Source organism: Populus trichocarpa, chromosome 7 (genome assembly GCF_000002775.5).
Source record: "Populus trichocarpa isolate Nisqually-1 chromosome 7, P.trichocarpa_v4.1, whole genome shotgun sequence".
Classification (NCBI taxonomy): domain Eukaryota; kingdom Viridiplantae; phylum Streptophyta; class Magnoliopsida; order Malpighiales; family Salicaceae; genus Populus; species Populus trichocarpa.
The window spans coordinates 3,815,529-3,887,617 of record NC_037291.2 but is presented as its reverse complement, the minus strand read 5'-3'; the positions used below and the strand labels follow the sequence as shown (position 1 = coordinate 3,887,617).

At 32.2% G+C, this 72,089-nt stretch overlaps 4 protein-coding genes and 1 pseudogene across 8 annotated transcripts; 3 read left to right on the top strand and 2 right to left on the bottom strand.

Annotated features, from left to right (window-relative positions):
* Window positions 1–4,729: 4,729 nt before the first annotated feature.
* LOC7483110 (triacylglycerol lipase OBL1) lies at window positions 4,730–8,359 on the top strand. Of its 2 annotated transcripts, none has more exons than XM_052454779.1 (5): window positions 4,730–5,155; window positions 6,577–6,770; window positions 6,865–6,898; window positions 6,990–7,610; window positions 7,699–8,359. In XM_052454779.1, the coding sequence occupies exons 1-5, from the start codon at window positions 4,852–4,854 to the stop codon at window positions 7,959–7,961; spliced, it is 1,416 nt and encodes a 471-aa protein (XP_052310739.1). In that variant the 5' UTR covers window positions 4,730–4,851; the 3' UTR covers window positions 7,962–8,359. The 2 variants fall into 2 exon arrangements, with proteins under 2 accessions (XP_052310739.1, XP_006380700.2); XM_006380638.3 differs by having other exon boundaries at window positions 4,760–5,155; window positions 6,990–7,606; window positions 7,695–8,359.
* Window positions 8,360–27,383: 19,024 nt separating this feature from the next.
* Window positions 27,384–32,206, top strand: LOC7483111 (uncharacterized). 3 transcript variants are annotated; one of them, XM_052454549.1, is made up of 14 exons: window positions 27,384–27,565; window positions 27,678–27,876; window positions 27,968–28,057; window positions 29,042–29,107; window positions 29,188–29,253; window positions 29,397–29,482; window positions 29,591–29,636; window positions 29,765–29,819; window positions 30,096–30,176; window positions 30,389–30,520; window positions 30,604–30,731; window positions 30,813–30,917; window positions 31,472–31,639; window positions 31,763–32,206. In XM_052454549.1, the coding sequence occupies exons 2-14, from the start codon at window positions 27,859–27,861 to the stop codon at window positions 31,823–31,825; spliced, it is 1,104 nt and encodes a 367-aa protein (XP_052310509.1). In that variant the 5' UTR covers window positions 27,384–27,565; window positions 27,678–27,858; the 3' UTR covers window positions 31,826–32,206. The 3 variants fall into 3 exon arrangements, with proteins under 3 accessions (XP_052310509.1, XP_052310510.1, XP_002310138.1); XM_002310102.4 differs by having other exon boundaries at window positions 27,388–27,565; window positions 30,096–30,172; window positions 30,385–30,520; XM_052454550.1 differs by lacking the exon at window positions 27,678–27,876 and having other exon boundaries at window positions 27,387–27,565; window positions 30,096–30,172; window positions 30,385–30,520.
* A 147-nt stretch (window positions 32,207–32,353) lies between these two features.
* On the bottom strand, window positions 32,354–34,274 carry LOC127905561 (uncharacterized; annotated as a pseudogene).
* Window positions 34,275–40,386: 6,112 nt separating this feature from the next.
* Window positions 40,387–47,365, top strand: LOC7462609 (zeaxanthin epoxidase, chloroplastic). Of its 2 annotated transcripts, XM_052454590.1 has the most exons (17): window positions 40,387–41,082; window positions 41,917–42,079; window positions 42,273–42,347; window positions 42,556–42,656; window positions 42,816–42,931; window positions 43,632–43,843; window positions 44,192–44,283; window positions 44,987–45,101; window positions 45,194–45,297; window positions 45,794–45,839; window positions 45,958–46,022; window positions 46,112–46,198; window positions 46,316–46,370; window positions 46,534–46,622; window positions 46,712–46,799; window positions 46,989–47,014; window positions 47,083–47,365. In XM_052454590.1, exons 1-17 carry the CDS (start codon window positions 40,586–40,588, stop codon window positions 47,168–47,170), a joined length of 2,019 nt encoding a protein of 672 aa, XP_052310550.1. In that variant the 5' UTR covers window positions 40,387–40,585; the 3' UTR covers window positions 47,171–47,365. The 2 variants fall into 2 exon arrangements, with proteins under 2 accessions (XP_052310550.1, XP_024461484.1); XM_024605716.2 differs by having other exon boundaries at window positions 40,389–41,082; window positions 46,989–47,365.
* A 5,633-nt stretch (window positions 47,366–52,998) lies between these two features.
* On the bottom strand, window positions 52,999–54,624 carry LOC7483113 (uncharacterized). The gene has a single exon (XM_002310688.4). The coding sequence runs from the start codon at window positions 54,338–54,340 to the stop codon at window positions 53,141–53,143; it is 1,200 nt and encodes a 399-aa protein (XP_002310724.1). The 5' UTR covers window positions 54,341–54,624; the 3' UTR covers window positions 52,999–53,140.
* Between the last annotated feature and the right edge of the window lie 17,465 nt (window positions 54,625–72,089).

The window sequence follows — 72,089 nt, the reverse complement described above, 5'->3', positions numbered from 1 at the left end:
CAATAGCACACGCAAGCTAACTCTGACACCCACGTTAATAATTAAAAAAAATATGTCTAGTTTGAGAAAATATACATTTATTAAGAGAGGTTGTCGTTAATCTTGTGCACGTGCACATGCACATTCACCATGCCTAATTAAATCCATTGTATGTAACTCATTTAATTTTATAATTACGATATCATTTAAGTATCACCGTGTCATTATGATGATCCACTTGACAATAATCTCTATGTCATTTGAAGCGTACTCCTATTTGAAACTGATGGTTAAAAAAGAAAAAGAAAATATTTCCGTTTGGGCTTGTGGCCCAAACTGCAACAACTTTGTTGCCTCGCACCATTTGGCTCGTAGCCTAAACAGCTCATGTTATTTGGGACCAGCCCTAATTAGTATATTTGATATCATGGAAAAAGTCTGGGCTCTTGGCATTGCCTTTTTTCAATAGGAGTGAAAAAAAAGCAGCGCCACGCACCATTAAGGCGCGCACACTTCTTCCATATTTGACCTACTTTTTGAGCATTCGCTAGTCTCTCTACTAATAGCAGTATTATACACTACAATTGATAGCTTCCATTCCATATTATATCCATCAATTAATGGTAGCATCCCTCTTAAATAAGCTACAAAGTCCATAAATATTTTGGATTATCAAATAAGCGAACATGTTTTTTGCTATACATATATTTTTCTTAATTTTTTTATACATCATTTCTCTCGTTATAAATTACTAATTTAAATATAAAAAAAATTTCATTCCACAAGGAATTTAATTTTTTCGGCAAATTTCTAGACACTGATTAGCCCAACAAAATTTAGATATAAGCTCATAAGTAAGCACATATCTTGGTTCAATTTCACAAACCATAAAAAATTCAATTTTTGTGTGCAGTTTTTTCCCTGCTTGGTAGAAACAAACGACAATATTTTCCTTTATTATGGTCATATAATAAATTACTATTAATGTTTAATTTACTGTGCTAAAAGTTTTTTTTTTAAAAAAACCAAATTAACTAATACTCTAAAACATGTGGGAAACATGTTTTTTTTTTTCATTTTGTTTTCCTTTTTTTTTTGGGGCTTACATGTTTTTTTCTTTTTTTTTTTTTATCTTTTTTTCCAAGATTGTCTTCTTCTTTTTTTTGTTTTTTTAATTCCTTTTTGTTTCTATATTTTTTTTTAATTATCTTTGTCGATTTTTTTTTAATATTGAACTGGTTGAAAATTTATTTCTATAGTTTTTTTCTTTAAAACATTAAGGATTACTACAATATTTCCCTACATGGTTTTTTTTTATATGAAATTTTTTTTTTCCAAAATAATCTTCATCGATTTTAGTTTTTTTCATATTGAGTTGGTTGAAAATTTTGCTTCATATTTGTTTTCTTTAAAACACTGTAGATTGTTACAATGTTTTCCCATATGTTTTTTTTTTGCTACAGTGTTTCCCCACATGTATTTTTTCAAAATTATCTTTGTCGAATTTTTTTTTAATATTGAGCTGGTTGAGAATTTAGCTTTAACTTTCCCCACATGTTTTTTTTTTCATTTGTTTTTGCTTTTTTTCCCCAAAATTGTCTTCTTCTTTTTTTCATTTTTTTGTGTTTTTTTTCAGAATTGTTTTTGTTGATTTTATTTCTTTAATATGGAGCTGGTTGAGAATTTTGCTTTTTAGTTCTTTTCTTTAAAACACTGTAGATTGCTATAGTGTTTCTCCACATGATTTTTTTTTCTTTTTTATGATTTTTTTATTTTTTTTCTAGAATTATTTTTGTCGATTTTATTTTTTTCATATTGAGCTGGTTGAGAATTTAGTTTCGTAATTTTTTTCTTTAAAACACTGTGGATTACTACATTATTCCCCCACATGATTTTTTTTTATTATAATTTTTTTTTCAAAATTATCTTTATCGATTTTATTATTTTTAATATTGAGCTAGTTAAGAATTACAATTGTAAATTTCCTCATGAAACACTATAGATTGCTCAGTGTTTTCCTGCATGGTTTTTTTTCTTTTTCCTTATGTTTTTTTTTCCAAAATTTTCTTTGTTGATTTTATTTTTTTTAATATTAAGCTGGTTAAGAATTTATCTTTATAGTTTTTTCCTTGAAAACATTGTGGATTGCAATAATTTTTCTCCATATAATTTTTTTTTTATTTTTTCCACAAATCCACGACAACGAACAAACATGCCACAAGTCTGCAGCATCGCGCGGGCATGACATCTAGTAATACACTAATGAATGTGTCGTATAAGAATATTATCGTAAAAATTAATATAGTAATATAATATTTAAGATTTCAAAATTTAATACCATTTGATCCTTTATTATACAATTAATTTTTTTTTTAAGAAGATTTCATTCCACAAGGAATATTTTTTATATATTATTATGAATTATTATAGTTTTTTTATCAAAATTATCTTTATTAATTTTATTTTTTTAATATTGAGCTGGTTAAGAATTTAACTTTATAATTTAAATTATTATTGTCGAAGTTGTGATCCTATTTAAGATGTTGATATATTACATCAATCATGATTAACTTGAGTTAACCTATTAAATTTATGATTCTAGTCATGAATGCGACTACAATGAGCTAATTCGGTTGGATATTAGTCTCTTTATTTTCCCTTATCAAATTGAATAGTTATTAGAGATTCAAGGGGGGTTTGCTTAGCCTGAATTAAAAAGTTAATAGAAAATCAATGATTAAATTGAATAAAAAGAACAAAAAATGTCTAGTGCGAGTATTACACACAAAATAAAGCGGCGCCTACGACTTCCTCAACCCTCTATACATTGAAATTGTCTTGGCGAGGCTTTCCTTTCAAAGTGACGCGTGATGGCAATGGAGCTATAAGGTAGCTTTGGCAACCAATTCTTCTTCTCTTCCTTCGTTTTTTTTTTTTTTCTCTCTTCTCCCCTAAGTTTTTGTGCATGGTTTATTCATCAAAGAATAAGGCTGTTTTTTTTTTTAACTCTTCTTATATTTTTAGTCTTTTGTAAAATAAAAAATCCAAATTATTTTCTACATCATAAAAACCTCGTATCAAGCCCTTTGATTCAACTTATGGAGCCCAATCTCATGAATGAAAAGATGAAAAAAATATAAACAATGAATGAACAGTAAAATACCTAACTCTTTTACGTAATTTTACTCAATGCCTCATCCACTTGCATATTTCCTTTGCTTCCTCTTCATTAAATTAATTAAGCAAATCAATAACCTTGACATTGTCTAGTGCGTGTATTAAGCAAATCAATAGCTTCCTCTTCTTTTAAGTTATTAGAAAATCAATAACTAAATCAAATGAAAAGAACAAAGAATATCTATTGCGTGTATTACACAAAAAATAAAGAGGCGCATATGACTTCCTCAACCCTCTGTACATTGAAATTGTCTTGGCAAGGCTTTCCTTTCAAAGCGGCACGTGGTGGCAATGGACCTGTAAGGTAACTTTGACAACCAATTCTTCTTCTCTTCCTTGCTTTTTTTTTTTTTTTTTCTCTTCTCCCCTGGGTTTTTGTGTATGGTTTGCTCTTAATCAAAGAATAAGGCTGTTTTTTTTTCCTCTCTATTTTAATTCTGGTCTCTATATTTTTAGTTATTTGTAAAATGAAAAATTCATATTATTTTCCACATCCTGAGAAGTTCATATCAAGTCAATTGAATCAATTTATGGAGTCCAATATCAAATAAATGCATTGTGTAAGGATTAAATCGAATAACAATAAACTATAATATTGAAAAAAAAAAACCGATGAAAAAAAATATAAACAATGAATAAACAGTAAAATGCCGAACTCTTTTACGTCATTTTACTCAAGGCCTCATCCACTTGCATATTTCCTTTGCTTCCTCTTTATTAAATTAATTAAGCAAATTAACGTGATGAGGCTAGGCTAATGATTAATAGAGGTGTGCTCCTTCTTTGGTAATGTGAGATTAAATCTTTGATTATAAATCATGATTGTTTTTATGTTTTAAAAATATTTTAAAAAAGTTTTGAAATTTTTTTATTTTTTTCTTTACTTTAAATTAATATTTTTTGATATTTTTAGATTATTTTGATGCGCTGATATTAAAAATAAAAAAAATATTATTTTAATATATTTATAAGTGAAAACACTTTAAAAAATAATTATAACAACACTCCCAAACAAACACAAAAATCTTTATTATAAATAAGAGCGTAAAGTTGGATATATTGTCATTTTTCAACTTTTTTCAACGTGAAAAAAACTAATCCAAAAACACTGTTAGCCATAGAACGAAAAGAAAATAATAATATTAATTAAACAAGCTATCCTGCCATGTTTTTTTATACATGCAGTACTGTATCAAATGAATTGGACAAAACAAATTATGTTCCTTAAAATCGTTTTCCATATGGTCGATTTACGCTGTTGGTGCTTGGTAGCTTCTCTTTTTTTTTTTTTTTTTTGTTGGTTTTAATAATTCATGTTGGTGGGACAAACCCGGCAAGCCATGTGACTCACAAGGGTCACTCACGCACATAGGGACATACAATATTGTAAACAAACAGCAAAAAAGCTGTAATCATATCCCCCACCGAATCATTCCTTTATTTTCTTTGCTTTAATTTTATCTTGTTCAAACCATTAGACCCCACGCCAAGGTCATTGTGTTGCTAAACGTGCTAATTATTGCATAAATAAACCAAGCCATCGAAGTTGATCGGGCAAAGTTTTTTAATTTTTAACTTGGTTTGGTGATTAAGGTGGTAAAAATCTATGCCTATAAATATGCAGCATAGAGAATAAAAGCTCTAAAAAACTCTCATTTCTCCAGTATCCTGCGTTGTACGTACATTGCTGCAGCAATGGATTGCGACAAAGGGTTTTCGAGCAGTTATATGCTCTTGAAACCTGAAGAATTAACATTCTTTGATCTCGTCAACATCTTATTCTCCACTGACATCGAGAAAAGAAAGTTCGTTGATAGCGCGGAGGTGAAGGAGGAGGATTTTCAGCGTCGATGGCTCATATTCATCTCCATTATTGTTCAAAAATTGCTGCAGGTTTTTTCCAAGCCGATATCATTTTTCGGGTCACTTACGGAGATGTGGCTCAACCTTTTGTCTAGCAACGGTGGCTTTGGCAGCCTTCTACTAAATACCATGGAAGGTTATAATCTCAAGCAATATATATAAATTAATACAGATCATAGTATAATTTATTTTCTTTCTATATATAGAGTGTTTATTTATAATTACTATATGTTAATTTGTGCTTCGTTAATTTCATCTTTATTTTTTTTACTATATGCATACTGCTGGTAATTAAATTAGGTTTTTGCAATTGTTCTATAAGATTTATACAGCACAATTTTTTCTCTCTTCCTTTTTTTTTTTTTCCTCTTCAGGGGATTAAGCGGGGAGGGATTCTGCATATAAAATTACGTAAACAGTTTGTTTTCAAGTGCAGTGTCTGTAAGAGGGAGAGAAATGGAAAGGAATAATAGACTCTATTAAATAGAGTTAAGGGAACTTAATTTTTGTGCGTGCATTTAATTACCTAATTCTATTTAGACTGTTACACTCAATAATATATTTGGTTTTAAAAAATTTGGGTTTTATGTTGTGAGATTTACTAAAAAAATTAAGTTTAAAATATAATTATTATGCAGCAGTTTCTATATATTGTTTTAACATAATTTCATAAATATTCCTGATATATTTACTCGAAATTACTAAAAATGTTTTGCTGGTTGTTTTTTTATTGCTTGTAAGAAAATTAAAAAGTTTTATTCATACACCTCACATATATGTTTTACTATAGTTAAATTTTAACTATAATCTTTTTAAAATTTATTTTTTTAAAACGACAAAGCTACCTCAAAAAACGCAACCTAATCTGTTAAAACAATTGGCAGTTGAACTAGAAAAATGTAAAAGGTAGGTAGGTCAAGTCAGCACAGCACGTTAATTGTAATCAAGTTGGTAATTTTTTTTTATTTTTTTTCTTAAAAGTAGCGTCTCTGACTTTCTTAGATTCCTTTCTTTCGCATGCTCTTAGCTGTTTCCTTGCAGTAATTTTATGAACAAGCAACCGACCTAAGAACTGTCAACGTATCGTCTCTTTTTTGGGTGAAAGTTAGCATAGTTTGTGCAGCTCTAGATGGTTGTAGCAGCTCATATAACAAATCTTTTACAATTACTTATTTGTGAAAGAGCATCAGAGACGGCAGCATTATGAACTCATAATTTGATAGCATCATCTTCCCTATACCTATTCGTCAGTTTGTCAAGCCTTACAGCTAGAAAGCGTTTTGGTACGCGTGGTTGGTACGGTGGGCCTTTAAATAGAATCTAGATAGGTGGCAGAAAAACTCACCATATTCTTAGGGCCCTTTAATGCTACTGTAGTTACTAGAAGACACCCATATTCTCCAACATGCACACACTAGGGTGACGACTACAAATTTGGGTCACTTGAAAGGATTGATTTGAATAAACTTGGCTTGATTCAGTTTAGATCTTTAGTAATATTTTTTTCCGTGCTTTATCAATATTAAATGGAGTCGTTGGTTTATTGTTGCCGTTTAGGGAAGGTGGTGATTCCGGAGAAAACATCAGCATCTTTCTTATCTTTTACTGGAAATTACGACTTACGAACAGAATTGGACAGAAACATTAAACATGGTGATCCGAGGTACTATGCAGAACTTTCTATTATGGCTTCTAAAGCATCATACGAGAACAAAGAGTACCTCGAAACTATTGTCAATCATCACTGGGAGGTACAATATTGTTGTAATTACGTAACAGTTTACTAATTTGTTTTGCTAATACAGTATGACCATTTCTAAAACCATTGTAAATCTTATAATGCAGATGGAGTTATTGGGATCCTATGACTTCTGGAACGGTAAGATAGCTACATGGATCATAAAGTTATTTTCTGCTAAGTAAAATCTTATAACGCAGATGGATTTTAACATATGATTCCTGGGGTGCAGATTACCAAGATAAAGCCACAACACAAGCCTTCTTACTTCGTGACAAAAAAGATGACCATGATACAATTGTTTTGGCTTTCAGAGGTACTGAACCTTTTGATGCGGACGCTTGGTGTTCCGACTTTGATCTTTCCTGGTATGAGATTCCTGACGTTGGAAGGATCCATGGAGGTTTTATGAAAGCTCTGGGATTGCAAAAGTGCCTTGGTTGGCCTAAGGAAATGAAGCAAAATAGCTCACGCCCAGCACCATTAGCTTACTATGCCCTTAGAGATATATTGGAAGGCATTTTGTCACAAAATGATCAAACAAAATACATAGTGACCGGTCACAGCTTAGGCGGGGCGCTAGCAATTCTGTTCCCTGCAGTTTTGGCATTCCATGATGAGAAACTGTTGTTGGACAGGTTACAAGGGATCTACACATTTGGGCAGCCTAGAGTAGGAGATGGAAATTTCGGAAAATACATGGAAAATATGTTAGAACAGAACACGATTCCATATTACAGGTTTGTTTACGGTTCTGATATAGTTCCTAGGTTGCCTTATGATGACAAGGCCCTCATGTTCAAGCACTTTGGGACATGCCTCTACTACAATAGGAACTATGAAGTACAGGCAAGTAATAAATTCATGTCAAATCCTAAAATCCAATTCACATCTTGAAGTTACCTATTCAAATTAAACTCATTTGGGCTAAATGCAGGTAGTTGAAGAAGAACCAAACAAGAATTACTTCTCTCTACGTGGGGCAATACCCATGATGGTAAATGCATTTTTTGAGTTAATAAGAAGCTTCACCATCTCGAGCACCAAGGGACGAGACTACAAAGAAAGATGGTTCTTGAGAGGGTTTAGGGTAACTGGATTGGTACTCCCTGGCGTTCCAGCTCATCTTATCCAAGATTATGTTAACTCTACTCGTTTGGGATCAGCCAACGTATTTCTGTCAGGAACCAAGAAGCAAGAGTAACGAAGCCATTAACGCTCTGCAAATATTTGTGCAAGACCCATTAAACATTCAATAATTAATCAAGGATGGGAAGTGTCTGTGTGTGAGTGGGTTTTTCAGTACCGGGAGGTCTAATGGGTGGAGGCCAAACAAACGGCGTCGTATATCCAAATCTCCTAATTTCATTAATTTTATTGCAATTTACTCTTTATTATTAAGAGATCATTGGTGTTTGTGTTTTTTTTTTTATTACAAGATGTCAAGATCGCAATGTGTGAACCAAGTCCTTGTGGTATTGTAATTTTATAAGCACAGGTCTTTTGCGTCTTCTTGTAGTATTTATATATTTTGAATGATTCATCTCATGGAACCAAAAGAAAAGGATATATTATTATTTTCAGAATTGGTTCTTCTATTAATGGGTTTGTTTTTATTTTTTAATTTTATATAAATTTTTCCAATTAATCTATTTTTTTAACTTCTTATTTATTAAAAAATCAGAATATATTCAACTAGAAATCACTTTTGACGTGATTAGATTTTGTGTGTGTTTATATTTGAGGTGGAGGTGGAGGTTGAGGTTGGGTATGAGACCCATTAAAAAAGCCATAAAAAACAAGAAAAATTAGCTTTTATGGTTGAGTTTTGTTATACCCTAAAACAACCTCAACTACAAAAGCTAAACCAAACATACCATTCTAACTTATCAATCCTAACTTTTGACGTCATCCTAACTTAACAAGCTTGGTTTAGTTCGTTGTCATTTAATGACTTTTTCATAAAGTAAACCAAAACTATAAATAACAACAAGCACATTGGTTATTATTTTATTCTTGTATGAACACTTCCAAGCATATGGATTCGAAAAAGATCATCTTCTTTTCTTATTCAAATTAAAAGATATATATATATATATATCAAAGTTATGAGAAACTTCCACGAAATAACATTTAATTTTAAAATTAAATCGTTATTAACATTCTCCATGCAGGCTCATTCAACATTTAATATATACTATTCGAATATTGACACATCCTCGAAAAACAATTTAAAAAAAATCATATCTTCTTCTTTGTTTTTTTTTTCGTGTGATAATTATATTTGTTCTACCTGAAGTCAACTCGGGATAAATAAGTTATTCATGGTCATTGTTTAAAGATGTTGACACGTGAATGATAAAATCTCTTGAAACACAATTTGATTTTACCACGTTCAACTTCTTTTAAAAAAATATCATATATTTTATTTTTATTTTCACAATTTTTGTGTAATAATTGTTCTTATTATCTGTGAATTCAACCCAACATAAATAAATCATCTAGTTATTGTTCAATGATGTTGACAAGTGAAAAATAGAAACCATTAATACGTAACTCCTTATTATTAAAAAAATAAAAATAAATAACAATTTATTTGATATGTGATTTTTACTATAACGCGCGCAAATATGTTTTTGAATGTTGGGATTTCTTTTATTGATATGGTTGAAAACATTAGGCTGGATTAACGCAATTCCATATAGGGTCCATTAAAAGTTAATAGTGGCTTTAAGGCTTATTTTGTACATAATTAATTTAAATTGGTCAAAACCTAATTAATCATTATCATTCCTTCAAGTTCAATGTACGTATTCTCAAAGTGAGGATTAGGTCTTATTATCATACTTGGATCTTGAATTACTATTTTAAATTTTGATAGTTTTTCACCTTTAACAAAAAACACACATACTAGTTTAGAAGAAAAAAATTAGCATGTAATCACAATAGGTACATTTTTATCATTAAACAAAAACACGAAGCAACTTCTCTTAGATAAGATGTTTTTGGATGATTTTCATCTTATTTTTAGTATAATTGATCCCTTACCTAAAACCTATAAAGACTAATTAGAGTTCCCCATTATTATAAAACTAGGTGGTGATTTATTTTTTTTATTTTTACCATTTTTATATATAGTTCATCGAGATATACTCTGTAATAATAAGGCCTGTGATTTCTATTTTTTCCATATTGATCATTAGAAATGATGCATCATTTTTTGGATTAAAATACTTTGAGGTATTTGCATTACATAGGACCTGAATGGAATTGTATTAGAGTTGATGGACAAATCAAGTAGCATAATGCCCTTATGACCAACAAAAAATGGAGGATAAACAACATCATAGGAAATGAATTCCAAGTAGGAAACCCATAGTGAAAAGGATGCAATTCAGTTTTTACCCTATCATGGTATGAAATGATCAACTCAGGGATTTCATCATTGATAATTTATGTCAAATGGACATTTTTTATCTTGTTAATGGAATTATCTTATGTGGTTTTCTTATTAATTACAAGGCTTACCTGGAGCAATCCAACCATTAATAAATTGTTTATACAACAATGGCATAAAAACAAAGTAGCTATTGCTATATTTAGTTTAGAGGATAAAGGTTGAAAAGTTAAGCCTTATCTTATCTAGACTAGAGATAAATGATTTCATCTGACCTTATTTTCCAGTTCAATACATTGAATCATTGTTATCTAACAAACAAGAGTTATGACAAATATAAATTCAAAATAATATTCATTAATGCTTATATCATGAATTTAATTTTCTAAATAAATTAAACAATGAGAAATTAATTTTCATGAAAAAAATGGATATCAGATTTTTCTAAATGATGAGCTATTAACTTATCAAAAGTTGATTACTTGTGGAGAGTATAAGCATTCCTCTAATTGTCACTTCAAAGAATATAATCGAATCATTATGAAGAATTGATGGGTAATTGTTGTCTTTTGAAACTTTTCTTATCAAAGCTTTAGTCGTAGTAAGACCCACTTCAACCCTCTCTAATTTTACATCACATTGACCACCACCGCTCATTAAAAATAGAATTTTCTCTTGAAATATTTTATATATTCATTAATGCCCTTTTCTTTTCCTTTATGACATAAACATAGGTCGGGCTTGTAATTAGTTAGTCCTATACTATGACAAATGAAAAGCCAAATAATCATACAATCATGACTACAAACGAAGAAAAATGTCATCCTAAAACTGGTAATACTTCATCTAGTCCAAATCTAATCTCGTTTTTTTCCCTCTTTTTCCTTACATATTTTTTGACATCAAGATAAAAAAAAAAATAATAACTAGGTTTTTTTATTGTAGTGGATGTGGAAGAGGCAAAGGAACAAAGTGTTGTGGCCATGAAAAATTTACATGCTTTATTTTTATAACTAAGTATACTGCCCGCGCGAATACCAACCATGCATGCTCACAAGAAGCCCTAATTCCTAGTGGGGAAAATCCCTTGTTCATACCCCTTGTCTAGCCATGCTTCTAATAAATAACTAAATGAAAACTCAGACAACCATTGCTCAATGATACCAACCCATCAAATTCATCAAGGGAAAAATTGATAATACACTATCACAATCCACAATTAAAAGATCTCTACATCCATAATTGACAACACAGTAAAAGAACAACACCTTTTATTATATAGTTAATTATGCTTCTAACATGTCTTTCAAAAAAGATTAGTTGTCGAATATAAGTTAGATTAGGATTTTCTCTTATCAAAATGAGACATTTTCGATTCAAATAATGCATCATGAGATGAAGATAGTTAAAAATTGTCTAACCCTTATATGTGTAATATTTCATTTTGTTCTAGATAATATAACACTACTGGAAAATTGATAAATACAAACAAAAATAACGAGAGAATATTTTCATCGGTAAATTTTTTATGGATTTTACTGACGGATATATTCCCTCGGTATATCCCGAGGGAATTACAGTGGGAAAAAAATCATTAAAACAAAGCAAAAAAACAATGACGTGTTATTTTTACCAATAGAATTACCGATGGAATAAATTCCGTCGATAAAATCCGTTGGTAAAATCATTGGTAAACTGTGAACACTGTTCATCATGTCAATTACAAAGGAATCACCGATGGAATTTTCCGTTGGAATTTTCTAGAGAGATCTGGAACTATTCACTTCCTAATTGCACTGTTAATTACTATTCTTTACAGACAAAATCACCGATGGATTGAAAAGTCGTCGGTGTTATTTGACGGTTTTCTAAAAAAAATTAGATTAAATTAAAAATTTTAATTAAATATTACAGACAAAATCACTGATGGATTGAAAAGTCGTCAGTGATATTTGACGGTTTTTGAAAAGTTTTGATTAAATTAAAAATTAAATATTAAATATTACAGACGGAATGATTAAAAATATTAATATTTAATTATCCGTTGGTAAAATGCCCCAATTAAAAGCCTAGAATCCCTAATTTAACAACAGACTCGTCTCCTTTCTTCTTCTTCTTCTTCCCTATATGTAAAAAACATCAATATCCATTTCTTTTTCTTCTCTTCTCTCCTCAACTCCTTCTCTTCTCCTCCATGCTCAGGTATGTCTTCTTCTCCTTTTCTTTTGCTTCTCAGTTTTTTTTTAATTAGTATACTTTACGAATGTTTTTTTTTTCTCTTCTTAGTTTCACTTGCAACTACATTAAGGTAAGATTTTTTTTTCTTCTTTTTTCAAGTTTTATTCACTATATTTGTTTTTTATTTTATTTTTAATTGTTTTTGTTCTTAATAATTGTATGAATGTTGTTGTAGGAAGTCTATGCGAGTTGGCATGAATCAATTGTTCATTGATATAATTCTAATCGCTGCTACCCAATTTGACCCCATTTTGGAAAACAATTGGAAAAAAACCAAAAAATAGCAAAACAAACCTCCCAAAAAAGTTGGTATTGATGTATTTGCATCATTTTCAGCATTTTCAGTGTCTCTTAAAAGGATTCAAATTTCAAATGTGTTTTCAACACGTTCAACTTTTAGCACGTCATTTTCAAAATCATTGATTTTCCCCATTGAGGTAACGTTGATGTTGTTTTTTTTAAAAAAATCAAAATACAAATGTTGGACCAAGTAATTGGGGAAGAAGACAAATTTTTATACCTATAAATAGGTGGCCACATACACACATAATAAAGGAAGCCATTACAAAAAACCCTAAAGAAAGACAACACAAAAACAAACCCTAACCCCCTAATAAAACCTAAACCTAGTCGTCGCCACTCCCTTTTTTTTCTTCCTCCTGAACCACTCTCCCCTACAGGTCGATCCTTCACCCAACACCCCCATTCTCATCTTCACCAACGCGTAACACCCCCTGTTGCAACCTCACCATCAGCAACTGAGCCAAACCAGCCTTCTACCTCCTAAAATAAACTCGTTCCCTCATCTCTCCTTTCAAAAGACAATCATCAGCCTCTCTCTTCTCTCACGTCCCTCCATCTTCTTCAATAAAAAAACCAGAGCCATTAACCCCCATCAACCGCCTTTAGTGTCCTTTTCACCTCCGTTGTCAATTACGCCTCCACCACCGACGACTTTATCCTCTTCGTGACAGCCTATCCAACAAAGCTTCACTCTCTTTTTTTCTATTCCCAGCAGGGTAGCCCTTCGCAACGTGTCTTCATTGGCCAGCTATGAAGCTTCTTAACAACCCCTAGCCTAAACACAACAGACTTTTGATTTCTCTCATAACTACCAACAACTACCATCATGACCCAAAACGACACCACCTTCACCCATGACAGCCTCAACTCCAATTCTGCCCACAACGACAGCACATCAACTGCCCAACGATAGCTTCTACCACACCTCTCCCCCACTTTTTATATTTGAAGCAACCACAAAGAGGAGGAAAAATTGAGAAAAAAAACTAGGGAAGACAACTCTAAAAAATAATAAAATCAATTGTTTGTGTATTTTTCCTTGTTTTGCAGGTGATAGTGGCTCTCACTGTCGGTATAGGAAGAAAAAAGAGAGAAAGTTGATCCAGATCCCCATATTTTTTTAACTCACCTGTGGCGGCGCATGAACCCACCCACCGACAACGGTGGCGGCGCATGAGATCCACGCGTCGACACTGTTCATGTACCTCCAAAAGACTTAAGACTTGATTCTTTTACTGTTTAGACATGCTAAACATATAGGAAGGTTGATCTATGAACTCAAAATTTTTTTGGAATCAAATTATTATTTTTTGTATAATATTTGGACTGTTTGGATTGTTAATTTAGTTTAATTTGTGTTTGGATTTTGAAATAATTTGATTATTTACGTTGAATTATGGATTTATTTTTTAGGTTTATGATTGTTTTGTGGACGTTAAATATTGATGCATGAGTTATGTTCGGGTCGGTGTTGGCTTATTTGGATTAGCATGAAATTTGAATGAAGCATGTGACATTAATAAAATCTCTATGAATGTTTGGTGTTTGCTTGCTTTTGAGTCAAATTTTGAATAGTAAATAATTTGTTTTTAAATAGATATCTTGTTTGATTTAAAATATATTATTGTGTTTCACCAAACGTGGCTTTAGTCAAATTTTCAAAGGTTCGATGATAATTTTGCAAATCAATTTTGATTCCCCCACTCTTGTTTTTTCCCTTTCATATTTAATATTTGGAATTGTGACCTACATGTGAGTCGCTTTTTTGATATTAATCGAGTCAGTTCTCTCCCATAAAAAAACAAAAAAAATCTTTCCTTCAAAAATACAATTTCTATTTTAATTTGTATACGACTAGGCCTCTCAAAAATATAAAAAAATCATATCGCATTTTCATATGAAAATTCAACAATACATATTTGCATGTGTTGTGGGATTTAATAACAAGTTTATTAAAGCCATGAGAATTTAGCCTATATTTTAAAAATAGCAAAAAAATATTTTATTTTCTATTAGTGTCTAGGATTATGAACTTATATGTACGACATATTCTCGGTATTAAATAAGAAGATAGTTTCTTTTATTTTTATATTGACATTAAAGCGGTTAGGTTTCTTTAACCTCATAAAATAAGAATTTTCTTATTGAGGAGAACTTTTCTTAAACTTTATATAGACCAATGATTAGAAAACACAACAATACCTTAGTTTATATAAGACAAATGAACTATGTAGTTTACCTCAGGTAAGGTGTATTAGGGGTGTTAATACTTTCCATTTACGCAATCAGTCCTCTTATTCGAACTCTGAGATCAGTTAGGGTTCCTAGTGACCAAAATACTGGGTAGTGACTTTTATTCCCTCTTATTCCTTATCATTTCCTTCTATACCATTCCCGATCTAGAAGGATGACCGTCGCGACGCCATACACGTGCAACATAATGACAACTCCACTAGGGACTTCCCGTGGACTAAGCTTTGTTTTTTTTTTTCTTCTGATTATTGTGTTTTATTATTTGGTTTATGTGTTTATTTTTAATATGTATTTCTTTTTATTATTTGCTTATATGCTTGAATTTTTATACATATTGTTCATGCATTGTATAATCTTGCCTAATGTATCACCTGTTTTAATTTTTGAAAGCACACATAGGCTTCTAAGTTCGGTGAGGGATTAGTGGTTTGCCCCATGACTATAGGTCAGGGTTTAGATGAGTGAAACACTGAACTCAAATCTGAGTACATGTTTGGTAATAGTGAGCATATGTACTTTAACCATTCCTTGCAAAACCCTCTTACTGTCTTTATGAAGATCATCACTGGGCAGATCTAAGACCTGTTTGAGACTAAGTAGAAAACCTACCCATGTTCACTTAATAAAGGTTATATGTGTTACCTTCATTTTGCATCAAGGCAAGCCCTTCTTGAAGCATCTTGAACTCAAAACTTGCGGGTGACACGATGGTCGTCACTCTGGAAATTTTTGTTGTAGAGTTTGGGCAATAATCAAAATTCTTGTTTCATCATGCAAGAGTTACGACCTTATATCACCCCTTGAAGAACAAGTTTATCATATAAAAATATGCTCATACATTTAACATGCATGCTCCTAGGTTGAAACGTAGGTTCCCCCATCTAAGGCCTACTACACCTAATCGAGAGAAAAGATGAAAAATAAAGAAATGGCTTAGATAGAGGCTCATTATAAAAAGGAAATTAAAAGCATCAAATGTGAAGTAGTTAGACTCATAAATCTACTCGAACAAGTGCTGAGTTTCAAGAATGAAAAGGGTATGTCTGCACAGCCTCCCATGAAAACACCGTCAGCCCACGTCCCTGACACATCTTGGAATTTTGGGATAGACTCAATGACTAAATGACAATTTTTTCCCTTTCCCCCATCTATCCAACTCAAGCTCAGATCATCGTTAATCCAACAACGAAATGACCTTCTGACAATAGACGTACTAGTCCCATAAACCATGATAAATAGGTTGCCCTAGAAGAGAGATTGAGAGCAGTTAAAGGAAATAATTTGAATGACCTTGTATTAGTAGTTGAAGTTTGTTTGGTTCCAAACATTGTGGTGCCGAAGGAGTTCAAAGTGTCGGACTTCATCAAGTATACCAGACTAGAATGCCTAAACACCCATCTTCGATCATACTACAATAAAATGGTTGAAATGATCTATAATGATAAGATGCTGATATATTTTTTCCAAGATAGTCTCACCGGATCCACATTGAGCTGGTACATGAGATTAGACAATACCAGGATCAAGAAATGAAAAGACCTGGTAAACGCCTTTTTGAAGCAGTATGAATTTATGACACGACCAAAAGATTGATGTCTTCTCCCAAGTGCAGGAGTGTCGAAGTAATAAATAACCCGGTAAGACCGGGGTCGAACCACAGGGAGGTTAATTGTATAAATTATAGACAACAACAACAACAACAATAACAACAATAATAATAATAGTGAAGAAGAAGAGGAAGAAGTTGATGAGGACTTTGAGATGGAAGATTAACGTAAGGATTAAACAATGATAACAACAAATGTCAAGGTTAGAGGATCCACTAATGGTATTTCAAACAAGTATAGTATAAACTCTTTTTATTCAATTGGAAACCACACATAAAGGAGGTTCCAATCAGATTATAAATTGTTAACATTATTACATTAGTTATCTTATTCGAATAATGCTAATACTTGTAAATGTTGTCAGGCATTCATGATTATAACTTATGTTAACAACAAATCAAGTTCCTTTCATAGCTCAGGTGTCGGTTATACCATACAGTATGGGCTATGAAAGTGTCAAGTATTTGTTGTACCAAGTGTTATACAACATAAATCTAGATTAACCATTTAACAAGCAAAGTATTAAAAGTGAACAAGATAACAAATATAGACCATGTTAGTATCCAACATTAAGGTCCATGTTAAGTTTATATTATACTTATTCTTACACCATTAGTGTACCCTTTTCACCTTGACATAATTAACTTAGCAACACATAATGAAAGAAAGAAACATAAATAAACAAGGAAAGGAAATGAAAAGCATAAGCAAGAAATTAATATAAGCAAAACTTAAGCATTACAAAATATAAAGAGAGAGCAAGAGCATGATCTTGATCTGAACACCCAGATGCCTAAATACATGGCAAATGCCTCCTTTTATAGGCCAAAATTTGGAACTATTGATTTGTTGACTAATTGATGAATGGGTGGCCACATCTTGACTTGATGACAATTCTTATCTTCTTGTCTGCCAAAAACGTCATTGATAACGTCATAATTTGAATAGACTTCAATCATGAAAGTTCTAGGCAATTGTCTCATCTTTCCAGGGTAAAAATTTGAGATCATTTGGACTTCTAGAACTCGAGATATGGGCTGAACACTGAACAGTGTCTGGGCTGCAGGACAGATTCGGACTTCTTCGTTGTTGCTACAATTTGGACTTGAAAACGGCCTTATTAAATCTTGGACTCCTCATGAAAGTTGTAGGCCTATGTCTTAGCTTTCCATCTATATAAGATGGACCTAAATCCAAGATCTGTAGCTCCAGATATCACCCGATTACCGAACAGTGTTCAAGTTTGGACTACACCAATCATCTCTTTTCTAAGTTTGCCCATCTCTTTGTCCTTTCAATTGCAGTACTTCAACTCATCAATCAATTCTTTCATTTATGTGATAGGCCTGCATTTAAGATGAACATTTACCATAAATTAAAGGTATCTTATATTATTAGATATGTTAGTATAAAACATGCTTTAGTTAAGGAGTTATTGATACTTCAAGTGCAAAATGATGATATAGAACCTTGATAAAAATGCACTTTTAAGTACTAATCAATTTAATTTGGAAATTACTCATGACAGAACCAGCCTGATGGCCATGAAGAAGGGAAACAAAGAGTCTGTGAGAGCATTTGCTCAAAGATAACAAGATAAGGCAACACGTGTTCAACATCTACTGATAGAGACATAAATAGTGATGTTGTTCGGCAACACCTTCCAATCCCTTTATTATGAGCATTTGATGGAAAGCTCAGCACAACATTTCGATGAAGATGTGAAGATTGCTGAATGAATTGAACAAGTTTCAAGATGAAAAATTGATTGTCCTACCATGGATTCTAGAACAATGATGAGAGATGAATCAAAAGATGGCTCTTAGGGGGGAAACCTTAGTTGTATGGTCCAGTCAGGTCTTATTGTAGCATCAACTGCTCAAATATCTTTATCAAAGATTAACATACATTTGCCACTCAAGTTTGTCTACCAGCATTTGTTTGACTTCGAACTTGTTAACCCAACTCCATCAAATCCCATGTAACCACCATTTTCTAGGTGGTATAATTCAGACAAGAGTTATGAATATCATGGTGGGGTCTTAGGTCATTTGATTGAAAACTGCAAAAATTTCAAGTATCAAGTTCAGAAGGTGATTGGTAAGGGGTGAATTGAGTTTGTGAAGAATGATGGTATCTACCATATAATCACCCCTATCTTCAACAATGACTAGTAGCTTGCAAAATGCTGATAAGGCATAAATAATATACAACTACCCCGAGAATGAGTATTGTATTTTGCTTCAACATGCTTTCATATATCATAAGTGCATCACATATTTTCAAAGAATTGTACTTTGTTCTGTCTTATTACTGTTTTGAAATAAAAAGATGTTTTTTTTCAAAGGTTATTTTGACAAAATATTTTGATTAAACTCTAATATGTGAAATTAAGGCTAATCAATCCTGAAAGATTAAGTGTTTTGATTGCAGAAATGACTCGATGTTTGTTAAAATGGCATGATAAACAATATGGGGTGACCAAGCAAATTTTGAACTCACACATAAAATTAAACCACACATTATGTAGCTAAGTTTTAACAGTATGCATAATGACTTGTAGTAGATTTGGTAATTATGGACTCGCGAATCATGATTCTTACAAGTCCGAATCATTATGTTAGACGAGGTAAAAATTTATTCGTTCTAATAGACCTTTCTTTAAATGAGAAAAGGTCATATTTGTTTATTCCTTCCACAATTCTTAAAATATATATCCCTTGCAATCTCATTTTGAGCCTGATGGTATATTGTTTTTTTAAAAAAACCCTGACATGGATCACACCCCACACTGGGAGAAAATGAAGGATTTTCGGTTGAAAAGATAAAGACAATAGTAGAATCAATGGTAAAGTGAATGTTAAAAATGAAAGTCCAATGATTGAGAAAATGTTAAATGTCAAAAAAGCCATAGATTAGGGGGCATCCAAGAAAACTTTGAGGAAGGCTACGTGAAAGCTAAAAAGTGGAAATTGCCTACACTTAAAAGGCAAGTCAAGGTTAAAGGTAAGAAGATGCCTATCAAGTCTAGGAGGAGCAAAAAAGATTTTTAATTCAGGAAAGACACAATAAATGCCAAAAGCCGATACCATAAAAAATACCGAGCTACAAACATGTCTTTTGATATTTATAATAAAACCTCTTGTGTCTTCAAATGATTAGATTAGTTATCCATTAAAGAAAAAGATGGATTTACCTTATGATCTTTGTTAAAAGAATTCTAATATTTTAAGTGAGCATGGTTATATGCCAATGTTTGACCTTGATGGGTAAAACTGAAAGTTTTTTTCTGATAAAAAATCCTGTTAAAAGTACGTCATGGTTATTATTTGATTATGATGGAGTTTCTTGTTCAGTTTTAGGAAACAAGATCCATTGATGAAATATATGGCATGGTTATATGTCATTTCATTTACAAAGACAACAAAAGAAAGGAAGTTAATGGATAGTTGACGTTGATCTAGGTCTTTGAAACCCTCAAACACCTTTTGAGCCTATGAATTTTCCTTTCTTTCATAGCTATGAACCATAACCTGCATTATGTGCTTTTCAAAGCTCTTTTTAATCAAGTAAATGATTTGAACCGATAAATGGCTCTCTCGAAACTTAAAGAGATTTTTCATAAGAGTCATGGCAACACGAACTAAGTTATTGGTCATTATACATGCTAATAAAATAGGTGCTAAAAAAACCAATCTTTTTTTTATAAAGCCTCAAGTTTTAACTTGAGCATCCTGTTTTTTTTTTTCCTCTTAAATTCATAAAATGTCACCTCGTCATATACTATTAAATGACATACCCAAGATCAGAGATTAAAATTGACACAAAGAACCATAGAAAAAACTATTTTAATCCTACAACAGGTTAATTTCTGTTTTTAAAATACAAGATAATCAAAGGACAACATGTATTGAATGACGTGTGTTGGGTCTTTGACAAAAAAAGCTTGATTTTCAAAAGTACTTAAAAAAACTGGCATCTCTCTGATTTCGTTTCAACAATTAGACTTGAATAGAAATAATCTTTGAAATGTGCAAGTTAATTCCAGAACAAGACAGATTTTCAAGTAAAAAAGAACATCAACCGAGTTTGCAAAGTCCTCAATATAAATGACATCACTCCTTAATCATCCTTGAAAAGTTGAATAATTGGGGGCAATACAATAGACTCTTGGAGGAAAACAAACAATATTCAAATCAGTTGGGGATAAAGAAAGATAATCAAATGATGAATCAGTGAAATCCATCAAAGCTATGTTTAGCATCTAGCAATGACAAGTGCCTCTTGATGATAAAATAAAAGAATGAGCACATTCAGATCAACCGAGGGCAATATTGCTCAAAAGACAACCTATGCTTTAATGAACTCCAACAGCAGTTGAGAGTAACGCTACACTTGAAGGGCATCTTCATGTCTTTATCTTGGTTTGCCCTCTGAAACATGACTATGACTCTTGAAATATGTTATTGCATGAGTGTATTTGAATGAATATCAGAAGGATGCACACCACCAAGACTAACCGTGGGACAATTTGCTTTGAAGCCTATTAATTCAAGGTGTATTTCGCCAATATGAGTATGAGCAATAAAAGGAACATCATTGATGATGAGAATACATTTCTTTTTATAATTTGATCAGACGGGTTGAGAGAAATTTATTGAGAAGAACATTAAGTATACAACAATAAGCCTTTTACTACAAGCTATGAGATGCATGCCTGGATGACTTGACAGTTCAATGAATGTTCATGATAACATATACTTGAAGAATATGTTTCAACTAAAGGCAACTTCATGGCTGATTGACAATCTAGGATGAGATCTACACTAGAAAACTTCTTAATGATTATTGACAAGATGCGCACAACTAATCAGAGAACAATTTTTGAGAGAATCCAGGAAATGAATTATTTATTAAGCTCATTCATGATGAATCAAACAACACTATATTTGAGGGCGTAGTCAAGCTTGATAAAAAACGAGAGTAGTAATCGTCGCGGACAACTTAGGATGGGCACTATATTTACATTTGAATGGAGAACTGACACACGGTAAACTCAAATGAGCCAGTGAATTAGAAGAATAGAGAAGGCTTTGAATAACAAACAAATGCACCCTATGACAATGAAGCGTCAAAGACAAGGGGTTATATTTCAAACTAGGTAAGGACCCATGCATGTTATCTAACCCCAAAGCATTACACAAATATTTTGAATTATTACAAGAAAAATCCTCAATGAAATCCAGCAAGATTATGATGCATTTGAGTGGACAAAAAAAGAATTATTAAGCTAATTAAAACAAAGAATTATAGTTTTGACCCTAGAACGGGAAGAAGATGAGGTAAACCCTACCATTAGGAAATTCTCAAGAAAACAAGAAGATCAACCATATCATCAGGAAGAGTCTTTAGGGCAACCCTACAATTAGGAAGCACCGAGTTTTCAAACCCTACGATCAGGAAGTAACAGGTCAACCATGCAATCAGAAAGTACTAATTTTCAACCCTGTCATCGGGAAGTCCAATTAAATTCAATTATCAGGAAGAACAGATGTTAACCCTGCAATCATGAATCATCAGGAAAGTTCAAGGAGAGCTCGATCAAGCCCTATCATAAAAAAGAAAGAAAATGAAAAACCCTGCCATTAGAAATCCTAGTTTTAAACTCTATAATCAAGAAGAAAAATGAGAAGAATCATACTATTAGAAAATTCTCAAAGAAAGAAGAAAGTTCAAACTCTGTCATCAAGAAGAACAAGAAAATCCTACCATCAAGAATTTGAGTTTTGGGAACCCTACCATCAGGAATCTCATTTTTTAATTCCACAATTAAAATGTTTTGAATTTAATCAAAATAATTAAAGATACATTTGAAGAGTTTTAGTTAAAGGGGATCGTTGAGATTCAGGATTTCAGGTCAACTGAGTTGGAAAAAAAAGACAATTATACAGGAAAATAGTTAAGAATACGGTTCTCCTAGTAGTAGTAAGATTGTTGTTTTGGTTAAAGGAAATCACCAGATTGGGATTTCAGGTTGACTGAGCTAGGACAGAGATTTCAGTTCTAGTTAAAGGGAATCACTGGATTGGGATTTCAGGTTGATCAAGCTACGGACAGGGATTTTGGTTCTGGTTAAAGGGAATTGTCGAATTGAGATTTCAGGTTAACTGAGTTATAGATAAAGATTTTGGTTATGGTTGAAGGGGATCGTCAGATTGGGATCTCAGGTTAGCCAAATTGTTTTTAAGATTTTGATTCTAGTTAAAAGGAATCACCAGATTGAGATTTCAGGTTAACCGAGCTACGAACAGAGATTTTGGTTTTAGTTAAAGGGAATCTCTAGATTAAGATTTCAGGTTAACCCAAATGAAAACAAAGATTTTGGTTCTAGTTAAAAGGAATCGCTAGATTGAGATCTCAGGTTGATCGAGCTGCGACAAAGATTTTAGTTCTGGTTAAAGGGAATCACCAGATTGGGATTTCAGGTTGACTGAGCTGCAGACAAAGATTTTCATTCTGGTTAAGGAAATCGCTAGATTGGAATTTTAGGTTGATTGAGTTGCAGACAAAGATTTTAGTTCTGGTTAAAGGAAATTGCCAGATTAGGATTTCAGGTTAATCGAGTTGTAGACAAAGATTTTAGTTTTGGTTAAAAGGAATCATCAGATTGAGATTTTAGGTTGATCGAGCTGCAAACAAAGATTTTGGTTCTGGTTAATTATGATCATCAGATGAGATTTTAGATTGACTGAACTGAAGATAGAGATTTAAGTTCTGGTTAAATGGCGTCTCTAGATTGAGATTTCAGATTAACCCAACTAAAAACATAGATTTCGGTTCTGGTTAAAGGAAATCACTAAATTAGAATTTTTGGTTGACCGAGCTGCAAACATAGATTTTAAGTTATGGTTAAAGAGGGTCTTTAGATTGAGATTTTAGGTTAACCCAATAAAAAAACAGAGATTTTGGTTCTGGTTAAAGGGAATCACCAAATTAGGATTTCAGGTTTACTGAGCTGCAAACAGAGATTTTGGTTCTAGTTAAAAGGAATCACCGAATTAAGATTTCAGGTTAGCCCAACCAAAGACAGAGATTTAGGTTCTGGTTAAAGAGGGTTACTAGATTGAGATTTCAAATTAACTCAAATGAAGACAAATATTTAGGTTTCTGGTTAAAGGGGATTGCTAGATTGGGATCTCAAGTTGACCAAACTTTTGACAAAGATTTTGGTTCTGATTAAATGGATTCGCTAGATTGGGATCTCAGGATAACCAAGCTGTATATAATTTTGATTGTTATTTTGGTTGAAAGGGATTGATGCAAAGACAGAGTTTCAGATCAACCGAACTAAAAGTTTTAAGAACTTTAGTTTTAGAAGAACAATTCATTTGTCTTTACAAACTTACTACACCAAACACTTAACAAGTCTTTTCTTCGTGAGTATTGTTAAAAGGGGGTATTTATTGCTATCTAATTTTTTACCTCATTTTGGAAAAAAAATTCGAAAAAAATGAGCAAAAAAACAACAAAAACCCAAAAAAATATGTTATTGATGTATTTGCATCATTTTCAGTGTTGTCTCAAAAGGATTCAAATTTTAAATGTCTTTTTAATGTGTTCGACTTTTAATGTGTCATTTTCAAAATCATTAATTTTCCTCATTGACTCGACATTGATTTTGCTCTTTTTAAAAAAATCGAAATACAAATGTTGGACCAAGCAATTGGGAAATAAGACAAATTTTTCTACCTATAAATAGATGCCCCCCCCCCCCACACACACACACACAAGAGGGGGGGGGGCATTAAAAGAAAACCCTAAAGAAAGACAACATAAAAAACCCTAACCCCCTAATAAAACCTAAACCTAGTCGTCACCGCTCCTTTTTTTTCTTCCTCCCAAACTAGTCTCCCTCATAGGCCAATCCTTAACCCAACACCTTCATTCCCATCTTCACCAACTTGTAACACCCTCCTGTTGCAACCTCACCATTAGCAGTTGAGCCAAACTAGCCTTTTACCTCCCGAAATAAACTCGTTCCCTCATCTCTCCTTTAAAAAAACCATCGTTAGCCCCTCTCTTCTCTCACATCCCCTCCATCTTCTTTAATGAAAAAACCAGAGCCACTAACCCCCCTCAACCACCTTCAGTGACCTCTTCACTTCCATTGCCAAGCACGACCTCCATCATTGACGACTCCCTCCTCTTCATAACAACCCATCCAACAAAGCCTTACTCTTTTTTTTTTCTCTTCCCAGCAAAGTTGCATTTTGCAACGTATCTTCGTCGGCTAGCCATAAAGACTCTCAACAACCTTTTAACCCAAACACAACAGACCTTTTTGATTTCTCTCACGATTACCAACAACCATCAACGTGACCTAAATCAACGCCACCTTCACCCGTGATAACCCCAACTCCAGTTCTGCCCACAATGATAGCACATCAACTTCCCAATCACAGCTTCTACCACACCTCTCCCCCACTGTTTCTGTTTGAAGTAACCATAAAAGGGAGGAAAAATTGAGAAAAAAATAGAACCATAAAGACAAATCTAAAAAATAATAAAATCAATTATTTGTGTATTTTTCCTTGTTTTGCAGGTGATGATGGCTCTCACCGCTGGCATAGGAAGAAAGAGGAGTGAAAGTTGATCCAGATCCCCATATTTTTTATCTCACTTGTTGCGACGCGTGAACCCATGAGCCAACAGTGGTGGCAGCGCGTGAGATCCACGCGCCGACATTGTTCATATACCTCCAAAAGACTCCAGACTTAATTCCTTTAACATACTTAACATCTCGGAAGGTCGGTCTATAAACTTAAATTATTTTTGGAATCAAACGTTATTTTTCTGTATAACATTTAGACTATTTGGACTGTTAATTTGGTTTAATTGTGTTTGGATTTAAAAATAATTTGATTATTTGCATTGAATTATGGATTTATTTTTTTAGGTTGTGCTTGTTTTGTGGACATTAAATATTTATACAAGAGTTATGTTTGGATTGGTGTTGGTTTATTTGGATTAACATGAAATTTGAACGGAATATGTGACATTAGTAAAATTTATGTGAATGTTTGGTGTTTGCTTGCTTTTTAGTCAAATTTTGAATAATAAATAATTTGTTTTTAAATTGATATCTTATTCGATTTAAAACATATTATTATGTTTCACCAAATATGACATTAATAAGAACTTTTCTTAAACCTTAGACATACCAAGAATTACAAAACACAACAATATCTTAGTTTATATCAGACAAATGAACAATGCAACTTACCTAAGGTGAAGCGTATTATGGGTGCTAATACTTTCTCTTTACACAACCAGTCCCCTTACCCAAACTGTAAGACCAGTTAGGGTTCCTAGTGACCAAAATACTAAGTAGTGACTCACATTCCTTCTTTTTACTGATAAAGGACAAGAATTCATTGTCCTTTCTCCCACACCATTCCCAATCTAGGAGGATGATCATCGCGACGTCACACACGTTCGACAATATACATCATAGGAGGTTATGAGTTTCAACTTTTGAACTTACTAAACCCTACAATAAACAAATTTAGTTCACCCATTATTTAGTTTACACAACTAAACTAAAGCTTTACTCTTGATTAAGTATGATTAAACCTTTCCCGACCTAGTAGATTAATTCAATGACCTGTTGACTAAAAACTCAATCCAAGTTGGGTTTATATTGAACTAGGTAGGAGTTGACCTAATCAAACATGGTTGACCCAATAAGTCAACATGAAACCCATCACTTAGTCAAAACTAGGGTAAGACCTTGTTTGACTTTTTTAAAAAATTAAAACAAAGTCATTTTATTTTTTTAAAAAAACTTGAAACAATACCATTTGAAATTGATCTAGATCAACTAATGTTAAACCCTAAACTCTATGCATGACCCGAGCCTTAAACATGGTCATGAATTAGATCGGGTTTATGCTTCCTGTGACATGAGCATTGGACATGGTCATGAATTAGACAAGTTTTATAACTATGCTTCTAATCCTATATACATACTAGACGTTGGCCCATGCCACATCGAGAAGCCGAATTATTATTTTTTTTTGTAAAAAATGATGTTCAGGTGTTGCAAATGCATTTTTTTTTAAAAAAAGTTGGGACTCAGGCTAAAGACCCGACTAGGTCAAATAAGGTGGTTTTATCTAATTAGATGATAAAAAAATAGGCAACGATAGTAAATGAATCAATTTTTTTATATATAAAAAATTATGATAACTTAGGAAAAAAAAATCTTTTTCCAAAAGAGAAAAAATGATGCATCTCAATTATTAGTTAATTAAATATAGAATGATGAAATTGAATAAAAAAAATGATAAAAAAAATATTTGGCATGAGGAACCCAAGTTAACATAACATTTGTTTGTATCGCACACTTTAACAACTTTTCCATTTAAATAATAATTTATGTTTATTAAAAAACAAATGTGCTCTCATTCAACTTAATAATAATAATAATAATAAAACACAAAAACTTATAATGCAAGTTTTAAAAACTTTGCTTCTAAAAACAATTCGGTTATTTTACTATGTTTTAAAAAGAAAAATGAATAAAGAATTCATAAATATTAATTTTAAAAAATTATTTTTAAAAGTAATTAATTAATTTTAGCATGTTAAAAAAAAATTCAAAAGATAATTCTATTCTTGAACAATATGAGCAATGTGCCTCCAAAAAAAACCGAAATGTCGACAGTGATTTTTTTTTTTTGGGTAAAAATATAATTATAGTATTATAGTATTACGGTGAAGAGTGAAATATACGTGGTTGTACGATGAAAATGCATTTTAGTTTATATATTAACAAATAGCACGAACGATGTAAGGGATTATTATTAGATCCCGAAGCGATTCTTTTGGTGCGTGCGAGAGAGCGAACTTTAGAGAGGAGGGGAGTTACGTAGGGAGGGGAGAGGAGAAGAGAAGAGGAGAGAGAGGGAGGAGATCTGAATTATTAGGGTTTTGAAATTCAAGTCCCAGGTCAGTGAGCGTATAAATTCTTATGATCTTTTGTTTTTTTTAGCAGAGGAAATGGTGTGTTTGATGATGTTTAATTGTGAGAAAGAGGTTGTTGTGTGCTTGTTATTTGCAGGAGCGACCACCTACGAGAGGAGTGATAGAGAGCTAAGATTTCCTTCTTCTGTTTCTTTTGAGTCTTCTAAGAGAACTGAGAGAGAGCTAAGATTATCACTTTCGATTTTAGGGTTTCTCTTTTTTGCTTTCTTGTCATCACCAAACAGCAACACAAGGGGTCTTCTTTGTAGTTGTTTTGAATGGACCGAAAGCTTGTGGTTAGTTAATTGTTTTTGGTTTTGCAAATTTATGAAGTTTGAATTTTCTTTTTGTGGGTTCTTATGCTTTTGTGTGTGATTCAACTTGTAGGTTTTGGGTATTCCATGGGAGATTGATACCGAGGGTTTGAGAGAATATATGACCAAATTTGGTGGATTAGAGGATTGTATTGTTATGAAGGTTAGCCCATTATTTTTTTTTTAAAAAAAGGTACAGGCTTTATGCTTATGATCCTGCTTCTTCTTTTTTTTCTTTTGAATTCATGGAAAATCTAATATTGTGGGCTGTGTGATTATAATTTTATTATGTCACAAGAAATTTAGATTGTTGTGATGGTTTGGTAATTTCTATTTCTTACTGGCTTTCCCATTCGTACATCAGATTTTGTGTAGTGCCAGTATTAAAAGGTTTGTACTTCATTAAGTTGGATTTTTGGTGTGAGAACATTTTCTGCTGTTTGGTGTACTGAATTTAGTTAAACTTTATGTTTCCTTGGTTTGGCCAAAGCATCTCATAAAGATTTTAAATTTGCGGATGCCTGAACGCTAACGGTGGAAATTTGCCGGTTGATTTTCACTTTAAGCGTCTTGTGCCTTGTGTAACCTTGCTGTGTGCATACACTAGCAATTCATGGCAGATCTTATATTGTGGGCTTTCTGGCAGTATTCGCAGCACTGCACTGGACCTCACTACTTATGTGTACCATTTTGCCAAATAAAAGTGGTTTTTTCTTAAACCCCTCTGCAGTATATGAAAGTTGAACCATTGTTTTGGATTGGCTAGATTAGTCTTTATCAGTTTCTAGTTTTCTTGTCTTCCCAAGGTGTAGTTTATCATGAATATTGAACACCATTAGTTATTGTTTGTTACAATTAGAAGTTGTAAATGTGAGAAAGGGGGAGATGAAAATAGCATTCAGTCGAACTTTAGGTCTAAGAGTAAAAAGATTATATTTGAACACTCAGACTTCTTCAACTTTCTACTGCAATGTGCATTATGCAATATTATTTCCTATTCCAGTTTATTTTGTATAAATGTGTGAGAGGTGCACAATTTGGTTACTATATTTTTCCATTATTAGTGAGGAATCTTTATCTTTTCATTTTCTTCTGTGTATCTCTATAAATCCCTGACAGTGTTGCTGTTATACTTCTCCATGTTTAGGAACGGTCATCAGGTCGATCTCGTGGTTTTGGATATGTTACTTTTGTGTCGGCTGAAGATGCTAAGGTATTTCCTATGGCCTTTATTCGTTTTCAATTTCTATGCCGCATAAGATTGTTTGTGTGCTGAAATCTTGTTGGCTGCAGGCTGTGCTATCAAGTGAACACTTTCTTGGTAAAAGAATGCTGGAAGTTAAAGTGGCTACCCCAAAGGTTGGCTAAAAAAAATCTTGAACAGATTGCCTTGTTATTTTTTTTTAGACCTGCTTCACTTTGTTTTGTTTACCGTGCATGATTGAAATACAGGCACACTAAATTTTCTCACATGCTACTTTATCTTGTGTTTTTTTTGGCAGGAGGAGATGCGAGCGCCTTCAAAAAAAGCGACTAGGATATTTGTGGCCAGGATTCCACCATCTGTGACAGAAACTACCTTTCGAAGGTAAGTATTGTGATGGTGGTCAGGGTGCTTGTTTCCTTCTCCTCTAAACACAATTCGTGAAGTTTGATGTGGAATGAACACAGGTCATGATATTTTTTTCTCTTGCAGTCATTTTGAGAAATATGGGGAGATAATAGACCTATACATGCCAAAAGTAAGCTCTGATTCATGTGCTAATGACCATACTCTGATTCATGCTGTTTTGTGTACTAAGAATTACATTTATTTAATTGTTCCTCTGGTTAGAAACATTATATTTTTGTCAATAAATGTGCTGTACAGGATCATAGTTCGAAAGCACATCGTGGAATTGGGTTCATCACATATGCAAGTGCAGGTCAGACTTTTAACATGCCTTGCAATTATTTTTTCTTGTAATATCCAGATTGGTTTTTGCACTTAATTATGTTGCTATGTCACATGAAAACATGTGTGAATATGTGGTGTAGAGACCAGTCAAAGTATTGAACCTCTTTACATTATGGAGATTTTCATCCTTTGTGTGTGTCTAGCAAATGTGTCCTTATTGATCACTGAGACTTCATAGAGATGCGGAGGATGTTGTGGAATCTGTCTCTGATGCAAAATACTGAAATGGATTGTGTCATAACAGATTCTGTGGATAATTTGATGGCTGAAACTCATGAATTGGGAGGCTCTACTGTAGTTGTAGATCGAGCAACGCCTAAGGCAAGTTCTGCAGAGCCACCTTTTTTCTCTTTAAAATAGGCTTGGTTTTATCTTATGGATGGAAAGTTGTTGTTGTTGTTGTTATTTTACTTGCAATTGAAGTCACCTGTAGTCTCAGAAGATATCTCATTTGCGATACGTTTTAGCAGTTTTTTTACATTTATTTTAATAGATATGCTGTTGATATAAATGGTGTAATATTATATTATTAGGAAGATGATTTTAGGCCAAATGGAAGAATGGCTCCTGGTGGATATGGTGCATACAATGCTTATATTTCTGCGGCTACTAGATATGCAGCTCTTGGTGCTCCCACCTTGTATGATCATCCTGGACCATTCTATGGAAGTAAGTACCACTGGAAATAGGTATTTTTAGCAAATTGGCAAGTACTATTTCATCATGTATTAATTTTTTTCCTGTTGGATTAGGAGGGGAATCATCTAGAGGAATGGGTAAAAAGATCTTTGTTGGAAGGCTTCCTCAGGAAGCAAGTGCTGAAGATTTGCGCCAGTATTTTGGTAGATTTGGCCACATATTAGATGTATATGTTCCCAAGGTAAGATAGTGATATTTTTTGTTGTACAGTTGAGAGGGATTTTCATCTATTTATTGATCTGTGCATGCTTATTGGATGTAGGATCCCAAGAGAACTGGCCACAGAGGTTTTGGATTTGTAACCTTTGCTGAAGATGGTGTAGCAGATCGTGTATCTCGAAGATCTCATGAGATTTGTGGACATCAGGTATTACTAAGAACTTTTCCCTTACCCAGAGCATTTGTTGATAGTTGATTTTTATCCAGAATCTACCATAAAAAGAGATGTATGCAGAAAGGGTTCCTTATTCCTAAGGTTTTCGAATGAAGATATGTCAATTGGGAAGGCATTTCTAATGCTTCATAAGTAAAATGAAGGGTTTTTGTGTCTCTATCCTGGAGGTGGTTTGCAAATTTCTGGATTTGCTAGGTGCTGGCGGGTGGTTATCATTGTTATTCACGAGCTAGAGTTTAGGATGCTATTGTACTTTGTATATCATTCAACAAATTATTGTTATTAATGCTTGAAAGAACAAAATATCACTTATAGCACGAGTCAAGACTGAATATTGCATATTGGAGCATGATGCTTGAAGAATTGATAAATGTGTATATTATTTAGGCCCATAAGCTATCTATGTGCTGTGCTTGCCTGCATGTGAAACCTTCACTGATAAGGACATTTGTTACTGTGAAGAAAGCTGAGGCTTCAATTCTAGCTTAAGTGCATAACATAACTTCTGACTGTAACTTCCTGTGCAGGTTGCAATAGATTCAGCCACACCTATTGATGATGCTGGTCCAAGCGGAAATTTCATGATGAGTGGTCCTGAACCTTTTGGGAGTTATGCTGGTCCCATGCGCAACTTTGGCAGGATGTATGGAACCCTGGATTACGATGATGCAAGTGCATATATGGTTCCTTCTAAAGTAAGTCTGATGATTGTGGAATCCTTTATATGGTGTTCTTACACTGATAAATATTAATAAGTTAATAGCAGAGTTTCTTTTATCTTGATCAATTTGTTAAACGAAACATTCTTTTCTTTACAGTGGGGTTATGGAATGGGGAGTGCAAGACCTTCAAGGGCAGATTGGAGGTACAGGCCATACTAGACAAAAGATGGTGGCCTTGGAAAACTAGGACTGTCCACTGAATTCTTAATGACATGTCAGTGTCAGCTAGTTGTGTATCTTCTGTGTGTTGAAGTTTCTTCAATAATAGTATAATTATTTAATGTTGACATTTTTCCTGCTATGGAGAATCCTGAACTTATAAAAGCTTCAAGCGCCAGATTGTTTATTATGTTAATGCTGCTGGCATGTACTTCGTAGGAATGTAGCAAGGGATCTACAAGATGTGGCCTGTGTACCATGTAGGTTTGAACTGCGAATGGGAATTCTCCTTGTGTTGATAGGAATTCTCCTTGTGATGATCTTAGATTTTTTTCAATTATCATTATAATTATCATTGCTGGTCACACATTTGGAAATCAATTGTTTTCTCTCCCAACATCTCAACAATTTGCACCGTCATTTTGTCGGATATGGTTGTAACTGCTGCAAAGAAACATTGTGCAGTGCCAAAAGAATACTGCAGGATTCTAGATACGACCTTCACAGCAGCAGAGAAGAGGAACTTCCTCGACAACAGTGGGAGGTACCCTCAGGGCTCATTTGGGTTGCCATATCCCTCCTTGAAATAATACGATCAACTGTGTTTGCATCATCAATGCCCTCAGGTTTTTCATCAGCTCATATAATCAGAAAAGAAGTGTGTGAGGATACAATCATGCAACATTTTAACACCACAAGAATATAGCAACAATGGAAACGTTCTGTATAAGATAGCATATAAACCTATAACCGTACCTGAGACCAATGCATAATAACTGACATATTGGTATGGCTCTATCTAACTGCCTGGATGCAGTCAATTGATTAGATTTCCAGACATATGGCAGATGCATGCTAATTCAGTACCATTTCGTTTCATAAGCCTATCTGTATCTGCAAAATTTTTCATCTCTTTGCACTTACACATACAAGGCACCATTTTCTCCTGGTCCTCCGGTCTAAGGTCTGCACAAAGAGTGTTACCTTTGTTTCCTAATGATACTAAAATACTTTCTTCTCAAATGTAAGTCATGACTAGAAGCGGTAATTATTTATCCCAGCCAGTTTTCATTTCAATATCGACATCCAGCACAGCTGAGAAGGTACATAGATATTGTAAATGTGGTTTACTGCCCATTGCATCTCCTTGAACAACATTGGTCATAGTAACACTTGCGAGTCGAGATTACAGTGAAAGTGGTCGTGCTTACCAAAATCTTGACATCAAATAGTTGATTTGAAAATGCATCGAGTATTACTCTGATTTCTGATGTGTATCCACTGTTATTTTACAAAACATCTTTGCCACAAAAATATTTCAGGAACAGATTAGTATTCAAAGGCACCTCACTGCCGTCAGCCCATTCATTTTACAGAACCTGTAATACAGTGTTCTTCTAACACCCAGTCAGAAGAACTACAGCCTCAATCCTCGTGATGGCACTGTTGATATGTGAATTATTACTAGTCAGTCTTACTGATCTAAGAGAGTGTCCTCAAAACAACTTGAATAGAGCTAATGATTGCTTCAACGCAATCTTAACTAGACATGACGAAGGCTTGCCCATGAAACACATTCCTATGTCTAGTCCTTCAATGGATTCATATTTAGCATTGTAGAAATAGCTAGATTTACTTTCCAAATGCTCAAAGGCACATTTAATGTCATACCTTGAGAGCTGGAAGATGAACACTCGCTTACCAAGTCATACCAACCAGGACCACTAGCCAAACGTTCCCACATGACCCTTCCCACTATTACGAGCTCCACTCCCACTGTAATGAGAACCAGCCCCATTAGGCATCAAGACTCCAGTCGAAAACGGAGAATTCACCATGAAGTTCCTCACAATCCCACCATCAAGAACTCCCATCGAAGGTGAACAATTTTGATACTAACCGATCTCAGGATGTACATTAATAGGCCCACTTTTTGACTTGGCACGTCTTAGAGGATGACATCGTGAACTTTTAGCAACACCATAACCCAAAACTGGACTACATATCCACCTCTCTGCATCTTCCCATTTTGAAGGCAAAGCCCTGCCACTATAAAAAAGAGTTAAAGCACTTACATGCCTCCTGCTGCTGCCTGATGAAGGGTGTGGAACTCTCTCTGAACTCCATCCTTTGTTATCGTGGTATTTGGCTCCACCTGGACTTGGAAGCGCACATAAACTACTCTGGGAAGATATTAGATTTTGCTTCATGTTTGTAAGTTACAGAACCATTTATGAAGTGGGTCTTTTGTCTGCTAATTATTATTACAAGTGTCTGCAAAGCAAGAGAATGAATTAGACTGTTAGATTTGCAAGTGTTAGCTTGTTCAGCTGCAGTGGTTTTCTTGCTTTCGCACTTCCAACTATTTTTGCTTGTACGTGGACAAAACTTTTGTTGAAGAAGTTGCACCAAATGGGGTTGAGTCGGGGAATAATTGCTGCGTTGTGGACGACGTTTGCATTAATAATGATTTTATGGAAATCTTTGTTGAACAGATAGACAAAAGTTTATCGCTTTATGTGCAAATCTTTTAGTTTGAAAAATCAAATCTAACTCAACCGTAAGCCACACGTACGGGTATAAGAAAGTAACAGTAGTGCATGTATGGAGCATGACATCCTAATTTGTTTTTTAATAATTAATTTATAGTTGAGATTCCTAATTTTATTTAATTCATTTTTGTTAATAAATTTTATTTATTTCTTATTGATTTGATTAAACAAGATTGAGTATATTTCGAGATTAAATATTTTAATTTTAGTTATTTTTTAAATATTTTTAATATTACTAATATAAAAAATAAAAATAAAAAACTCTCAAAAACATCTTTGGCCACGATACTAAAAACGTGGCGTTGATGTGTTGTGCGTTACTGCTTCTAGTTGCTTTGTATAGTTGCACTGATCACTCTTTTAAAAATAAAGAGAAAGTGACTAAACTTGTGTGGGTTTGGTCCAATTACTCTGCCGACATTTGTTTCAGAGATAGTTACATCATGTAACTCCCAAACACGCTTAAATCGAAAGTGACTAAACTTGTATGGGTTTGGTCCAATTATTCTGTGAAAAAGTACTCTCTAACAGTCTAACTTACATGTCGCCCTTCGTTAATGTATTTTAGAGAATATTTGTGGTTATTTTTTAAAATATTTTTTATTTAAAAATATATTAAAATAATATTTTTTTTATTTTTTAAAAATTATTTTTGACATCAACGTATCAAAATGATCTAAAAACACTAAAAAATATTAATTTAAAATAAAAAAAAATTAATTTTTTTAAAAATACTTTTAAAATATAAAAACAAATAAATTAGTCAATGGTTGCATTGCATTATGAAAAGTTAAGGCATAAATGCGCCCCCCGTTCTCGTTAACTCGAACAAACAAACATACGTGTTTATAGTGTTTCAACTTGTTTTTTAAAGTTTTTTTTTTAATTTGTTTTGTATTTAAAGATGTATTAAATTAATATTTTTTAATATATTTTTTCAATAATATTATTAATGTATTAATATTAAAAATAAATCTTAATATATTTTAATTAAAAATATATATTTAAAAAATTATCCATTATCAAACACATATTTAATCTCATTTGAGGACGAAAAAAAAGGCTAGCTACAAATTGACTTGTGATTTTATGTGGACTCTAATGATTTTATGCTGGTTACTGGCTATGAATAAAATACAGTAATCTCGCATCTCAAATCACTACAGAATGCAGCCCACTCGAAGACAGATCCATTTTAACGAATTGTTTCATTATAGTGGTTGTTCATCCGTGTGGATAAGTATTATTGCTAAATTTTAGAGAACAAATAAGTCACCATTAATTTGATAAATTATCCCTTACTAGCATGTTTCATGGTTGTTTGTGTGTTTTAAAAATATTTAATTTTTTTATTTTAAATTAATATTTTTAAATTATTTTAATGTATTAATATCAAAAATAATTTTTAAAAAATAAAAAAATATTATTTTAATATATTTTTTAAAAATAACCACTATCGTATTCTAAGTTAAGTTAGGACATTATGATGGATAAGTGTTAAGGTTACTTCCAAAAACATCCAACCTGACGCCATGATCACTTTTTATGTATAGATGGAGGAGCTTCACTTGATCGACCATTCGACGCTAATGGAATGACACTGATGTTTACTTGGATTTTCGGTAACCTAGCAAATATTTATTGCGAATATTTTTTAAAATATTTTTTATTTAAAAATTTCTTGGATTTTTAATAACTTGTTTAGAGAAGGATGTTGGAGGGTATGGTAATGGATTTTTTTTAAAGTATTTTTTATTTATAAATATATTAAAATATTTTTAAAAAAAAATTATTTTTGATATTAGTATATTAAAACGATCTGAAAACATAAAAAAAATTAAAGCAAAAATTAAAATAAATTTAATTTAATTTTTTTAAAACAATACTTTTAAAACACAAAAAAAAAATTGTTACCTCACAAGTTGGATGCTATTTATTATTTAACAAATGTATCAAATCGATCATAAGATTATGATAAAATAAAATATTTTTATTAACTGTCGCTACCCGATATAAATAGAACCTCCAACATCAAAACAATTTTATTTTTTTACAAAAATAGAGTCACCATCTAGTTTTAAAGGATACTAAAAATCCTAAAATATGCATTAGTTTCATAGATTTAAGTAAGGAGCTGGTTATGCTTAAGGAAATATAGACATCACCATTACCGTATCATTTCTAAGAAAATGTTACCTTAACTATGTGTTTCTCTTAAATTTATTTTTTATGCATGCCTTTAATTGTCTAAATTATTTTTTGAATTTATTTACAAGTCATTTATTATTGATTGATGTTTTTTTAAGTTAGCATCAAATCCTGGAACAAGAATCTTGCAACTCAATAATTTTTTTTTGGTAAAAAGCATTATGTTAGGCTTGTGTCGGTCTCTAAAACTAGAAGACTTAACGACCTAAATGTTTCAAATTTTAAACAAAACTTGTTGAAAACTTGATAAAACTTGTTGACGCTTTCGTGGGATCTTTTTATGTTTAAAAATCAAGTGTTAGGTTCACATTGAACTCTAAAACTCTAAAGGTTCATCGACCTAACCATTCAAAAAAACTTCAACAAAATTTGACAAAAAAAGATGCAATCTTGATGAAAAATTATCAAAACTCTTTAAAGAATTTTTAGGCAATTTTAAATTTGCCCATCAGCTTAGAAGTAAAGTGCAGTGCTGTGTTATAATTATATTAATCCCTAAAATTAGTAGACTCATCAGCCTAACTTACTTGTGAAATAAGACATTCATGTTGACATTCACATTGTTAACTTGTAAGAAAAGGTATTTAAGTGAGAGGTTGTAGTGATGTTAGCTTGCTTAAAACATTATTTGACGTGTCATGTTAGTACAAGAATGAGAATTGCCTAAAACACAAAAACAAGAAGATCAATGAGTTTGGTTTTGAACCCATTTTCCAGCACTGTTGGACTTGGTTTTAAGCTCTTCTTCTCCACCATTTGGGCCTCGTTTGCCTTTCTATGTTAGGTTTTGCCCTTCCTTCTTCCTTCCTCCTTCCTTGTTGGGTTTAGTTTTGCCCTTCTAGGTGAGGTGTTGGCCTTCCTTTTTCTCTCTTTAGACGTGGTTTTGCACCTCTTTTTCTCAGTGTTGGGCTCCATTTTGTGCCCACCATCAACATTCAACTATAGATAATAAGTAATCGGGACCAATAGAATTTGACTATGTTGATTCCAGAGTTAGCTTAGCCTAATAGTACTTTGGAAATGCAATGGAAATAGTGTTATGTTAAATTTTAAAAAAAAATTGTAATTTTTTTTTATATTTTTAAATTGTTTTGATGTGCTGATCTTAAAAATAATTTTTAAAAAATAAAAAAATATCATTTTAATATATTTCTAAACAAAAAGTATTTTGAATCGCAACCGCTACTATAATTCTAAACAGATTCTACAAATTACTTCAACAATGATCTAAAACCCCCTGTCAAAAAAAAAAATCATGAATAAATAAAGTATACTTTATGAAATGAAGATGGTTTCCACTTAAAAAAAATGAAAATGATCAAATATCCTATTTATTATATATATATATAATAAAAATAAAAATAAAATATTTTAAAATAACTCTTTTATAATTTTGCTCAGGTATACTTAACGTAACCGATTTCTATTACATCTCGAACGTGAAATATTACCTGCCGCCTTTAGTATTGACACTGACATTGACACCAACATCGAATGGGGAGGTGGGGGTAGGCCATTGCAGCCTTGCGTCCGCCACGCATGCGGTTGGTCACTGGGTGGTTTCCACCTTCCAACCCCAAAGGAAGGGCCAAAAGCATGGGTGGCCAATGACCTATAGCCTAATCTACTTCTCTTCTTCTAATTAGTTAATTTACTCTCCACCGCCTTAATCTCCCATTATGATTTGGTTAATGCCATCACATTAGACCTTTCTCTCTCTCTCTCTCTCTCCTCTCTCTCTCTTAGCCTCAACTAGGATTTTTCCCCCCGTTCCATCACCTTTCCTTGATATTTGATTCAAGTGGCCAAACGCTGTACCTAACATATTATTCAATTTCATGTCGTGTTTCAAGTAGAAATTATCTTAAATTGGTTAATTATATTGTTTATTTTATTGAGAGGTTCATTGAGTTTTAAACTAGGCAATGAGAATAGCTCTTCACCTTTACGTAATAATCAAATAAAATGGATCATTAAAATTTAAACATATTTTATTAAATAAAAATACACAACTATTATAATAGAATAATTACACTAATTCATCACTATGCCATGTTTTTTCCAAAAACTAAAATGAGAAAGAAGATTTGATGTTTAATCTCAGTAACTTCATTCTCTTTATAAAATGGTAATAAATTTATTGAATTTTTTCATATCATTTATCTTCGTGGTAATTTTGTTGTTAGTATTCATTAATTACTTATAGGTTTAATGTGCAAAAAATAAAGATTGGGGTGCTTAAAATCACAAAATATTTATATAAGAGCTCAAGATTTTCTTTAAAAACAATCATAATCGGACAATTTTAAAAAAATAGTACTTTAACTAGTCCATTTGTCCGTGCTCTTTTACAAGTTAGACCATTTATTTTTAAATGTAAAAAATAATATTAAGAGCATGAAGAATTTTTTGATAGTGTCATTAAACTTGATCAGAAGAAGCATTCTTGAAACCCCTTAACTCAACTCTTTGCCTAAATTAAGTTTTCAATTAAACTACGTGGACGCTGTCCCGAATTAAATCGATCGATTTCATGGGTCCAAATACAATCTTGATTATTAGTTAAAATATGACTTAACTTTTAAAAAATAAATTTAATGGTAACTTAAAAAAAAAAATTGAGACAATGATAAATTAAATCGATCTCGGTCCCCCTGCGACTGGGTCATGGACTCTATTGAGTTTAATAACTTTTTTCATATAAACTTTTTTTATTTAATTATATGATAAAAATAGATGCTTATAAAAGTGAACTCCAACCTAAAAACATATATTTATTTTAAATAGTGATAACCATATAGAAAAGCAAACAAAAATAAAGCATGCAATCTATTTCTCAATCAATTCAATATTTAAGGACGAAATTAAAAATAATAATAATTAAAGGACAAAGAAACATATATAGTCTGTATGTAAACTAGTCAAATCTGTGAATTGGATAACCCAGGCTAGCACGTCAAACCTATGAACCGGGTTATGGACTCCACTAGGATTATATTTTATTTTTCCTAAACCATTTTTTGTTTAATTATATGATAATAAAAATAGACAATCGCAAAATCAAACATCAATCTTAATACCGAGACTTTTTTTTAAACCGTGATAACCTTATAGAAAACAAAATGAAACCAATTATGAAATTAAATTTTCAATTAACTCAATATCTAAGGATGAAATTGAAAAATATTTTTTGAAAAAAAAGTTAAATTCATCATACCCATAAACTAAGTCAATTAGCCAAGCCTGTGAATAGATTTATGGATTTTATAAAGTTTAATAACATAATTTTTCTATTAAATTAAATTTTTTAACTATATAAAAAAAATAGATTATATAAAAAAGTTAAGTTCAATTAAAAAAAAAACAACCCACAAACCTATAATAAATCGTGGCAATCTGGGTTACTTTGTCAAACTTGCAAAGCACACTAACCTTATAGAAATATATAAAAAAAAATACAAAAATAATTTTTCAATCATTTTACTATTAAAAATAAAATTAATAAAAAAATTATTATAAAAATTTAAAAAATAAAACAAAACAAAACTGAACTGGAGAATACTATTCCACGATGCAATGAACGTGGAACGTGGTTAACAATAGTTCCCCAGCCCATTATTTTTTGTTAATAATTAATAATATATTAGTAATATTTGTTAACGAGAAACGGCCACCAGAGAGATGTCAACAATTGTCAAAGATACTATCACACGGAAATGACACGTGGCATCACAATCTGCGGGACTAGTGTTCTATATTTGTTTGCTTCAAATTCATGGATTGGCTCAAAATCTCTCAAACCCCACCAATTTTTAGCAACAAGAACAACAAAAAATCCCACTTTCCTTATCAAAGAGAAAAACTACTGGCATCAAAAGGAGCAATAGCATATAATACAATTTATATGGTAAGAGTAGTAGTGGCCATAACTCCATATACATTTTACTCTTTGTTTTGAGCTTTCCCATATCAAACACAGAACAAGAAAGGCACAGCAAAAATGGCATCCTCAACTTTGTTTGGCAACACTTTAACAGCTGTTTCTTCAAGAACCCACTTTCCAACCCCAATCTTTAACAACAACTCACTAGAATTGTTGTCTTCCGCACACTCTAACTACAACTTCAAAACCAAGACAAGTACTAGTGCTAAGAAATTGAAAGTGAAAGCTGTAGTGACTGAGACACCTGCTGGGAGTAAATCAGAAGGGAAACAATCGGAGCAAAGAAAGTTAAAGGTTCTGGTTGCTGGAGGTGGGATTGGAGGGCTGGTTTTTGCATTGGCAGCAAAAAAGAAAGGGTTTGATGTGATGGTTTTTGAGAAGGATTTGAGTGCAGTAAGAGGAGAAGGACAATATAGAGGTCCAATTCAGGTACAGAGCAATGCATTAGCTGCTTTGGAAGCTATTGATTTAGATGTTGCTGAGGAGGTTATGAGAGCTGGGTGTATCACTGGTGATAGGATTAATGGACTTGTTGATGGGGTCTCTGGTACTTGGTATGTTGTTTCCATCTTTAATCCTACATATATGCCCTCGTTTTGTTTTTCCGTTACTTGGTATTTATTTTGATTTAAGTCTATAGCTCTGTGGTTGGCCTCTCAAGTTTATGGTAATTTCGGTTATTTTTGAAGAATTGAAGCTTTGTAGTTGTGGTTCGCTGTATCGATGGTGATGAATTTGAAGAATCTGTTGGTTTGTTTTTCTTGCTGCTGAAGTTGTTTTGTAATTGTAGTTGAAGTTTATGAGTATGGTGATTAGCAAGTTGTGCTGGTTCTGATTACTTAAAAAAAGTGAAACTGATATATGAAGCTGAAGTTTGCATCTTTTTCTCACAATAAACTTGTATGAGGCTGTAAGTAATTTGTAAAGGTTGAAAGCGATGATTTTCACACTGACAATTCCCAAAACAGTGAAAGTGAACAAATTCCAGGCTTACTGATATGTAAAGTATTGAAATTCGGTTGGATATATCCCAACCTTGTTCTTTTTGCTTCTTCTTTTTTCCTTCTAATCAATCAGAATCAGATAGTGGCTTACAAAACTTCTGAAACTGAAACTTTTTCTGTTTTTGGGCTTGTTCGTGAAATTTTCTAACAAAACTTGTGGTTTGGCCTCAACAGACCTGGAAACTTCTAATGAAAAATATAATTGTGTTCGAAGCAGCAGAAAGGATGATTGGTAGACCTGGATCACTTGCTAGTTTATACTATCAAAGAAAAGTCTTGTACTATCAACAAAAATTACATGTGTTTCAGAACTTTGTTGTTTTGATTGGCCTATCAGATGTAAGTGTTAGCCCCCAATGACATTGAATGATAAATGGTTATCAGGTATGTCAAGTTTGATACCTTCACTCCTGCAGCAGAACGAGGGCTTCCGGTCACAAGAGTTATTAGCCGAATGACTTTGCAACAAATCCTAGCTCGTTCAGTTGGAGATGATATGATTCTTAATGATAGTAATGTTGTTAGTTTTCAGGATGATGGGGATAAGGTAATATGAACTGCTGATTTGTTGAAGATTGTCCTTTTGTCAACTCCTTCCTTCATTGAGAGTTCTTTCTAGGTTTTCATTTCTTGCTCAATGGGATATTCATTTGACTTACTGGTTTGTCAATTAAAAGCATATTGTCCACATCTTGAATTTTCACATTTATTAATTTGTTCTTTGAAATTTACAAGTGTAGGTCACTGTGGTTCTCGAGAATGGGCAACAATACGAAGGCGATCTCCTAGTTGGTGCTGATGGAATATGGTCAAAGGTATTGCTATGTCAAGTTCTTTCTTTGTCCCTTTGAGAGCAAATTTTATCAAAATAAAAACTATCTTTTGAATGATCTCAACAAATGCTATCAGTCAATCGCCACAATAGAGTGTGCATATAAAGTTCTGTTACAAGTACAATTTATATTGTTCTGGAGTTAAGAACTATAGTGTGATTGAAATTCCTTATGTTTGTCTCCTGCACAGGTGAGGAAGAACTTATTCGGGCCCAAGGAACCAGTGTACTCAGGCTATACATGTTATACCGGTATAGCAGATTTTGTGCCTGTTGATATTGAGACTGTTGGGTATGTTTGATTTCATTGAATACCAACTTTCCACCTTAATAGGTGCTTTTTTTCTGCACAGGATACCTTGTTCAAATTCAATAGAATGTACAATTTTAATTAGTTGAATTGAATTTCATCTAGATGCTAACTTTGATTTTTTAATTTTTTTTATTGAAGGTATCGTGTATTTTTGGGTCACAAACAATACTTCGTTTCTTCAGACGTGGGTGCTGGAAAGATGCAGTGGTATGCATTTCACAAGGAACCACCTGGTGGCATGGATGCCCCCCATGGTAGATACTTTTTAGAAGCTCTAGATCCATTATAAGCATGCTCTGAATAGGATATTTTGTTGAAGTATTTATACAGTTGAAACATTCTTTTAGTGTTTCATAGAAATAAGTTTACTTCATGCAACATATTTGTGATCTTGGCTTGACAACATGATCATTCAAAGTCATCTAAACTCCTTTTTAAGATACAAAAGACAATTGCATCTGACAAGGTCTAAGCTTTCAACTGAGAAGTCATAAACCGAAAGCAATAAGGTTAAAATATGCTTGTGATACTATAGCAGTTTATGTTGTAAGAAAGGATGTTTGTGGAATGTAATCTGTCATGAAGTTCTTACTGCTTGGTAAATTTACAACAGGAGGTTCCTCCTTTTATAAAATATGGCTTTTGAGAAATAAATAGTATTTTCGTTCTATGTTACTGAAGTTATGTTTCAAGTATTTGTGGTTTTATTGGTCAATGTGGTGGAGTGGAGTGACACTGCTGAGTTTTAAATGAACTATGAACGATTCTTAATGTTCATTTGGATTCTGAATCCTCTAACAAAGTGCACTTTAAAGTAAGATTAAGCCATAAATCCATGATAATATTGAAGAATCCATCTCATGAGTAAAAGGATTAAAATGGTGATGAAGCACTTTTTTTATCATTTTCTAATGTCAGTTTCTAATGTTATCTTTCCTATTCATATTTCTGCAGGTAAAAAGGATAGGCTCTTGAAAATATTTGAGGGTTGGTGTGATAATGTGATAGATTTGCTACTGACCACAGATGAAGATTCCATTCTTCGACGTGACATTTATGACAGGGAACCCATTATTACATGGGGAAAGGGCCGCGTGACCTTGCTTGGGGATTCTGTCCATGCCATGCAACCGAATATGGGTCAAGGGGGATGCATGGCCATTGAGGTATACCTTCCTCTTTGTGAATCTGGACCGATGCTTTATTGGTAGTTTTTACCTTCAAATGTATAAACGTTTCCAAGGATTGTATCACATAATTAACATTGGCCTCTTGTGTAATTCTCTTATGCTTCTTGAACTTTTGAATGTCTCCTTCACTGAAAAAAATATATTTATGTACATCCTCTTAACATCAATTTTTACTTTTATTACATAAAATAAATGAGCAGTATCATGTTTCTTATCGGATATTATTGTCTTCAAAAGTTCTTAAGGAGAGAGACTAAGCAAAAATTGAGTTGAATGAACAATTTCAAAAATACACCTAAATGAACTACGTATTTCAATGTGCAGGATAGCTACCAACTCGCATCGGAACTTGAGAGAGCATGGAAACAAAGCATTGAATCAGGAACCCCTGTTGATGTTCTTTCGTCACTAAGGAGGTAACATGTTAGATATTTTATAAATGATCTGAAAATGCATAAAATTTTGAGGCTGGTATAGTGTCCGGACATGAGACTCGAAAATAAAATGGAAATCATTCACGTGGACAATTGGAAGGCATCTCACAATTTTGAGTTCAAAGCTTTCTTGAGTAGCCTTCAGTTTAGCTCCCTTTAAGTAGTGACCACAGAACATTCCACTTAAAGAATAAGCATGTGGAGTGTAATGTGTACCTGTGCTTGCAATTGATAAGCATTGTTGCTAAGTCATCTCACCAGAACTCAGGCTTTATCTAAGGAACAATTAGCCGGTCCTTGAAATGCATTCATCTTGAAGTAATCAGTCAATGTTATCTGGATGTTTGTCTTCAGGAAACTTCTATTCTGCTGAAAGTGTCTCCTCTATAGAAGTATGTAAAGCTTTCTGTGAACAGATTATGATGTATCATGGGTAATGGACAAAAACTGTGTTTATAAACTATTTGCCTTGCCATTCTCTCTCTTTTTCTTGGAGTATGTGGTCGCCACTCACTGTGGAAGATCCTCTAATTTGGATGGTTTGCAGGATGTTGCATGCTATTTAGTACATTAGAATTAAGGATACTGGTTAGCAAGGACTGACCTGGTGTTTTTTACATATAAAATGATGGATGTTTATAACCACTAACTTTTCTAATTGATTCATACTTCCTTCTTTCCACAGCTATGAGAATTCTAGAAGACTTCGAGTTGCTATTATCCATGGAATGGCAAGAATGGCAGCAATTATGGCTTCAACATACAAGGCGTATCTGGGTGTAGGACTTGGTCCACTGTCGGTCAGTGTCTTTGATGATTGCATGTTAAGAAACTAAGATAGCAGTCAGAATTATTCGTCCATAACTGATATGCCCTTTTACCCTGTTTTCAGTTCTTGACAAATTTTCGGATACCTCACCCAGGAAGAGTCGGAGGCAGGTTTTTTATTGACATAGCAATGCCTGTAATGCTTGATTGGGTATTGGGCGGAAATAGGTTGGAACTTGGAAACCCAATTTTTTCTGCGTAGTTGATTTTTTTCTTGGATATTTACTATACATTTGTTACAGAAAATTTTCATCTGATTAAAACCATGATAACTCGTGTTCAAGTTATTTTCTTCTGAATGTAGAAGCTTATGGCATATTAGATGTAACATGTCACAGGTTTCTCTCCTGTAATTTGGGTTTTCTCGATGAGAGCTTTAGCATGTTCTTTTACTCTCTTTAGGACTGAAAATCTGAAGCTTTTATGTGATGAACAATTTAGAACTATGAGCTAATGGATAGTTCAGGATTCTAGAAAATATATTTAAGCATTGGAAATGAGAGGGTTTCTAGGTGTTATAATAAGTTCATATGATTATTCACATAAGGGTGGTTGGGATTGAGAAATAAACCAAGAATTTCTATAATCATAAGCTTCACATTTATCGTACCCTCTGTCCTGTTAATCTTTTTAACCCAACTGGAAAACTTATTTTCTTCTGCAGTTCAAAACTTGAAGGGAGGTCTCTGAGTTGCCGACTCTCAGACAAAGTATGTTGCCTTAATGACATTAATGTTATTTTCAAGGGTAGCTTATTTTATCTTATTCTTGAAATTAGAAGATTTTGATATGCGATGGAATCTAATATGTGATTGATCATATTGTTAGGCCAATGACCAGTTGCGAAGATGGTTTGTAGATGATGATGCCCTAGAGCGTTCTCTTAACGGAGAGTATGTGTTATGCAGCTGGTGAATCTTTTCTTGACACATTTTGTAATGATGCAACTACTGTCTCATTATCCATCTTCCTTGTTTTGTAGGTGGTTTCTTTTACCATGTGGAAATGATGCTGTTGCTTCACAACCTATTGGTTTAAGTAGGGATGAGAACAAACCCTGTGTGGTTGGGTATGCATTTGATTTTTATTTAATCGCAATAAACCAATTTCAACTCGGTGGATGACTTTATCATCACTCCACAACCATCCAGCATGACACATCTTGTGGTGTGTTTTGTAATTACAGGAGTGTCTCACAAGAGGATTTTCCGGGAATGTCCATAGTGATACCTGCACCGCAGGTAATACAGGCCTGATATGCCTACCGAGTTTTTGTGTTGCCCTTAGAAACTTGATTCCTATAATGATGATATGAAAAGTAAAAGTGTAATAGTAAGGTTTCTTTTTCATTAGAGTTTAAACAAAAATGCTCCTTTGTTGTTTTTTTTTTCTTTTTAATGTCAGGTTTCAAAAACACATGCTCGTATAACTTGTAAAGATGGGGCATTTTACTTGATTGATTTGCGCAGTGAGCATGGTTCCTTTATCACAGAGTAAGTTGTGGAAATCAAGATACATCTTCCTGTATTTCATATTTTATGATGGAGTTCTTCTCTAAGATTGAACTCTTATACATGTGCAGTATTGAGGGGAGACGGTATAGGGCACCTCCAAATTTTCCTACCCGATTCCATCCATCAGACATGATTGAGTTTGGTTCAGATAAGAAGGTGACAAACAATCTCTTCCCCGTTGATAGCTTTTCTTTTAAATTAAATTAAATCCATATTCTAAATGCAATCTAGTAACCAATATGTGCTGGTCTAACTTTCATTGTATCTTTACTAGCATGTCTCGTACGATAGTGTGTGTTTCCAAATAAATTTCATGAGAAAAACGTTGTGAGCTTCCATGTTCAGGTAATATTTCGAGTAAAGGTGATGAGGTCTCCTCCAAAGATTTCAGAGAAGAAGGATGAGGGTCAAGTTCTTCAGTCAGTATAAAACTCTGGAGGTCATTGAATTTTACTTGCACAGTAATTTATACAGCAATTATTCGGTGCAGTGAGCAATGTCATTCTGCTGCCATTTTTACACTCTAGGATTGGAAGTACAGAGCCTTGTATAAGATTTGGGAAATTCATACATTGTTCTAGTATGAACTGGAATTATTCTCAAAAAAAAAAAAAAAAAAGAGATGCCAGTAAGATTATCAATGTAAATCCTCCATGAGTTTAAAGAATGATCAACGTAAGATTATTGGCAAAGATAGAAGGCAAATTATTATTTTTTTCCCATTCGAGCGTCCACCTAATTATGGTCCGTAAAATATACGCAGGAGATTCACTAGCTGCCTTGTGGCCATGGACACCAGGTTGATCTACCTCTCTCTCGATGTATTAATATGTTTCAACTGGCTATGCCGGGTACTGTATCCGAATAATTCTTCCTGTTAACAAGATAATTGGGAAATCAATCAGTAAAGAGATGAGCATAACTCCCCTTTCAAACATGTGGATAAGCTTACCATGGATTAGTGTTCTTGTGATAAGCATAAAAAACAATTGAAGAACAGGAAATGAATCAGAGCGCAAGCAATAAAGAAAGCATAAAGAGTTTAAAAAAAAATGCAATGGAAATAAACTGCATGTGTAGCCAGAGAAATACAGTGAGAACAAGATGCTTGAGCATCAAGTTAACCATCTCATGTTTTGATTCCACCATGAAAGCATTTCTCAGAGAAACGAAGCTTCATAAATCTGCAGCTGCAGGTCAAGGTTTTGGTTCATAGCAACTTTTGTGCAGCCCATTTGCAGATAAGTTTTCACACAGCCCATAAATCAAAACAGCAATTATTGAGCTTCTGCTTTGAGAGGTGCAAATTGCGGTTCACACATGGAACCATTGACAAAAGCTCACCTGCCCTGGCCTTCAATAACGTACCAAAACGAGACTAACCTAATACCAGCCACTGTGGCGCTATAGTCCAAGGAACCCTCCTCTTCATGTCAACGAGTTGTCACCATCCTAAATTTTCATGGCGATCTTCTAACTTGAGATCTTGTATCACACAACCCTCCAATTACCCATCACTTTAAAAGCCCACACCAAGTGCGACTGTCTCCCTGTGGATGACAAAAGCAACAATGCATTGCCAATCTGAGCGCCTCTTCCAAGGACAAGATAGGCCACCACCACCCCCCTCCTCACGAGACAAAACTAAGACAACGTTTTGATTAATCTCTATCACCTCAAATCATCATGTACAAATTTATTACATATACTGTAGATTGCTACATATATTCAAGCTTGATCCATGGCTGCATTTTAATCTTATATATGTGTGTCGATTTTAGGTATGACTTAGATCAAACAAAGTGGACCCAGTATGTTTGTCTTTGGATATACAGACATGACTACTAGTGAAGACCTAAGCCCATGCTCTCATTAAAAACCCAAGAAGGAAGATCCATATAACATCATTCACAAACCATCTGTTAGGGTTTCTGTACATATGATGTTTGCAATTGCATGTGCTAGAACTAGAAGGAATAGTATTAAAGGTTTGACGAAGAAGAGGTGGCACGTGATGGATGTAAACAGACGGTGGAGATTGCACGTGATAGGATTGAAGTCAGGTTTCATGTGGTGGTGGTGGTGGCAGGTGCAGGCTCAGTGACCGTTTGGGGTGCATTAATTGCTTTCTTGCTATGGCCATTTCTTATACTAGTGATTTTGTCAGGTTCGGATCGAATTATTGGTGCTCAAAAATGGAATTCCTCATGTGGGCCTCAAGGAAAGAATCTGTGAAGAGGAGAAGGTGGTGGTGGCATTCAAGCTGCTCAGCCGGATCGACTTCACTATCTAATCATGAAAACATAAATCAGCATTTTTTTAACATTGTTTCAACATTCAAACAAGCCTTCCAAGAATTATTGCCTCATGTATCGCTCTTAAAATTTTGCTTTCCGGTAAAATCGACCCAAACCATGTGCGGGAATAAGAAATATATAGTTGGTAATATATTAAAATAATATTTTTGATAATAATACTTTAAAATAATATAAAAATATCAACCTTCATTCAGGTCGCACTCTTAAAACAAGACCTTTATAAGGGTGTATTTGGGAATGCGGTGCAAATCACGTTTCTTTAATTTTTGAAATTTTTTTTGAAATAATTTTTTTATGTTTTTAATTCGTTTTGATATGTTAATGTCAAAAAAAAATTTAAAAAAATAAAAAAATTTTATTTTAATACATTTCTAAGCAAAAAACACTTTGAACCGCCACCGCCGCCACAATCCAAAACACATCAATAATGACATAGCAAATTGTTGTTGTTATTTCATGGATAAGATTGGTAGTTTGATACCCATCTGTGTCTTTTGCATGTCCAATTCCTCAAGCAAATCATTTGTGTCGAGGCTTCACAATATTTTATAGCAATCAAACTAATTAAGCTTAATAGTGTCGGACCAAAGCTTGTCTTTACCATATTTCCTCATCAATGATCATGTTTTGGTAGTGCCAACAACGTATCTTCAAGATCATCAAATGGCAATAAGTACAAAACGGGTAGAGATTTGGATCATGAAACGGCGTGTGCAAAATCATGGAGGACATTCCAAAAAAACAATTTTAGGGTTTGGAAGTTGAAGCACAAGACAAGATAGTCCTCCACTAACCTTGGATGCTACATAACACAACCATGAAGCCACATTTGTAGTAGAAAATATGCCCAAAGATCTTGGATTGTTATTAGCTTTGAATTGTCAAAGTTAGCAAACCATATTATTAGTAGAGAAAAGGCTAGTAGAAAATATGCCATAAATTCACTCAACAAAAACAGACTTTAGCTCAATGATTCGTTCACTATTTCCCCCAAAAGGCAAACCATTAATTTAACACAACGAAAACCTAACATGAAAGTTAGAAATCCACAGTAGAAGAAGAACTAATGTGGCCCATCTTAATTATAATAGGATTACCTAGCAATTATAATAGGTTCTTTATGAAATAAATGGCATCCAATTCACCCGGCAATGAGTATTCTGAAATAGGATAGTAATTATATTTTAAAGTATTTTTTATTTAAAAATATATTAAAATAATATTTTTTTAATTTTTAAAATTTATTCTTATATCAATAAATCAAATCTATTCAAACTTTACTTCGAGAGGATGATTTATGAGCAAAATATTTCCTAATCTCTACCTGATATCAAATCAATCTCTGTGCTCCTCATCATCACATTTAAAAGAAGAAAGAACTTGTTTTTTTTAATTTTTATTTGATGGTAAGAATATTTTTGAAAACACACATTATTAATACATTTAAAGAAATATAATAGGTTTTTATATTAAAAAGGGAGGGGGGAGACAAATTTCATTCACCGTCAAATAATCATGTTAATGTGTTCCGGCACCGATATCATTATCTGGCATGCCCTTCCCAAAAACAACAAAAGAAAAGGCAAGGCAAGGCAAGGCACGGGGGTGTGAAAACTGCGAAGGACTCCACCGTTAGTCCACCTTTGCTCCCTTCTTCTCCCATCTCATCAACTGTACGGCCTTCTTGGGACCCCACACATCACGCGGCCCCCACCTTATGTTTACTTTTCTTGCTGCCGCTACCTTCCAAACTAGGCTACCCAGTTCCCCCAAGATTACTTCTTACTTACACTTATTTGCCAAAGTCTCACATCTCAAATTCAGCTGTCCAAATCCAATTTCCCACTCAAAAATTTAATTTAAAACAAAAAAATAAAAAAATTGTATTTTTTAAAAATATATTTTTAAGAGACAAAACCTGGTGTCAAAAGATGAGCGGTGAAAAGTTTCCCCGTGTCAGGTTTCCCACTGGAAACCAGTATCTTTCTTTATCACAAATTCCGAGAAAAAACAAAAAGAAAATACAATAATATAATATTTCAAAACTCAAGATTTTGCCTCGATTCTCAAAAGAGGTGAGATTACTTACTCTCGCTCGCCACTCGCGTAAACACCTTTGCCAGTGTTATCAAAATCACCCAAGATTCTTGTGTCCTTCTCTTGCCTTTTTCAATCTCGTTTCTTTCTTTCCCCGTAAATTCTTAGCCTGAAAAAAGATAAATATGAAAAAGCAAGAGGTGCCCGTATTCATCCATCCACAGGGACAGGAACAGGAACAAAACGACACTTTTGAGGGGCTAAACGACGCCGGGTTCTGATACCTGGGCTCGCCTTGAAAATGACCTAAAATGCCAAACATTTTCCATTGGAGACCGTCCTGAAATTACTCCACACCTTCCAAGCATATACTTGCCTCTTTCTACTCAATAAGATGCACACGTGCACATGAGGCCCGTTTAGAGAGCTGAGCCTATGGAGCTCCATTGATTAATTCCAAGATGACACTTCATTTTAACAAGGAATTAAAATTGATTAAACTCTCAAATGTATTAAAATATAAGTGTTTCATTAAAATCATAAAAAAAAACATTTCTTAGCAGGCCGTACATTAGAGTAATTAACTAGAAAACTAAAAGGCGTCGTGAATTTACAAATGTACAATGGATCCTCTCACGTGTTAATGTGGATGGATTGTTTATAATTTTATTTTCTTTTTATTTTTTTTTAATTTAACCTTTATTAGATAAAATTATAAGCAAATTTATTAGGATAGGATGAGATTAAAAGAGGGAGATCAAAGTAAAAAAAAAAAAAAACATGTAAGGAACTGTTGGCTTTAAAAGTCTGGAAAAAATATTTATTATAGTCCCTATACTTTATAAATTATAGATAATGGGTACATTTAATTTCTAAAATTATTTAATTAATATCATTGATTTCTTAACACGGTTTGAAAATAAATAAAGTTTAATAAATATATTCAAACAATGTTTAATGCATGGGTGTCTTAGTTAGCTTTTCCCTTGAAAACATGTCTTTAATATGTCATTAATTATTAATTATTGGTAATGCATTAAAATCATATTTAATTTTACAGGTTTGTCATGTTATTTTTTCCTCTCCAAGAATTAATATTTGTGTTTCTAATGATAAAACTAGTGACCCCCTTTATAATATTGAATAAATAATTGCGGATCATAATGTATATTTATAAATCTAAATTCTAGCAACTATATCTTATCTATTATCTATTTTAAAAGCTTTAGGTATTCATATTTTATCAATTAGCTACGAATATCCATTCATGTATTTATTATTTGAGTATTATTTGTTATTTAATATAAAATAAAAAAGTAATATATACACACACATCTCAAGCCAAGTTTGGATTGAGTCCGGGGGTGTAAAATTTATATCTTTAATAAATACTCACTTAAGAAAAAAAATGAAAAACTTGAAAGTTTGGATTTCATATTATTATTTGATTGAATAAAAAAATTATTTTAATAAATAAATCTGGTGAACACAACCAGGTAAATATCTCATCTTGCGAGATTAATATCTTGATATATATTTATTTCTTAATTTTTCTAATTATATTTTTATTTATCATTTATAATTATAAACATGTTAAAAAAACAGGTGTATATATATTTATTTTTTTTTAAATATATAACCTGCTAAAGTATCTGGTGGTATCTAAATTCACAAATGGTAATGTACGATTGCAGAATCATATGGCCAACGGATCTCTTCAGGTAGATTCGAAATGTAGATCTCAGCTCACCACATGTTATGGGAAGATGTCGTTTTAGCATTGCCAAAATTTGAATGCTAGCAAACATGTATTTACAACAAATAATATGAATTGCGATGCTAACATATAAAAAATTATTGAACATTAAACGACAGGACAGCTATCTAAGGTTTCCTTCGATTATAGAAATTTAAACTCTCTTTTCTTTTTTTCTTTTCTTTTTTTTTTTTAAAAAAAGTCCTTTATACGCTTTGTTTCATAGTACAACTCGTTTCCCATATACATACATTTTTTCAATTCTCCATTTTTTTATAATTACTATCAGAAAAAGAAAAAAGAAAAAGAAAACCCAACCCCGAGAAACCCTTGGAAAAACAATATATTTATATAATATATATATATATGATGCCACTTTTCTATCATCACCGGGAAACCGACTCAGCCAATTTCCCAATTTTCTCAACAAGTTCAGGCGACAGTTTTTTAACCGGTTTCCTCTCCTTCTCTGGTCTAAAATCAAACCCCAGGGCATCCGATACTTCCTCGGAGCTCCACCCGGCTTTACGTAGAGAGTCCGAAAACCGATCCACTTTCAAAAGCAAAGCATCCAGGACTGCTTGATTGTCTAAAATTACCATTTCACCCTCGAAAAAACCCGACGCTGATACCTCAACCATTTCCTCTATGTCGGACTCCTTCCACCCGCCTTCTCTCAAAACCGACCCGATTTTCTCTATATAATCCCCCACCCATTTCGGTATTTCGGATCTTCTCATCTCAAAAAACCGTTCCGGGGACGAAGATCCCGACGAGGACGACGCTGAATTCCTCCTCCTCCTGTCCACCGCCGCGTCACTCCAAAACTCTACCCATCTCGGTGTCCTCGACCCGTTTACCAGACCCGTATCCAAACTCTTCCGCGACAGATTGTTGGATAACCCAGTAGATTTCTCACTAACAGACTTCTGTTTTTTTATGATAATCGGGTGAGATTCGGAGCTCCGGAAGAGAGATTCACGGTCAAAGAAATCTGATAAATCCAACCCGCAACAAAAGATCCGACTTTCATCGATAAAGAAAATGGGATTACCCGCTAGGGATGGCTGACAAGGAATGTAACAATGGTTAAAAATGGGAATCAAAAGAGGGGCTCTTTTAAGTGAGTTTCTCGCGACTCGTAAGGCTTTTTCCGGGTCGGATGGTCTCGGACCCCAAGATTTCGACCACAGAGTGTTTCGGGCAATTTGGAAGCAAATAGCAGCGATTGGGAGGTCAAGGGAGGCGCGTAGGTGGAGGCGGGCACCAGCAGAGCGCCAGTCAGGGAATCCTGGGCCGACAGGGAGGCCAGCAGAGAGGACGGCGCGGAGGTCAGGAGGGAAAGCAAAGCCGAATTCAGCCTCCGATCGGGCGAATTCAGATTCAGTAAGACCAGGTTGGACTTGGATGCCAGAACTGCGCAAGTGGGTAATTACTTTATCAGCTAATGAAGAGAAAGAGAGGAGGCTGTTGCGAGGTGGGAGTGTGGTGGTTGTTGATGGGGCAGCTGCTCGAGCTGAGAGACGGCGTAAGCCGGCAATATGACCCGGGTTTAGGCCGGTCATTCTCCGGTCCACGTCTACCATTGTTGTTTAGTTTCAAAGAAAAAACAAGAAAATTGTGGACAGAGAGACAGAGAGAGTGTATAAAACAAGAAATGGGTTATCGTTTCTGGATGAAAGGCTTAAGGAGGTTTGTGTTTTCTCTTTTAATTTACCTATTAAAGGAGAAGCGGAAAGGATTGAGAATATTTTGTGTATGTGAGGCGCAAATGGAGAAAAGCGAAGGAACTCCTAGTGCTGGTAGAAGATAGAAGGCTTTTTAAGAGAGAGAAAGAGGGAGGAAGAGGGAGAGCTTTTGTTTTGTAAAGAAAGGTGGGATATTTATAGCTGTTAAAGGATGGAGCCTACCTGTTTCAGATTTTGGTTTAATCAGTTTTATCTTTTAGCTTTCCTTATTTAACCTTCAAGTTCCCTCCAATTACTACTTGCTGGTAGGATAATTAGCATCGCTGCTAATGGTAAAGAATTTTTATTTTTTTAAAAGTAAAATTTTATGAAACTGACTCTTGAAATAGTATACAAAAAAATTATTTTAATCATAAAAAAAGGGAGTTTTATTTTGATTATATATATATATATATATATATATATATATATATATATATATATATATTATTATCCAGATATTCACATTAATAATAATAATAATAAAAAAAAACAATCAGAAAGGACTGTTACGGTCCAGTCAAATGAAAAACAGGAGGGGGATAGTGTATTTATAGGCTGGACATTTACTTTTCGGCATCCAAAAATCGCTGTGCGAGATTACTTGAGAACAGAATATCTGCAAGTAGTCAAGGGTAGAAATGCAACAGAGACTCGAGAGGGGGAGAGAAGCAACGGCTCCTCAAAGTGGAAAGTGACAAAGTGTGGGTAATTGGGAGGTGATTGTGTTGGGATGCTATACGGTCACTTTTAACGGGAATTTAGCACAGGAGAGGGAGGTGATACTAAGCCAAAAAAAAGAAAAAGAAAAAAAAAAAGGAAGAGGAAGAAGAAGAAGATAGAATTGGGGTGATGGATTAAACTTTGTCTTAAATTCCCTACCTCTTTGAAAAAAATCCTGTGGTCGAATCAATTCATTTGACGATCGTACCTTTCTTCCATTCTTTTGTTTTTTTTATATATGCACACTCCTACTTCTTCTTTGATTCACTACTGTTTAACTTTCTTTCTCTGCTTTTGCTTCTGGTCTGAACTATCTGTGGCCCATGAGAAATCATGGCCTGTTGACAGCCGAGATAAAGCTAAGCACATAATCATAATGGCAACTTGTTGTATGCTAACGTTAACTGCTTTTTATTTCTCATTTGTTTAAGCAAAGATAGACCAGTTTCTGTAGGAAAGCTAATCATTGGCTATCCACACAACAAGAGTATCGACAGGTTAATATTTTGGTGCTCAACACCACTTCATAAAGATAAAAACCATGCTCGTCACTTTTCTTTTCTAGCCACCATGATCTTCTGGGGAAAAATCCATGCAAGTGTGTGATGGCCGGCTTCAGTACTGCAACTTTACTAACTCGAATAATTCTTGTGGGAACACGGCAAAACTTCAATTGATTGATTTTTCATTTACAATGAAGAAGAAAAATGATTTGTGCTTGCGATTCCATCAAAATAAAGGTTTGTGTGTGTTGAACATGCACAGGCCATGCTTGACAATCATAGCAGCATGAGGCACATGAGCGAATTAAGGGCCTTCCCTCTTTGATGAGCATGATTTGGTAATGCGGTGCGCATTCCATTATGCTGGGGGCACCGCCATTAATTGCGTTTAGGCATAATAACTCTTGGACGTTTATGGACGCACCAGCACATGCAATCCTATAACCTTTAATGATCCAACTTTCAAACACTTCCAAAATAAGGCTAAATCAATCTTCTCTAGCTACCTGTGCTGAGCTTATTACATGCACTCACGAGCCATCCGAGCTAGGGATCAAGCTTTTTCCAAAGCGGGTGTGGCTGAGAAGTTACTACTTACAGCTACACCCACCTTTTAGACCAATGAAACCCCCACTAATACAAGAGTACTTTCAGCAAATTCAGACATTATTGGGAACAATAAAATCCCACACACTTTTTGGAGAGGCGTTGCCGTACTCACGTGGCATTCACCCCCAAGTGTACAAACACCTAACTTGTTGCTTATAATCCATCAACTCATGTCCTAGCAAGCGACGGATTAGGACAGTCAATTAATAAGATATCATCAAAAATACACAAACAGACATGGCCCAATGGGTGTTATAATTAACCTAATAACCTCAATTTGTTTAATTGTTATATGATTAAGAAGAATTGTTTTATTATGTATATATAGCTTCAAATCCAACAAACATAAAACAATAAATAAATAAATAAATAAATAATCAGGAGAAGATTGTTTAGCTTATGCGAAAACTAGTCTAAAAAAATATTTTTTTTTTTTAATGTGATGCTGTTAAAAAGAAAAAAAAAGGGGAAGAGGATAAGTTAGCCTCTTTGTGTAAATGTTGAGGAGTTGAACAAGTCATAGCTAGGCAGAAAAGGACTTCGAAGGAATCAAAAGAAAAGGAGGTGGGAATTACTATTTGGAGGTGTGGGAAGGAACCCATCATAGGTGGGAACGAAAAAGCAGGCAACAGCCGGCAGTTAGATCACAACGTCTCTCTCTCTCTCTCTCTCTCTATATATATATATATATATATTTTGACAACGGATTCTTATGTTCGGCGTCTGCTGGCAATGCCTCGTAACCGTTGCCAACCAAGCTATGAGTCTGCCTGTAATTGCTCCTTTTTGTCATAACAAGTCTTGTACTTCCTCCTTAATCTGTTAATTGCTCAAAACAAATAATCTGTCTTCTTCCATGGATTTACTTAAAGCTAGATGGTATAATACATTGAAGTAACTCTCTGTGTGTCTATATATATAACCAATTGTGGGATCAAGATAATTGATTTCATAATACGAGAAATACATCCAATTGTGTTTAATAATTTATTTTTCTTAGAATTAATTTTTTATTTAATCAAATAATAATAAAAATAGATATGCACATGAAAGTGATCGAGTAAGATCCAAGAAAACAATATCATAAAAGGTTACACAAAAAAAACACCTACTAATATTAAAAAAAATATATTATTATAATCAAGTGAAAACTAAATGATATTTAACCAAATGCTAAATTGGGTGTTGATCTAGAAAACCAATTGTTTCTTGAAATCAATTTTTTTTATTTAATAAAGTAATAATAAAAAAACATGAGATGAAAGTGATTCAATAAAATTAAATAAAAAAATTAATTAGGGTTGCACATAAACTAAGTAAAAATTAAATGATAATCTAAAAAAATCATAAAAGTTTACTTAGTTTATTTATTTTAAATAATCTCAATTAAAAAAAATATCCACTAGGTTAGACATCCCACATATACACTTAATTAATCTATTTTAATTAATTTATATTTAAATAAAAAAATAAAAGCTAAAAAAAGGGTGAGGCATCTAAGCTTAGGTGGCCCAGCACGGATGGCCTATTTAACAGAGAAGGTTAGGCTTGCGCGTTTGACATTTTATCTTTTCCCCCCTTTAGAGGCGGATGACATGTCGTGGCTGACAAATTAGGGGGCTTTTTATTTTTTATAAAAATCCATTTACACCTAAATATACCTAATAAACATGCTTTGAACATTAAAAAAAAATCAATTTATCAAATCAAGAAACCTAAAAGCACAAAATCAAACTAATATATATATATATATATATCGACCTGATCTAGTTTTTCAGGCAAGATGAAGGCTCAAAAAATCAATGGGACCTTCTAATTGAATGGAACTTGTTAACACTAAGATCAACTTTTTTTATTGTTGAAGACCAAACGATAACTTCATTTCTTTTTGATCGTGATTCAATGACTTTCTCTCTTTTCACTCACATCTAGAGATTGAGAAATAAATAAAATTAATTTCTAAATCAAAACTAAAATTTCAAAAACTATAAGGACTAAAAAGGAGAAAAATAAAAATAAATGGACTAAAAAATACCTTTTTTATGTGAATTTGAGATTGGTTAGAGATTTTTCTTTGTTTTATACTTTCATCATATTTTGTTGAAAAAATTATTTTCTTAACAATTGCTTACAAATTAATTAGTCATTACTTTGGTAATAGAAGGCTGCAATTGAAAAAAAAATAATGATTAAATTAGAAAAAAAATAAAACAATTACGGTACTTTGAATTGTTATAGTGTTTTACCTAGCTGTTATATAATATTTCATAATACTAACGAAAATTTAATCCTTGTTTAAGAAGCAAATTTTATTTATTTTGAGTTTTAAAGCAATTTGTTATTTTAAGTAAGATAATAATCAATTGGATTCTTTTTCACTATAAAAATATTAATGTTTTCGTTCTTTTACATTTTTGAACATTAGGTCTTTAGAAAAAAGTTGATTTAGATAGCAAAGAAAGATATTCAATGTTGTACAAGTGTGTTTGGGAGTGTGATTGTGATTGTTTTTCAAAGTGTATTATTTTAATAAATAAAAAATATTGAAATCTCAAACACGAACAACTGACTCTGAAAATTAACGGCTATTTTGTGAGACTAATCACGTGATCGAAACACTAATTAATGTTCTTGGAAACAATAATTAAGAAATTTAATTTCACTGAGAATTTCAGAAGAGAACCTTATATTTATAGTTCGTTTTGACTTGGAAGAAGCCCAGACATGTGCGGTTTGCCTTGGTTTTCGTTCTCTGATCAGGGAAAAATGATAGTTTGAGTTAGATTCTTAATCATTAGGTCGGAAAAGATGGGATTGGTCAACTGTTCACTTTTTTATAAATATTTTTATTAGATTATATATAAAGCTCATTCTAACCTCCATAATTCAAGGGATTGGTTTGTTGTTAAAAAAGAATTATTCGTTTTATTTATTTATTTTTCATTTCAAATCTTAAAACAATTTGAGATGAATACAATAATATATATATATATATCTTTTAAATTGTTTAAAATATTAATTTTACTCAACATATAATAGATATAAAAATGTTTTTTTTTTATCATCAATAAAAATCATAAAGCATACACATATCTAGTAATCTGATTAAATTAATGGATAGGCATTTGAAACATTTAAGTAGTGTTTGGTTATTATTTTAAGACATTGAAAAGAAAACAATAGAAATAAAAAAAAAGACATGTTTTTTATGTATGTTTATTTTAGAAGTAGAAAAATTCATTCTAAAATTATCTTAAAAATAGATTTATTTTATGTTTTTAACCAAACATTTTTTCTTTTTTGTGCTTTTTAAGGTACCAACTAAACACAAGAAATAAACCAATGACTACTTGTAAATTACTCATGCCTTAAGGGTTTGTTTGTCTTTGCGTTTTAAATGTATTTTAAAAAAATTAAAAATATTTTATTATTTTCTTTACTTCAAATTATTTTTTTTGTTATTTTCAGATCATTTCAATATTCTGATGTTAAAAATAATTTTAAAAAATAAAAATAATTTTATTTTAATATATTTACAAATAAAAAACATTTTAAAAAATTACCAATATATCATTCTTACTAAGCCTATTTGAGGTTTTTCAAAGTGTTTTTCACTTGTAAATGCATCAAAATAATCTATTTTTTTATTTTTTAAAAATTATTTTTTGACATCAGCACATCAAAATAATTTAAAAATACCAAAAAATATTAATTTGAAATAAAGAAAAAAATAAAATAAAATTTAAATTTTTTTTTAAATACTCTTGAATCTTAAAAATAAACAATCGGGGTATTTCGAGGTGTGTACGGGCCACAAGCATCGAAATTCTACTAACCAAGTACATAATAGCTTTTGAAATCCTTACCGTAAGCACATTGAGGCTAGCTGTCTAGCAAGATAGAAACAGAGGTAGAGTTTGAAATTGAGGAAAGGAGATTGAAATCAGTTTTCTTTCTTGAAAAAGAAGAAGAAGATTGACTTGTGGAATTTAAAAGAGGAAGAAATAAGGGTTCTCAATCTCGACGGACGGGGAAGGTTGTCACTGACATTGACCCAGTTGCCAGTATTATAAAAATAAGAATAACTAAAGTAAGTCCCCATCACAATGTAATTTTCAATTAAGTCCTTAAAGTACTGAAATTAAGTTGTATTACCCTAAAACCGTGAGCTTTTAATCGATGTTGCCCGCAATAGAAAGTAATTAACGTAATTTACTAACAAAAAATCCTACTTTTTCGATGATGTTCATCATTTTTCCAAACAAGTGATTCTTAAGAAATCACTGCAATAGACATTAATTGCTGTAATTACTGTTTTAGGATAACACATATTGCTTACCTCTGAGCTTTCGAGCCTTGATTGGAAATTTTGTTTGGGGACTTGTTCGTAGTTATCCCTCGTGTGGAAGCTCAAAAATTTAAAACTTCCACTTGAAAATACTGACGAATTCGCTGAAGAATTATGTGGGACTTGTTTGTCGTTATCTTTTAGGGTTCTTTTTTGGAAACACGTACGTATGTTCCATTAAATTTTGAATTTTTTTTGGTTAATTTTTTTTTTTATATTCAGATGGTTTTGATTTGATATGCTAAAAATAATTTTTAAAAAATAAAAAAATATTATTTTAATATATTTATAAACTAAAAGTAGTTTAAACTATCATTATTATCAAAATTCCAAACCAACAGGGTCACTAATCACTAGTGCTCTCACACTAGAAGCTAGCTACGGAAGTTGGATTAGATTTGTAGGGCTTGAGAGGATTCTTGGACCAGCTAGCTTAGCATGGTCAGTGGCCACTAATAACCTAATATACTCAAACCTAGAATAGTCTAGGAAAGTTCACTAATGGTTTGTCCTCGTATGGAACCGACTAGGGATTGTTCGATGGGAGATTGATGGAGCATGGGATGGTCTTGTCTTGTATGAGAAACGAGTAGGCAAGGTGGGAATCCATGGTGGACCTCTGGAAATCGACTCATTGATATGTTTTACGTGGACATAGTGGGCTATATCTCTTACCTGCCTTCCCTCATCCTTCAACATTGTTCCTCCAACCACTGATTAGTCTAATTAAAATAAAAATATATACTTGCATAGTGTCGAAATTTGTTGTGATATGCATGCTTTCACCATTAAATTTAGCTTATTAGGTTGAATGAAGCCCACACACTTGTGCTTTGATTTGGATCGGAGGTGCAACTTTTGAATCACAAATGACAATGAATGACCGTGCATGCATCAGATTCAAATCTAGAACATTTTAGATTCTGAAAAGACAGAAAAAGAAAGATTGATTTATATAAAAAACAATCTAGCTGCAGTTCTCTATTTTGTTTATAAGTATGTATAGTAAGACTCTAGATTTTCTACTCGTATTAAAAAAAAATTACTTTGAAAAATTACTGTTATTATTATTATAAACACTTCAGTTGGAGAATTTAAAATCAAGCCCAGTTGAAAATAAAAAAATTAAAAAAAATGCTGTTACCTCCACAAATGAAAATATTATACAGAGTAGCTATATCTAACAGACATTTCTTGAATTCTTACACCTAAAATTTGAACAAGCTGACAACTTTGTATTAAATTCCATCCACATTCCCATAAAACAGTATTGTTTTCATTTTTTATGTTCAAATTAAGGCACTAGACTGCACTTTATCTTATATAAATCAAATAAATAGTAACATCATGTTGATGTAAGAGAGAGAGAGGATCCATGTAAGTTTAAATCTCATATTTTAACCAAAGATATGGACCAGATTAAATTAAGAGGGTAATTATGGTGTTAATATAATGGTGAAGGGTTAGGAAATGAAAATGATTTTGCTGGGCAACGAGCAACCCTACAAATAGTCTTGTTTTATACAACAAGATTAAGGCTAGAATATAAAATATCCATTAATTAATCTATCTAATGAAGAGATCAAGAGATCCAACCTCGCATGTGCTTCATTAACCTCTTGCTAATAAGATACTTTAGCTAATTAATTACTGGTGCGGCTAGGCTTTATAGGAATTAATCATGTCAGTAAAGCCTAACTCAATTATTTTAATTAATTATTTGCAAATTAAGAAATGAGAAAGGGACTCCTTGCCTGCCTTATTGTTAATTTAAGCATATCAATTAGAAAAGCTATGAATGGTGGGGTTTCTTAATTGCTCCAAAATATTTTCATAATGGAGAATTGTACTTTGAAAAGCAGAGCAAAAGGCCGCTTTGCAAGTACACACATAGTGGAGGAAGCTTTCGATTCATAAATTGCAAGCAATTTTCAATTAGTCACGATCTTGTTAGCAATAGCTTTTAGGATGTGATTGTTTTAGCAATTGGCTTTTGGTAAAAAAAAAAAAGAAAAAAAAAGAGGAGAAAATTTGAGGAAATATATTCTCACATAAAAAAAAAATAATTAATCATAACATTTAGAAGGGCATGATATAAAATTGGTTTTTGAGAATATATTATATTAATCATAATATATTCTCAAAAAAAATTAGTTTAGATGAAAATGGGCATGATAGAAAATATAAATAAATTAAAAGTTAAGATTTGTTAATTCTTTTTAATAGAAGGGTATGCGTTTGAGAAAAAAAAAGGGTAAAATAATTTTGGCTTTCATCTCTTACTTGAGGAAAGAGAAAATAATTTAATAAAGGTAAAATATTTTCTTAAAAGGTTTTTCTAGGAAAATTTGAAATAAGAAAGTTGTTTGATTAACATACCATTAAGGCAATCTTCAAGAGAATAGCCAAATGAAAAGTTAACAAGAAAGGACAATTTTTTTTCGCTTCATCTCTTATTTTTATAGCTATATTAAAAAGCTAAAATAACATTTTTATGTTGAAAAATCATTTTTATATATGTTAAAAAATCATCTCAACCCAATAGTTTAAACTGTTAGGTGAGGTTTCAGGATATGATTTATATTATTCTCTAACACACTCACTCAAGTGAATGTCCTTTGAGCTTGAAACTTGCACAGACTCACATTATCTTGAGCTTAATTTTTATCAAATAAATAAGGATGATGAGATTCGAACTCGTGACCGCTTGGTCATTAAGGCTTTGATACCATGTCAAAGAACCATCTCAACCCAATAGTTTAAGTTGTTAGGTGAAGTCTCAGGATATAATTTATATTATTCTCTAATAATATATTGATCAAAAGTGATAATAATTTGTTTAATATATTTTAATGTAAAAAAGAGTTTTGATGGGAGTTGTATTAGTTAGTTAAAATTAATAAATAATTTTATTAATATAAAATATATTAAAATATAATTGACTTTTTAAATGGAATTTTATGTGCATATAAACAAAAAAAAAAATTACATTATTAAAAAAATCATTTTATTAATTTGACTTTTCAAAATAGCATCGCTACACCCAGATTTTAAAAGGGGTGTGCACGCTAATATTAATGAATTGTGTTTTCTGTCTTTTTAGTGCAAAAAAGCATCAATTTTTTTTTAATAGAGGAACTAAGAAAATAAAAAAAAAACTTTTAAAACTGCGATTGGACCAACCAATCAAAGGTTTAATCATAATTAATAATTTAAATAATTAAGGAGATTATTAAGGAGATGAACTCCCACCATCATTAGAGATCATGTGACTTTGTATTTCAACCATTTACATAACATAAAATCCATCTTAGAATTTTGAAAAAAAAAATATTTAACTATATGAATGTAAAATGTTGGTTTAGATATGCATGCATGACTTGGATCATGGCTTAAAACTACCATTAGTGTCTCGTGTTTGTAGCTATAGTGTTTAAGGGTTTTTTTTTTTTTTTTAACAATTAAAAAACAGTTTGTTATAGTAGGAAAAATTGTTTTTTAAAGTATTTTTTATTTAAAAATATATTAAAATAATATTATTTTTTTAAAAAATTAATTTTTAACATTAACACGTCAAAACAACGTGAATTTAAAAAAAAATAATTTGAAGTAAATAAAAAAATAAATATTTTTTTAAAGTGTTTTTAAAATATAAAAACAAATGAGATTTTATGCTAATGTAACGATTCATTCTATCAAAAAAAATCTTAATTCTTGGATGTCAATAAATAAATAAATAAATGTTGTGTTTGTAAGGAAAAAGAATGTTAAATTCCTTCTTTAAACTTGACATTTTATGATACATCGCTACCTCTATAAATCATGAAATGTGACACCTGAAATGAGAAGAATCACAATATCTAGCATGAGAAATGTGAATACTTTTTGTTTATTATGAAAATGCCCCTATTATTTATATTAAATGAAATGATACATCCTTATTTTTATTAAAAATAATGAAAGTTTAGTATTAAAATCATTGTTATAAAACCCGGTTTAACTTAACAAGTCAATCCATTTACAAGTCGACTCAAGCTTTGGCTTAGATTGAGTCAGTAAAACAATCCAGTTTTTTTTTTACCAAAATGTTGTTGCATAGGATTTTATTTGAAAAAAAAATAAAAAATTAGATTGATTTGGTCAGTCTTCAACAGACAAGCTTTAGGTCTGGTTGGATCTCATGATTAAAATAATTAATAATATGTAATTTTACTAGTAGATATATTATTTTACTTGGTTATTATAATGAATATAATAATGTATGTAATTATTTAGAAAGAAAAAACACATCACATTGCCCAACTAAATTCTTCAAGTTCAAGGGTAAAAATAAAATAACTAATTTGTTTAATTTTCTTATGAATCTTACCCAAATATAATAAAGATAAATTTTTATTTTCAATCAAACACCAATAATATCATATTTTTAGTAACTACATTCCGAACAATCACGTTCTAGGAGGACATTTAAAAAATCTATATATTGCTCCATACAATTTCTATAAGATATAAATCTTGCTTCATAATTGTCCTCTTGTAGGATTCTCAAATCCAAGAATCTGCTTGTAACTTTGTGTTTCAGATCACTGTGAAGAACTCAGTTCAGCTAGATGAAGCTAAAATATTTTTGCTGGGCCTAGTAGCATGGTAGAGGTCACCGATCCGTACTAAGAGCCAGTACAGAAGCCTAGGGAAGGCCATATGACTCTGCCAATGTGGAACCATGCCACCATCCTCCATGGAAATTAATGGAGCTAGGGGGATGCCATCGTCTTGTATGTTGAGCTAGTAGCTAGGCAAGGTGGGGCCTATTTGGGCTATGGAAATCGACAGGAAATGCATCAAGTGGTCACGGTGGGCACCATTGCTCCCCTAGACATCATCTTTAGTCAACCCACCAATCCTCCCATTCATTGCTTGTCGCGAGTGTCTTTATTTTTGTATTTATATTTTAATTTTTTAAAAATATTTTAATTTTTTAAAATTATTTTTTATATAATTTAAGATTGATGTTAAAATTAAAATTTTAAAAATAAAAAAATATTATTTTAATATATTTTTAAATAAAAAATATTTTCAAAAACAGCCGTCAATACCGTTCTAAATACTATTTATATTTTATTTGTGAACATGGAAAGATTTCTCTCGCAATTAAAACTCAATTAATTGCTATTTAAAAGTTGTTATATTAATAAATATAATAAAATAATATAAAATTATTTAAAAAATAATTTCTAATAACAAGTTAATTTTTGAAGTGAGATAAGTTTTTTAACATCTACCGCCGTAAAAGCTCAAAATTTGATTAGATCCGTTGGATGTGAGAATCAATTAGCATTAAGACTAATCTCTATGTATCACATACGTCTTTAGTTCTGTTGGATGTGAAAATCAATGAGCATCAAGACCAACTTGTTGGACGATAGGACCGGTGAGGGTCCATGAACACCAAGGGAATCAAATAATCGGCGGCGGCTGCAAGTGGTCCTTGTCGGCAAGAATTGCCGTTTGGGACCGGTGTTGGACCCCCAATTCTACGCCATGTCCCTCTTAAGTGCTGATTAGTCAGGCCATTCAGTTTTTATCATCTTCTACCTTTTATTCAAGGTGGTTTGTCCACAAAATCCAGAAAGACAACCTTTGCATTAATTAATTGTCTACATTTTAACCTCCTCTAATAACATAGCAGTAGCTAGCGTAGTCTGGCTTACAAAAACTTGCCTCGGAATATCCTAATTATTATATAAATTGATAGCTATAAAAGAAAAACAAAATTACACTCTAGACAATTGCAATTGTTGTATTGTTTTAATATTAAAAGTAACATTTATTTATTTTGAAGATTTCATCACAAAAATACCTATTTTCTACAAATATTCTACTTTTAATGAGTATAAATTTATCACTCTCAAATACTATTTTATAACTATTTTTCTCAATAATCAGTTAGATAATTAATTTCTTTCTAATGTTAGCAACTTGAAGCATGTTGTTGAGATTGAGAAACTTTCCACAAGTCATCTTTAATATAACCTTTACAATGCCAAGTACTTTAGAGATTGATGAATTCTCCATGTATTCACCTTCCATTTTTTATGACATGTGGTCATTATGACAAATTAAAGGTAAAATTAAAAATAAAAGTCGTCACCTATTTTTATGGTAACTAGGTACCCTAACTGATATTTTAGAGATTCTATATAAGGAGTTGTTAATATAATAGAAAAGATATAATCAACATATTTGTCCTACTTAAGATAAGCTATTTATTGTTTGTTTTAAAGTGATATGTGTTTGTTATGTTTGAGGATTACCTAAACTTAATGTTTTTATTTTAAATTTAAATTAAAAAGTGGTTTTGAATTTGAACATGAAGATGACATAATCCCTACTTTGACAAAAAACATGCATTAGACCTAACATAAATATGTATTTGTCAATTTAAATATTCAATAATCAACCTTTAATGATAGGAGCTAGAAATAGATCATCTATTTCTGGGATAAGCTTTTGATACATATGATAGCCAATACGCCACAACGAATAAAAATACCAAGTTATATACCAATGAACACAAATATGTATCCATCTATTCTATTACTTGATAATCAACGTCCAGGATGACCAAATATACTAGCAATAGGTTAACAAAGTATTTTAATGAATCCCAAGCCAATGTTCTTTTTAAGAATCCTAAAAGAATTAAATATCATCCATTATTTTTCATGGTTGGAGTTGTTATTTTGTATGATGCTGGTAAATTATCAGCTATTAGGAGTGAATACTTTATATGTAATTGATCAAGCTATTTGACTCTTCATTATAATAATATTTTTGTTATTGAGCCATATTTTTCTAATAGATTTAGTAAGCAGTTTGGATTTTACCAGCAAGTTTCCCATAACTTTGAAAGGAAAACTTGGATTCTAATTTTGTAAGATGTGTCTCAAATTTGACAAAGCTTCATTAAACTCAACACTTATTTTAAATACAAGCTTTCATTGCCTCCAAATGTTGAACTTCCTTTGGTGATTAATATTAAACCCATTTGAATCATTGACCGGGTCCTATATTTTTCTTGCTCCTTTGAAATTGCTATTATTTTCTTGACAACTTTTTTTATGTTAGAAATAATTTAACTTAGTCTGCAATGTAGCGCCTACCTCCTATCTGGTTTTCTTTATTTAAGTACTTATATTGGTTTTTTTTTCTATTTATGTACTTAAAATCATGAAATTTGATCAATGAAATACCTTTGATAATTTTGTTGTCTGAATGTTAATGCAATAATTAACTCTCTATTAGGTGGGTTCAAGTTAAAATCATTTTAATTTTTTCCTTTTATTAGGGATAATAACATATGAAGTACTTATACTTTTGTATTTGAGTCCCTATATATTTTTTTTAATTGAATACTTGTTCTTATAAGATTTGATCAATTAACTATGCATAATAGTTTTTGTTATGAATATATTTATGTGGATTTGACAGAGACAAATAGCATATGAAGTACTTGTATTGTATGATTTTTTCTAGGATAAATGACTTAATCTATCCTTATATATTTTATATAATTAGGCAAATCTCGAATATGTTTCCATGTTTTTAATTGTCTCTATTATTTTCTTGTTATATGTCATTTGTCCAAGTTTTCCATCCAAATTGACATAGTTATATATTTTTGTTAATTTTGGAAATGCCCTTAAACTATACAGTATAGTTTTATTTTTAAGAAAAAACTACAAATTTTATTTCTTATTTAATGGTTGAGTAATTCTTTTTTTGTTTGTTTCTTAAAATGTTTTTAGAAATTTTGAACAATTTTTATATCGTATCCTTATATATGGAAAAACTCAACAAGACATATTGGAGAAGTAGATGTTATACAATTATATAATAGACAATTAAAAATATAGGGACATACTGGAAACTTGTAAGATTATATAATAGACAATTTACCATTTTTTTTATTTGAGCACATGCACTATTTTTTCTAAAAAAAAAACTTTAAAAGAAAAATAGTAAAACTAACTAATCAATTAATTAGGTGAGTTTGTATTTATGTTACTCTTTTTAAACTTCTATCATTACCTAAAATTAAACCCTAACTAACAAGTAAGAAAAATATTAACTTAAGTAATTAATTAACTAGTTTCATTGGTTTTCTTTTAAATTTTAAATCTTTTGTTATTTTTATTTATTTTCTCAATCTCTTGATGGAAAAAAAAAAGTTCTTGAAAAAAGATGATGTCATGGCTATTTCAAACATATGCCTTTATTTTTATTGAAGATAATTAAAATATCAGCAGATTTGTAATAGAAACTTATGAAAGTAATTAAACCATGATTGATATATAGTTTGGAAAGTTTAAGGTTAGTGTTAACTTAAATAGTTTATTAAGGTTGTGTTATTTTTGGTATGAGGCTCAGAAAAAAACCAAAGAAAAATGCTAAAGAAAAAGAGCTTTTACGGTGGAAAGACATGGTGGTTTGGAAGGATTTCAGACCTTTATATATCTCAGAGGCTGTATGGGTAGAATATATTCATTATGTGACGTCCAAGCATTTCATGCGAAGATCACAATTCAGTGCAGAGAACCGGAACATGCAGATTAACGGTTCCATCACCACGCACACTGACGAATCCATTCTATTCGTTTTGCATGTGAAGCAGATGGTAATATATATATTTTATTACATCTATTTTTTTAAAGTGTTGTTTTATATGAATATTTCTCACTTATAATAGTTTTCTCTTCCAGACTATGATTCTTGGACGCAAACTAAGATCAATGAAGCTTTTTATAGAAATGCACATGCGAGATGATGACCGTAAAAAAGAGGTGTAGTAACTCGTGGATAACCGAGCTCAGTACTTTGTGGTATGTTGGATTTCAACAATTTATTTTCTTAAGTTATTATTTTTTTTTGAATTTGCTAACTTTTTTTCCAGGAAACATACAACAGTCGATTATAGAAGAGATACGAGTACAATCTTTCAACCCATCCAAAACTCGATCTAGAACTAAGGTTGGTGGCATGATTGTCTGGTGGATCCGATATAAATTAGGTTTTCGATATCTTAAACATTACGGCTAAGGACTTGCAGACGACTTAACGTGTTTCAATCGTTAGATGCTCACAATCGATTTTAAGCACTCAAACTCTGGAGTTTGAGGCAATTTTAAATCAACGAATTGAAGCTTGGACGACCCATCTTACTATTGAGACTGAACGACTTAATTTTAAATCACAAATGGGTGGAATATGTGCTCCCTTTTATTGGCCCCTTGTTTTTGGCGAAGACCTGCCTCATCCTCCTTCTACCCCTCTATTCTAGATGAATTGTATTTGAATTGATAATTTTTAAATATGTAATAAATATTTGGTTTTTAATTTAATTTAATTATTTTCTACTTAGTTTAATATTGTTTATATATATATATATATATATATATAATTACTGATGGATTAAGTCCATCGGTATATTCCAGAGAGTTGGAAATGAATTATTGGAAATGTCAATGCCACTGTTTAATCACTAACGGAATTAAATCATTGGTAATATTAAAAAATCATCGATGGAGTTACAAATGATCCTTTTTGTCATTGAAATATCATATTTACTGATGAAAATACCGACAGAATAAAGCGGGTAAATATTTTTTATTTGGTGTGAAATTCATGCCAACAGAATCATTGTCGAACTATATTTCATTCACATCATATATTTCATTTATTCATAGATATAAATAGATTTTAGTAGAAGAATACAATGAATTTTTAATATTGACATATAAATATATTGTCTAACATTTTATGATGTATCAAAATTTAGTCTCTCCAATTCAAGATATTTACTAAATATTTATAATCAAAATAAAACTTAAAAAAAAATTCCATCATTATCGTATTTATAATTTAACATTTTAATATATTTATTTCAGTTTATAAACACATTAAATTTATTTTTTAAATAAAAAATTCCAGACAATTTATGTTATTGTTAATAAAAAAACAACTATTCACACATTTATGATAAAAATGAGATCTCATTATTATGATACAATTTCTGAATTCTTTAATAACATAACGTAAATGTAACTTCTAAGGATAAAACCATAATGTTATTGAGATTGTAGCTGAGAAATTAAAACTCATTCTGCATGAAGTGCTCTTTTTATCTCTTTATCTCTGGTGATTATTCTCTTTTCTTCCTCTTTAATTTTTTTGGTGGGGCATTCTCCCTGTTATAATCCAAGTATGATTAACTACTCCATAGTTTTACATTTGAAGTTATATATAGCTTTTGTGCTCTCGTTCTCACTATAGATTAGTGATGAAATTATTATACAAATAATATTTACACAGCAAAATTTCTTTAAACAGACAACTTTACTTAAAATAAAATAGTGGTGTAGTTGACTTTCATAACCATGACCTTCATTCCCTGTATATATAAAAAAGAACAAACCCATGAATAAAATTAAGAAACATCTCAACCCATGAATAATTTGAAATTGTCAAATAATCATCTTTAACTAATAAATTAAGTTGTTAGATAAGACTCAAAAATATAAATTATATTATTCTCTAACACCCTCTTGAAGAGAGAATAAATATGGTAAGATTCAAACTTATGACTGTTTGTTCATTAAGACTCTGATACCATGTCAAAAAACTATTTCGATTCAATAATTTAAGTTTTTAAGTGAGATCTTAAAATATAATTTATATTATACTTTAATAAAAATATGAAATAAATGGAAGTAAGTGATGATTTGAGAGAGAGAGAGGAACCCGGCTTTGTTTTCCTGTTTTAATTGAAGATCTCGCCTTGAACATTGATTGGGACACAAGAAAGGAACTGGGATTTGCAATGGAAAGAGTGATTATGATGATAATTAATAAAATAATGAGTTATTAATCGTAAAATGTGAATGCATGCTAGCTAGAAGAATGAAATAATTTCTGTAGGACCTACTTCCTCATTTGTTTTTTATAAACACTTGGATTAAAGATTGAATATAGATGGCACCCACGATAAATCTAAGAGAGATACACCATCCCATGTGCTTCATCAATCTTATAGTATATTTTTTCGAGTGACTAATAATAAAAGAAGAGCGTTTAGGTAGTCTTCGTGCATGTGAATCATGGATCAGTAAAGCCTACTTCAAGTGGCCTGGTTTATAAAGTGATCATGAACCGGGTTCCTTGCTTCATTGCTTACGATACTCGTATATAAAGCCTAATAATTAAACTTTAATTAAGTATTTAAAAGGGATTGACGAAGATCATAATATTTCTTGATGGGGCTCTTTGTATAAAGTTTAGATTAGAGAATATTTGTGTTTGTGTCCTACGAATAGTGAGAATAGAGCAATGGATGTTTCTTTGCATTTACACACATAATATAAAAGTG

Coding starts and splice junctions, on each gene's coding strand:
- LOC7483110 (XM_052454779.1), top strand. CDS start 4,852: ATGGATTGCGACAAAGGGTTTTCGAGCAGTTATATGCTCTTGAAACCT. Junction 6,771..6,864: donor TTGTCAATCATCACTGGGAG/GTACAATATTGT, acceptor CTTATAATGCAG/ATGGAGTTATTGGGATCCTA. Junction 6,899..6,989: donor ATCCTATGACTTCTGGAACG/GTAAGATAGCTA, acceptor CCTGGGGTGCAG/ATTACCAAGATAAAGCCACA.
- LOC7483111 (XM_052454549.1), top strand. Junction 30,521..30,603: donor TCCTGGACCATTCTATGGAA/GTAAGTACCACT, acceptor CTGTTGGATTAG/GAGGGGAATCATCTAGAGGA. Junction 30,732..30,812: donor TAGATGTATATGTTCCCAAG/GTAAGATAGTGA, acceptor TATTGGATGTAG/GATCCCAAGAGAACTGGCCA.
- LOC7462609 (XM_052454590.1), top strand. CDS start 40,586: ATGGCATCCTCAACTTTGTTTGGCAACACTTTAACAGCTGTTTCTTCA. Junction 42,348..42,555: donor CTGATGGAATATGGTCAAAG/GTATTGCTATGT, acceptor TCTCCTGCACAG/GTGAGGAAGAACTTATTCGG. Junction 42,657..42,815: donor GTTGATATTGAGACTGTTGG/GTATGTTTGATT, acceptor TTTTTATTGAAG/GTATCGTGTATTTTTGGGTC.
- LOC7483113 (XM_002310688.4), bottom strand. CDS start 54,340: ATGGTAGACGTGGACCGGAGAATGACCGGCCTAAACCCGGGTCATATT.